A 72089-nucleotide genomic window follows, 5' to 3' on the forward strand; every position below is an offset into this window, starting at 1 on the left:
TCACTGCCTCCACTCTCCTACAGGCGGCGAATGCTTTTTTCCATGGTGTCCTCTCCTGTTGGCATGGAAACACAGACCTCCCAGAGAGTTTAAATAATGCATGCCACACTGCGTGGACTACGTTCATCCCAATGATCAGCGGCTCAATACAATGTTCATCTTTTACAATTACGATTCCTCTTCCCGGTATTTTCAGTCCTTCTAATTCTAAATCGAATATGGCATAGCCAGAATAGGGTAGATCAAGGCCATTTGCTGCCCGTAGGCTAAACACCAGAGGCCCATTTTCCATTTTATCTTGCGAGAACTTTTCGTTAAACAAACTCTGCTGCATCAATGTGACTTGAGACCCCGTATCTAATAAACCCCTCATTTGGACTCCCCCCATTGTTATCCCAATTGTCGGACATTCCCCCACAAACACTTCATTGGCCCTTAACTTTTTTTGTGAACGTTGCACCTCTGCCCCCCGGACCTCGGCGACAGGGCGTACTAGTTTAACTGACTTCGGTCGGATCTACAGAATCTCGCTATATGACCCGCCTGTCTACACTGGCTACATATCGGCCTACCTCCTTCATCCCATTCGTAGCGCTGAGAGGCCGTATACCGTCGCTCAGGTGGCGGTGGAGTGCGCGCTCGTGCGTCATTGGTGCCAGTGCGGAGGAGCGGTCTGATTTCTTTCATGAGTTCCTGCGTGAATCCTTGCATTTGAGTTTTTACGTCGTCCATGATTTCCTGTTTTAATTTTTCTCTCCAAGCAGGGTCCTGAGAAGGGTAGGGGACAGAAATAGGATTAACAGCGTGGCACGTTATTTCAGTAGTTCCATGTTCAGCAGCTAACAGGTAGGCTTCTTCGCGTAAAGCAGCAAAATCTTCATCTGGGTGTCGTCGAGCATATATTTTTAAGGCTTGGCCCAGGGGGCCCTCAGCTAAACCCATAACAAACTGATCACGAAGAATGGCTTCGGAGGGAGCGGTGCTTGGGTCGTGCTGCCGCAGCCCACAAAACAGCTCTCTAAGTCTCAGGGTGTAAGTTTGTACATTCTCTCATGCGCGCTGTGCGCACCGATAGAATAGTGAGCGCATTTCTGCGACAGAGACAGTTTCTTTATATAAAGCATCTAAGTATTTAAAAACTTTTGCCACTGTGTCGCGTTCGCCCTCCTCAACCACACTAATCTGCCGTTTAGCTTCGTTGGTTAGCGTTTTAATTATAATAGCAACTTTCCTGATTTCTGGTAGTTCCTGGGTACTTAATAATCCTCTAATCTGGTCTTTCCATTCCCTATATTTACTCTCGCCTTCTGTTCCACCAAAGGTGGGTAACCATGGGGCACCGGGATACACCGCCATCATCATCATTCTGAATCCGTAAAGCAAAAAACAAAAAGCAACAAAAACAACAAAACAGTACAGTTTCTCTTAAGGGTATTCTCATGTGTTTGTTCTCAACCAGTCCTGCCGCCAACGCCAAATATGTGAACAGGGCCGAAATTGTATCACATTTGACTTGCAATTTGTTTGTACTATTGCACTCTTCTCCTTTAATAAATAATCCAGAATAAAACTCACAACAATGAAATATAAATGCACAATAAAGTGCTGGGTGCGTAATTACTGTGAGTCCTATCTGAACTAATTGTTTGTCGACTACGCCACTTTTGTTATAGAGGGAAGTCCCCTTTGAATACACTTTAACTTCTTCTTCAGGCTTTCACAGGTTCGAGGTTAACTGGTAAGTTTCAATACTTTTGGTTTTGAGAATACAACACTGGCATGAGAATATCCCTTTAAGAAACTGGACACGAATACAGTGTATCAAAAAAGGTAAGTCATATTTATTGGGTCCCTAATACATTGGCTTCTGTGCCTTAAAAACAATCAAATAAACACTATACTAATAAAACCTATATAAACATACAAAACACAATTAATCTACACAACAACTATAAAATAAATTATAAAGTTGTGCAAATTACGCGGGGCTTAATCACAAGGGTTCCTTAGCATGGGGGGTTTCTGTGCAACAAATACTTTTCAAGTAAAGTGCTGTGCCAATAAAGTGCTTCAAGATACTCAACACGGTTTGTTCAGGGGTAATGCTGCATGTCCATATATGGGGGTAAGATGGGAAAGGGTTTGAGGCCAGTCGTCTTCGTCTTCTCTCTTCTTTCTCTCCGCCTGCAATTATAGAGATCTAGACCAGTTCACTGTGCATTTACACGATACATTTGCGTTGTCTCAGGCAGTGGTTATACAGGGATTCAACGTTGCTTGTTCGAATACTCACTCGCCAGCCAGGTTTTTACACCTGGCGCTGAGTTGGTTGCGTATGCAACGTTATCGCCACTTTCCAGTCTCAGCGCTACTTATATGGTCTGGTCTCACTCGTCTCTCATATGGTCTGGTCTCACTCGCCTCTTCCTCCCCTTCGGTTCGATCGCTTTCTCCTCTTGGTTTCTCCTTTGAATGTAGGCACACCTCGGCTTCCAAACTCCTAGGTGGCTGGTATGTCTACTTCATCTATGCACTCCTCTACTCCGTGTCTCGGCACAACCTTCCCCTCTGCTGTCCTTCTCCTCACTGACGCCTCTGTCACTTGGGTGCTCTGTTCTCTCTTTCAAACGGTCCCGCCTCCGCTTTTGTACCTGCCAAACCACACCTCCCTCTTCTTTCATTTGTCCGTGGTGACAGTCTGTCTGGGGACATTGGCCATGACCGTGGCCTTGGGCGTGACCGCGTGACTGCCGCTCTGCCACTCAATGTCTCTCAATACATGTGACCAGGGGATCATGGGGAAAACAATTATAAACAATACAGTGCGTAATAATAATTGGTACAAAAATAATAAGATGGTGGGGTTAAATGAGGCAATTATACACATTAAGCACCAATAAAAACAAATTACAAAAGTTTTAAGAACCCCTCATTTCACCCTTGTCACATGTGCAATAGACATAGCTGCAGTGTGACAAATTTCTGTAATACTACTGTATCTAATTCCCTCTCCCAACTCCCCCCCCCCCCCCCCCCACACACACACACTTAATTAACTACTAAGAAATAAAGAGATAGTGTTTGAAACTTACTAAGATCCAGGTGGTCTTCAGGTTCCTGTTTAAGGGGGTCTTCAGGTTCCTGTTTAATAGAAACAGTCCTGGCTGGAGAACTGATCTTCACCTGCAGACTGGACTCCACACACTGGTCTGGAATGAAGGAATGCAATACCCACTTTATAAACAGCTGCTATAATAGAACAGTGAGAATCATGTAGATCTCAGGATTCACATGGAAACGGTGTGGCTCCAATGATGATCTCTGACTTAATGTGACCACATGGATTAAGCTTCTCCATTGTGGAGATTTACATATTTATACCTCTAGCGTGTAGTTTGATGATGTTTGTGTAACAGACATACCTGCAGTGTGTAGATCGATGTCCATATCAAAATCAATGTCCAGTAGTTTGTTTTGTTTCTCCAGTAGAGTTTCCAGTGTCTCTATCTCTCTCTGGAAGAGGTTGCACATGAACTCTGCAGCCGCACTGAGGTGCTCCAACACAAACACTTTGACAAGCTTCACACAACAAACATCAGCACCACGCTGCTGTTTGTCCAAAACACACAATATCTCCTGTCCCACCGACGACATGTGTTAATTTATCTTCAGCCGTACAGACTCCATTTGACACGTTTTTACCTCCTTTATGGCCTTCAGCCCCCTGGTGTGTAAGTGAAGATAGAGCTGTGGAAAGACAGTCTGTCCTCCCTCACTGTGAGTCCTGAGAGTTTAACTGTGGTGTGTCCTGGAGTCTGAGCAGGAGGACAGAGTGGAGATTTGGAGTGAAAACACCACCTTTTATCTTGAAGAGGAGAACCTCCTCCCACATCCTCACATTCATCCAGTTCACTGCAGTCAGGGTCCATTTCAATGTGAAAGGCTCACACCAAAAGACAGTGAAATGATGGGTCATCATCAGAGGAACATTTACATAGATGCAAGTTCCAATGGCTTTTGTTTCATCAACATGTTGACTGTTTTTCTTTTACCAAAGAAAGCAAACCCATGATGACAGATTTCACTCACTTCTTTGTGATGAGGCAAAAGTGAATTTTGAGGTTTAGCTATTGATCAAGTTCTTCCGTGGAATTGTCCGTTTAGATAACAAAATGTTACTTCACTGTGAAAACAAGTGTGTTTGGTGGACATTACAATGATACACTGTCATGCCACCCTTTTTCGTTTTAGAAAATGTGCTGCATTCTGGGTTTTATCAGCACTGCACACAGAGTGGGAGTGTTTACTAATGAATGACATTATTTCAGTGATTTCGTTCTTCTTTTACATAGTATGTGAATGAGTTTAATTCTTGAATTACCAACAATGTCTTTACTTTCATTTCAATACCCAGAGCAACATGTTGTGCAGATGTTAAAAATCTGCATACCGATTGACATACATAACTAAAATATTAGTTAACTTTATATTGGGAACTATATTACTAGGGAGGTTACAAATGTATTAAAAATTAAAGGATGGAGGGCTTGGTAAAAATGTATCATCCGGTTTAAAAAGAAGAGCTTTGTGGATAGGTGAGGCCTTGAGTTGGAACAAACAGAAGGGTTGTGCAAGGAGCTCTGTGCCTTATTTTAATGTTATGTATGGTGAGTTAGTAAGCACATTTGCACGTTTAAATATTGGTCTGAAATGTCCAGTAAAAATATTTATGTTAATGTGTATGATGGCGTTTTCCCCTACAAATGTCTAGATGACACTCAAAAGCAGGTGTGTATAAGAATATTTGAAGTAAAACATTTCTGAAAAACAGGTATGTCATGTGGCTGGTCTCAGTGAGGAGCTGCTTTTTGAAAACTGTTAAACTACCTATTGAAAACTGTAATGAGGACAAATCTATTGAACACCTACTTGTAGACTGTCAGAGGTCACAATACGTTTGGGGAAGATGGCACACATTGGTTTTAATGTAAATGTCAAGTATACAAATTAAGCCCCATCAGCAGAGGGAACCCCACAATATAATTCCTCAGCTTGTATCATACGTAGTTCCAATTTTGTCAAATTATTTTCACCAAATACGCTTGTTTATTCACTTTTTACTAAAGAGCTGGAGAGACCTCTGTCGTGTATAGCAGTGGTTCTGAACCTTCTGTTATAATTAATACATATTGTGAAAACAGCAGATGTACTCACAACGCCTCACATTGCGAGGTCTTAATAGTCCTTAAATTGTGACTTCATCCCAAAAATTAGACCCACAGGTTGAGAACCACTGGCCTATAGCAATGATTATACAGGAATATAGAGTGGGCAGAGGATGGGCCGTGGGTAGCGTGGGAACCAACGCCCATCCTGCCACATTAACAACACAGATCATCACTTTATTTTATTCACATACCAGTAGACTACGGTAACCTTTTTCATCATCTAAACTGACCAATTTATTGACCAAAATAATTTGATTGGAAATAAACTGTAAACATCTTGAGGTTTGCTTTCTTTGGCTAAGAAAAAACAGTCAGCATTTTGATGAAGACATTGTCAACTTGCCTCTATGTAAATATCTCTGATGATGGCCCATCATCATCATCTAGGTGTCTTTTTTTATGATCCTTTTACATTGAAATGGTCCCTGACTGCAGTTCACTGGAGGAGTTTTTTCTCCACTCCAAGACAAAAGACACACACACACACACACACACACACACACACACACACACACACACACTCCTTATTGTTGTCTTATTTGCATTTTAAATGTGCCGGCCGGCCCACTTGGCACAGCACAGATAATCTACACACACTTTAGGTGTGTCATTGTCTCCAAGTATCCCCCAATCTAGACTTGGTTGTCGTTGATCTACATGTGATTCTCCAACTCTCTAATTTCAAGGACCCCGCATTAGATTTGCATTAGACCACATAACTCCATTTGACAAGACGTTTATCTCTGGAACCCAAATGTAAGGATATTTATGTTATTAGGAATGATTCAGTCAAATTGTTGGTCCATAATACATTTACTGTCTATGTACTGTAGGTATGGAGATCACAGTGAAATTGTGATCAAATTCAATGACCCCTGGAGGTCCCCAAACCCTACATTGAGATCCACTGATCTACAATATGGCACTTTAAGAACTAACTAGAGACACCATGATTGATATACTGATATCTGTTTGGTGCATCTCATGTGTTTGGTAGTGAAGAAACTCAGCATTTATGAATGAAACAATGTCATTCATTAGTAAACACTCCCCCACTCTGTGTGCAGTGCAAAGGGCCTTGCTCAGCCACATCCTGAAAAGACAGGAGAGGATATGTAAAATTATACATTAGGCAGTATCGTCTCAACAACCTAAGAGTCTCCAGATACATATAAATCCCTGTCTGCAGATTTGACTGTAATTTAAAAACAATAAAATACTAGGGGTCCTTTAGTTTAGTGCGTTTCAGGGGGATCCCAGCTTATTTTGTGAAAGATTTGGTGTAGAGGAAAACAGGGAGGGGGACCCCAGTCAACATAGTGGTTCATATAGGATACAAAATATGACCATTTTAACCTGTTTTATACTATATATACTTCTGGGTCACTGTTAAAAAATATTATTTTATAATGACAACACAAACACAACTAATAATAATAATGCAATGTATGCAGACTGTAAAATGAATACTTACTCATTCCTTTATTAAATCAAACAACCAAAAAAACATTATCAATGTTTACTTTCCCAGGTATATTAAAGTGTTTCTTTCAGTTCAGAAAAACAGAGTAAATGTAAATAAGTAATCTGTAAAAACAATTCCGTAAAAGTAAACTAAGTCAACTGTCAGCTGTCTCAGACATCTACCAAATAGTACTATGATAATTTAACAATACAAACAACACACATGTCAACACACAGTGAACAGCTACACAAAACCAGCAGCTTGTCAGCACTTTACTGCACCATTATGCATGCATATCAATGCAAATAATAATGAATAAGACACGTTTTAATCCCGACAAATGTGAACAGACAGTGGTGCTCATGTTGTTCTACCAATAACCTATAGGCTGGAGGGAATAATACAAGATTATAAAAAACAAGCAATTGAAATTACATCTTGTTAAATCGAAAATAAGATCCACACACAAGATAAAACAAACATCTATATACAGAAACAAATAATGTTTATTCAGTCGCGTTGATATTGTCATATTATGAGATTCCTCTGATTTAGTATCCTTGTCATTGACATCCTGGATTAGACTGAATGATCATATGTGTGACTAACTTCAACTAAAGGCTTCCCCCCTGTATGAGTCCTCATGTGTTGGTTTAAATTACTTGTGCTAGCAAAGCTTTTACCACAAACTGTACAAGAAAAGGGCTTTTCACCTGTATGAGTCCTCATGTGTGTTTTTAGATTTCTTGTGCTAACAAAGCCTTTACCACAAATTGTACATGTACAGGGCTTTTCACCTGTATGAGTCATCATATGTATTTTTAGATTACCCTGTTGATTAAAGCTTTTACCACATACTGTACAAGAAAATGGCTTTTCACCTGTATGAGTCATCATGTGTGTTTTTAGATTACCCTTGTGAACACAGCCTTTACCACAAACTGTACAGGTATAGGGCTTTTCACCTGTATGAGTCATCATATGTGTTTTTAGATTACCCTTGTGAACACATCCTTTGCCACAAACTGTACAAGAAAAGGGCTTTTCGCCTGCATGAGTTTGTTTCAGTGATTTCAGGTCTTGGGACAGCTTTCGCTGTCCTCCCACATTCTGTGTCTTGTGTGATTTCAGAGTTTTTAAAGCTGACTGGTCTCCCCTAGTGTCCTCCCACTCATCACTGTCTTCAGTGTCTGATTCAGAACAGTGAGAAGAGAGGAGCTGGTCATCACTAGTTGGTGGTGATGTTCCACAGTCCTCTACATCAGCTTGTGTTTTCATGTGTTCAGTTGAGGTGCTGGCTACAGGCTCTGTCTCTCTGTTTTCATCATCATCTTCACTTTTCACTGCTAGTAATGTCAACGTTGACCCACCAGCCTCTTCTGGCATTTGAAGTAGCTCCTCTTGTTCCTCTTTAATCTGTGGAGGTTGTGGTTCCTCCTGGAGCAGACTGGGGCTCCTCTCCTCTTCAGGGGAAACCTCCTCTTTACACACAGGGACATGCAGGAAGTCTACGAAAAAGATACAATGAGACTCTATAACATGTTTGCATCTTGTACATCCACTGCAGTACCTCAGTGCAGAGTTGTGGCTGGAATACGTATCAACTGATTACTCTTTGCCCACAACTGAACCATCGTCTGATTCATGGTACATTTAGATTGATGTAGTCACATTGTTAATGCTAAAATCGATAACCAATTCATATCGGTTCAACTTTACACCCGCAGTACCGGCCCACTTTCACCAATAAAATAAATAGAGTGTGATTGAAACTTACTAAGATCCAGGTGGTCTTCAGGTTCCTGTTTAATAGAAACAGTCCTGGCTGGAGAACTGATCTTCACCGGCAGACTGGATACCAAATACTGGTCTGGAATGAAGGAATGCACTTTATAAAGCACTTGAATGATGATATCTGACTTCATGTGACCACATAAGCTTCTCCATTGTGGAGATAGATTTACATATGTATACCTGCAGTGTGTAGTTTGATGTTGTGTGTGCAATAGACATAGCTGCAGTGTGACAAACTTCTGTAATACTACTGTATCTAATTCCCTCTCCCAACTCCCCCCCCCCCCCCCCCCACACACACACACACACACACTTAATTAACTACTAAGAAATAAAGAGATAGTGTTTGAAACTTACTAAGATCCAGGTGGTCTTCAGGTTCCTGTTTAAGGGGGTCTTCAGGTTCCTGTTTAATAGAAACAGTCCTGGCTGGAGAACTGATCTTCACCTGCAGACTGGACTCCACACACTGGTCTGGAATGAAGGAATGCAATACCCACTTTATAAACAGCTGCTATAATAGAACAGTGAGAATCATGTAGATCTCAGGATTCACATGGAAACGGTGTGGCTCCAATGATGATCTCTGACTTAATGTGACCACATGGATTAATCTTCTCCATTGTGGAGATTTACATAGTTATACCTCTAGCGTGTAGTTTGATGATGTTTGTGCAATAGACATAGCTGCAGTGTGTAGTTTGATGTTGTGTGTGTAACAGACATACCTGCAGTGTGTATATCGATGTCCATATCAAAATCAATGTCCAGCAGTTTGTTTTGTTTCTCCAGCAGAGTTTCCAGTGTCTCTATCTCTCTCTGGAAGAGGTTGCACATGAACTCTGCAGCCGCACTGAGGTGCTCCAACACAAACACTTTGACAAGCTTCACACAACAAACATCAGCACCACGCTGCTGTTTGCCCAAAACACACAATATCTCCTGTCCCACCGACGACATGTGTTCATTTATCTTCAGCCGTACAGACTCCATTTGACACGTTTTTACCTCCTTTATGGCCTTCAGCCCCCTGGTGTGTAAGTGAAGATAGAGCTGTGGAAAGTCTGTCCTCCCTCACTGTGAGTCCTGAGAGTTTAACTGTGGTGTGTCCTGGAGTCTGAGCAGGAGGACAGAGTGGAGATTTGGAGTGAAAACACCACCCTTTATCTTGAAGAGGAGAAACATCTCCTCCCACATCCTCACAATTCATCCAGTTCACTGCAGTCAGGGTCCATTTCAATGTGAAAGGCTCATACCAAAAGACAGTGTAATGATGGGTCATCATCAGAGGAACATTTACATAGATGCAAGTTCCAATGACTTTTGTTTCATGAACATGTTGATTGTTTTTCTTTTACCAAAGAAAGCAAACCCAAACCCATGATGACAGATTTCACTCACTTCTTTGTGATGAAGCAAAAGTGAATTTTGAGGTTTAGCTATTGATCAAGTTCTTCCGTGGAATTGTCCGTTTAGATAACAAAATGTTACTTCACTGTGAAAACAAGTGTGTCTGGTGGACATTACAATGATACACTGTCATGCCACCCTTTTTTGTTTTAGAAAATGTGCTGAATTCTGGGTTTTATCAGCACTGCACACAGAGCGGGAGTGTTTACTAATGAATGACATTATTTCAGTGATTTTGTTCTTCTTTTATATAGCATGTGAATGAGTTTAATTCTTGAACTACCAACAATGTCTTTACTTTCATGTCAATACCCAGAGCAACATGTTGTGCAGATGTTAAAAATATGCATATTGATTGACAAACAGATAGACAGATACAGAACTAAAATATTAGTTAACTTTATATGGGGAACTATTACTAGGGAGGTTACAAATGTATTAAAAATTAACGGATGGAGGGCTTGGTAAAAATGTAGCATCCGGTTCATAAAGAAGAACTTTGTGGATAGGTGAGGCCTTGAGTTTGCAAAAACAGAAGGGTTGTGCAAGGAGCTCTGTGCCTTATTTTAATATTATGTATGGTGAGTTAGTAAGCACATTTGCACATTTAAATATTGGTCTGACATGTCCAGTAAAAATGTTTATGTTAATCTGTGTGAAGATGTGTATGCTGGCATTTTCCCCTACAAACGTCTAGATGACACTCAAAAGCAGGCGTGCATAAAAATATACGGAGTAAAAACATTTCTGAAAAAGAGGTACGTCATGTGGCTGGTCTCAGTGAGGAGTTGCTGTGTGAAACTGTTAAACTACCTATTGAAACCTGTAATGAGGACAAATCTATTGAACACCTACTTGTAGACTGTCAGAGGTCACAATACGTTTGGGGGAAGATGGCACACATTGGTTTTAATGTAAATGTCAAGTATACAAATTAAGCCCCATCAGCAGAGGGAACCCCACAATATAATTCCTCAGCTTGTATCATATGTAGTTCCAATTTTGTCAAATTATTTTCACCAAATACACTTGTTTATTCACTTTTTACTAAAGAGCTGGAGAGACCTCTGTCGTGTATAGCAGTGGTTCTGAACCTTCTGTTATAATTAATACATATTGTGAAAACAGCAGATGTACTCACAACGCCTCACATTGCGAGGTCTTAATAGTCCTTAAATTGTGACTTCATCCCAAAAATTAGACCCACAGGTTGAGAACCACTGGCCTATAGCAATGATTATACAGGAATATAGAGTGGGCAGAGGATGGGCCGTGGGTAGCGTGGGAACCAACACCCATCCTGCCACATTAACAACACAGATCATGACTTTATTTTATTCACATACCAGTAGACTAACCTTTTTCATCATCTAAACTGACCAATTTATTGACCAAAATAATTTGATTGGAAATAAACTGTTAACATCTTGAGGTTTGCTTTCTTTGGCTAAGAAAAAACAGCCAGCATGTTGATGAAGACATTGTCAACTTGCCTCTATGTCAATATCTCTGATGATGGCCCATCATCATCATCTAGGTGTCTTTTGTTATGATCCTTTTACATTTTAAATGAGCCGGCCGGCCCACTTGGCACAGCACAGATAATCTACACACACTTTAGGTGTGTCATTGTCTCCAAGTATCCCCCAATCTAGACTTGGTTGTCGTTGATCTACATGTGATTCTCCAACTCTCTAATTTCAAGGACCCCGCATTAGATTTGCATTAGACCACATAACTCCATTTGACAAGATGTTTATCTCTGGAACCCAAATGTAAGGATATTTATGTTATTAGGAATGATTCAGTCAAATTGTTGGTCCATAATACATTTACTGTCTATGTACTGTAGGTATGGAGATCACAGTGAAATTGTGATCAAATTCAATGACCCCTGGAGGTCCCCAAACCCTACATTGAGATCCACTGATCTACAATATGTCACTTTAAGAACTAACTAGAGACACCATGATTGATATACTGATATCTGTTTGGTGCATCTCATGTGTTTGGTAGTGAAGAAACTCAGCATTTATGAATGAAACAATGTCATTCATTAGTAAACACTCCCCCACTCTGTGTGCAGTGCAAAGGGCCTTGCTCAGCCACATCCTGAAAAGACAGGAGAGGATATGTAAAATTATATATTAGGCAGTATCGTCTCAACAACCTAAGAGTCTCCAGATACATATAAATCCCTGTCTGCAGATTTGACTCTAATTTAAAAACAATAAAAGACTAGGGATCCTTTAGCTTAGTGCGTTTCAGGGGGACCCCAGCTCATTTGGTGAAAGATTTGGTGTAGAGGAAAACAGGGAGGGGGACCCCAGTCAACATAGTGGTTCATATAGCATACAAAATATGACAATTTTAACCTGTTTTATACTATATATACTTCTGGGTCACTGTTAAAAAAATATTATTTTATAATGACAACACAAACACAACTAATAATAATAATACAATGTATGCAGACTGTAAAATTAATACTTACTCATGTACCCTGTAGTAATACAAGTATACAAGGTATAAAGGCTGTAAAATGACTGTATTGTTCACAGTAGTTATGGGGTCCAACACATATTTGATAACATTTCTGTAATGATAAAGCACACATAGAGGACATGTAGTGGTGAAACCTTTATTAAATCAAACAACCAAAAAAACATTATCAATGTTTACTTTCCCAGGTATATTAAAGTGTTTCTTTGAGTTCAGAAAAACAGAGTAAATGTAAATAAGTAATCTGTAAAAAAAAATCCGTAAAAGTAAACTAAGTCAACTGTCAGCTGTCTCAGACATCTACCAAATATGTACTATGATAATTTAACAATACAGGCACCATACATACTGCACCATTATGCATGCATATCAATGAAAATAATAATGAATAAGACACGTTTTAATCCCGACAAATGTGAACAGACAGTGGTGCTCATGTTGTTCTACCAATAACCTATAGGCTGGAGGGAATAATACAAGATTATAAAAAACAAGCAAATGAAATTGAATCTTGTGAAATCGAAAATAAGATCCATACACAAGATATGGATCTTATAGATTTAACAAAAATCTATATACAGAAACAAATAATGTTTATTCAGTCGCGTTGATATTGTCATATTATGAGATTCCTCTGATTTAGTATCCTTGTCATTGACATCCTGGATTAGACTGAATGATCATATGTGTGACTAACTTCAACTAAAGGCTTCCCCCCTGTATGAGTCCTCATGTGTTTGTTTAGATTACTTGTGCTAGCAAAGCTTTTACCACAAACTGTACAAGAAACTGGCTTTTCAGCTGTATGAGTCATCATATGTGTTTTTAGAATACCCTTGTGAACACAGCCTTTACCACAAACTGTACAGGTATAGGGCTTTTCACCTGTATGAGTCATCATATGTGTTTTTAGATTACCCTTGTGAACACAGCCTTTACCACAAACTGTACAGGTATAGGGCTTTTCACCTGTATGAGTCATCATGTGTGTTTTTAGATCGCTTGTGCTAACACAGCCTCTACCACATACTGTACATGTATAGGGCTTTTCACCTGTATGAGTCATCATATGTATTTTTAGATTACCCTTGTGCACCCAGCCTTTACCACAAATTGTACATGTACAGGGCTTTTCACCTGTATGAGTCATCATGTGTGTTTTTAGACGACCCTGTTGATTAAAGCTTTTACCACATACTGTACAAGAAAATGGCTTTTCACCTGTATGAGTCATCATGTGTCTTTTTAGATGACCCTTGTGAACACAGCCTTTACCACAAACTGTACAGGTATAGGGCTTTTCACCTGTATGAGTCATCATATGTGTTTTTAGATTACCCTTGTGAACACATCCTTTACCACAAACTGTACAAGAAAAGGGCTTTTCGCCTGCATGAGTTTGTTTCAGTGATTTCAGGTTTTGGGACAGCTTTCGCTGTCCTCCCACATTCTGTGTCTTGTGTGATTTCAGAGTTTTTAAAGCTGACTGATCTCCCCTACTCTCCTCCCACTCATCACTGTCTTCAGTGTCTGATTCAGAACAGTGAGAAGAGAGGAGCTGGTCATCACTAGTTGGTGGTGATGTTCCACAGTCCTCTACATCAGCTTGTGTTTTCATGTGTTCAGTTGAGGTGCTGGCTACTGGCTCTGTCTCTCTGTTTTCATCATCATCTTCACTTTTCACTGCTAGTAATGTCAACGTTGACCCACCAGCCTCTTCTGGTATTTGAAGTAGATCCTCTTGTTCCTCTTTAATCTGTGGAGGTTGTGGTTCCTCCTGGAGCAGACTGGGGCTCCTCTCCTCTTCAGGGGAAACCTCCTCTTTACACACAGGGACATGCAGGAAGTCTACGAAAAAGATACAATGAGACTCTATAACATGTTTGCATCTTGTACATCCACTGCAGTACCTCAGTGCAGAGTTGTGGCTGGAATACGTATCAACTGATTACTCTTTGCCCACAACTGAACCACCATCTGATTCATGGTACATTTAGATTGATGTAGTCACATTGTTAATGCTAAAATCGATAACCAATTCATATCGGTTCAACTTTACACCCTCAGTACCGGCCCACTTTCACCAATAAAATAAATAGAGTGTGATTGAAACTTACTGAGATCCAGGTGGTCTTCAGGTTCCTGTTTAAGGTGGTCTTCAGGTTCCTGTTTAATAGAAACAGTCCTGGCTGGAGAACTGATCTTCACCGGCAGACTGGATACCAAATACTGGTCTGGAATGAAGGAATGCACTTTATAAAGCACTTGAATGATGATCTCTGACTTCATGTGACCACATAAGCTTCTCCATTGTGGAGATAGATTTACATATGTATACCTGTAGCGTGTAGTTTGATGTTGTGTGTAACAGACATACCTGCAGTGTGTAGTTTGATGTTGTGTGTGCAATAGACATAGCTGCAGTGTGACACACTTCTGTAATACTACTGTATCTAATTCCCTCTCCCAACTCCCCCCCCCCCCCCCCACACACACACACTTAATTAACTACTAAGAAATAAGAGATAGTGTTTGAAACTTACTAAGATCCAGGTGGTCTTCAGGTTCCTGTTTAAGGGGGTCTTCAGGTTCCTGTTTAATAGAAACAGTCCTGGCTGGAGAACTGATCTTCACCTGCAGACTGGACTCCACACACTGGTCTGGAATGAAGGAATGCAATACCCACTTTATAAACAGCTGCTATAATAGAACAGTGAGAATCATGTAGATCTCAGGATTCACATGGAAACGGTGTGGCTCCAATTATGATCTCTGACTTAATGTGACCACATGGATTAAGCTTCTCCATTGTGGAGATTTACATATTTATACCTCTAGCGTGTAGTTTGATGATGTTTGTGCAATAGACATAGCTGCAGTGTGTAGTTTGATGTTGCGTGTGTAACAGACATACCTGCAGTGTGTAGATCGATGTCCATATCAAAATCAATGTCCAGCAGTTTGTTTTGTTTCTCCAGTAGAGTTTCCAGTGTCTCTATCTCTCTCTGGAAGAGGTTGCACATGAACTCTGCAGCCGCACTGAGGTGCTCCAACACAAACACTTTGACAAGCTTCACACAACAAACATCAGCACCACGCTGCTGTTTGTCCAAAACACACAATATCTCCTGTCCCACCGACGACATGTGTTCATTTATCTTCAGCCGTACAGACTCCATTTGACACGTTTTTACCTCCTTTATGGCCTTCAGCCCCCTGGTGTGTAAGTGAAGATAGAGCTGTGGAAAGACAGTCTGTCCTCCCTCACTGTGAGTCCTGAGAGTTTAACTGTGGTGTGTCCTGGAGTCTGAGCAGGAGGACAGAGTGGAGATTTGGAGTGAAAACACCACCATTTATCTTGAAGAGGAGAAACACCTCCTCCCACATCCTCACATTCATCCAGTTCACAGCAGTCAGGGTCCATTTCAATGTGAAAGGCTCATAACAAAAGACAGTGTAATGATGGGTCATCATCAGAGGAATATTTACATAGATGCAAGTTCCAATGGCTTTTGTTTCATCAACATGTTGACTGTTTTTCTTTTACCAAATAAAGCAAACCCATGATGACAGATTTCACTCACTTCTTTGTGATGAGGCAAATGTGAATTTTGAGGTTTAGCCATTGATCAAGTTCTTCCGTGGAATTGTCCGTTTAGATAACAAATGTTACTTCACTGTGAAAACAAGTGTGTTTGGTGGACTTTACAATGATTTTTAGAAAATGTGCTGAATTCTGGGTTTTATCAGCAATGCACAAAGAGTGGGAGTGTTTACTAATGAATTACATTATTTCAATGATTTTGTTCTTCTTTTACATAGCATGTCAATGAGTTTAATTCTTGAATTACCAACAATGTCTTTACTTTCATTTCAATACCCAGAGCAACATGTTGTGCAGATGTTAAAAATCTGCATACGGATTGACATACATAACTAAAATATTAGTTCACTTTATATTGGGAACTATATTACTAGGGAGGTTACAAATGTATTAAAAATTAAAGGATGGAGGGCTTGGTAAAAATGTATCATCCGGTTTAAAAAGAAGAGCTTTGTGGATAGGTGAGGCCTTGAGTTGGAACAAACAGAAGGGTTGTGTGGGCAGAGGATGGGCCGTGGGTAGCGTGGGAACCAACGCCCATCCTGCCACATTAACAACACAGATCATCACTTTATTTTATTCACATACCAGTAGACTAACCTTTTTCATCATCTAAACTGACCAATTTATTGACCAAAATAATTTGATTGGAAATAAACTGTTAACATCTTGAGGTTTGCTTTCTTTGGATAAGAAAAAACAGTCAGCATGTTGATGAAGACATTGTCAACTTGCCTCTATGTAAATATCTCTGATGATGGCCCATCATCATCATCTAGGTGTCTTTTATGAACCTTTTACATTGAAATGGTCCCTGACTGCAGTTCACTGGAGGAGGGTATTCTCCACTCCAAGACAAAAGAGACACACACACACACACACACACACACACACACACACACACACACACACACACACACACACACACACACACACACACACACACACACACACACACACATACACACACACACACACCTTATTGTTGTCTTATTTGCATTTTAAATGTGCCGGCCGGTCCACTTGGCACAGCACAGATAATCTACACACACTTTAGGTGTGTCATTGTCTCCAAGTATCCCCCAATATCCCCCAACGACTTGGTTGTCGTTGATCTACTTGTGATTCTCCAACTCTCTAATGTCAAGGACCCCACATTAGATTTGCATTAGACCACAAACCTCCATTTGACAAGATGTTTATCTCTGGAACCCAAATGTAAGGATAGTTATGTTATTAGGAATGATTCAGTCAAATTGTCAGTCCATAATACATTTACTGTCTATGTACTGTAGGTATGGAGATCACAGTGAAATTGTGATCAAATGCAATGACCCCTGGAGGTCCCCAAACCCTACATTGAGATCCACATCATCCACTGATCTACAATATGGCACTTTAAGAACTAACTAGAGAGACCATGATTGATATACTGATATCTGTTTGGTGCATCTCATGTGTTTGGTAGTTGAAGAATTATGAATGAAACCATTTAATTCATTAGTAAACACTCCCCCACTCTGTGTGCAGTGCAAAGGGCCTTGATCAGCCACATCCTGAAAAGACAGGAGAGGATATGTAAAATTATATTATATTAGCCAGTATCGTCTCAACAACCAAGAGTCTCCAGATAAATATAAATCCCTGTCTGCAGATTTGACTTTAATTTAAAAACAATAAAAGACTAGGGGTCCTTTAGTTGAGGGCGTTTCAGGGGGGTCCCAGCTAATTTGGTGAAAGCTTTGGTGTAGAGGAAAACAGGGAGGGGGGACCCCAGTCAACATAGTGGTCCATATAGCATACAAAATATGACTATTTTAACCTGTTTTATACTATATATACTTCTATTAGTATGTTATAAAGACAACACAAAAACTACTACTACTACTACTACTACTACTAGTACTACTACTACTACTACTACTACTACTACTACTACTACTAATAATAATAATAATAATACAATGTATGCAGACTGTAAAATGAATACTTACTCATGTACCCTGTAGTAATAGAAGTATACAAGGTATAAAGGCTGTAAAATGACTGTATTGTTCACAGTAGTTATGGGGTAAGTCCAACACATATTTGATAACATTTCTGTAACGATAAAGCACACATAGAGGACATGTAGTGGTGAAACCTTTATTTATAAACAGAGTAAATGTAGTAATCTGTAAAAACAATTCCGTAAAAGTAAACTAAGTCAACTGTCAGCTGTCTCAGACATCTACCAAATATGTACTATGATAATTTAACAATACAAACAACACACATGTCAACACACAGTGAACAGCTACACAAAACCAGCAGCTTGTCAGCACTTTACTGCACCATTATGCATGCATATCAATGAAAATAATAATGAACAAGACTCGTTTTAATCCGGACAAATGTGGACAGACAGTGGTGCTCATGTTGTTCTACCAATAACCTATAGGCTGGAGGGAATAATACAAGATTATAAAAAGCAAGCAATTGAAATTACATCATGTTGAATTGAAAATAAGATCCATACACTAGATAAATCAATAATCTATATACAGAAACAAATAATGTTTATTTTATTCAATCATGTTGATATTGTCAGATTATGAGATTCCTCTGCTTTAGTATCCTTGTCATTGACATCCTGGATTAGACTGAATGATGTGTGTCTGTGTGTGACTAACTTCAACTAAAGGCTTCCCCCTTTATGAGTCCTCATGTGTTTGTTTAGATTACTTGTGTTAACACAGCCTTTACCACAAACTGTACAGGTATAGTGCTTTTCACCCGTATGAGTCATCATATGTGTTTTTAGATGACCCTTGTGAACACAACCTTTACCACAAACTGTACAGGTATAGGGCTTTTCACCTGTATGAGTCATCATGTGTGTTTTTAGATGACCCTTGTGAACACAACCTTTACCACAAACTGTACAGGTATAGGGCTTTTCACCTGTATGAGTCATCATATGTGTTTTTAGATCACCCTTGTGAACACAACCTTTACCACAAACTGTACAGGTATAGGGCTTTTCACCTGTATGAGTCATCATGTGTGATTTTAGATGACCCTGTTGATTAAAGCCTTTACCACAAACTGTACAAGAAAAGGGCTTTTCACCTGTATGAGTCCTCATGTGTGTTTCTACATCCCGTGTGCTAACACAGCCTTTACCACAAACTGTACAAGAAAATGGCTTTTCACCTGTATGAGTCATCATATGTGTTTTTAGATTACCCTTGAGAGCACAGCCTTTACCACAAACTGTACATGTATAGGGCTTTTCACCTGTATGAGTCATCATGTGTCTTTTTAGATGACTCTTGTGAACACAGCCTTTACCACAAACTGTACAGGTATAGGGCTTTTCGCCTGTATAAGTTTGTTTCGGTGATTTCAGGTCTTGGGACAGCTTTCGCTGTCCTCCCACATTCTGTGTCTTGTGTGATTTCAGAGTTTTTAAAGCTGACTGCTCTCCCCTAGTCTCCTCCCACTCATCACTGTCTTCAGTGTCTGATTCAGAACAGTGAGAAGAGAGGAGCTGGTCATCACTAGTTGGTGGTGATGTTCCACAGCCCTCTACATCAGCTTGTGTTTTCATGTGTTCAGTTGAGGTGCTGGCTACAGGCTCTGTCTCTCTGTTTTCATCATCATCTTCACTTTTCACTGCTAGTAATGTCAACGTTGACCCACCAGCCTCTTCTAGTCTTTGAAGTAGATCCTCTTGTTCCTCTTTAATCTGTGGAGGTTGTGGTTCCTCCTGGAGCAGACTGGGGCTCCTCTCCTCTTCAGGGGAAACCTCCTCTTTACACACAGGGACATGCAGGAAGTCTACAAAAAAGATACAATGAGACTCTATAACATGTTTGCATCTTGTACATCCACTGGAGTACCTCAGTGCAGTTGTGGCTGGAATACGTATCAACTGATTACTCTTTGCCCACAACTGAACCACCATCTGATTCATGGTACATTTAGATTGATGTAGTCACATTGTTAATGCTAAAATCGATAACCAATTCATATCGGTTCAACTACACCCTCAGTACCGGCCCACTTTCACCAATAAAATAAATAGAGTGTGCTTGAAACTTACTGAGATCCAGGTGGTCTTCAGGTTCCTGTTTAAGGTGGTCTTCAGGTTCCTGTTTAATAGAAACAGTCCTGGCTGGAGAACTGATCTTCACCGGCAGAATGGATACCACATACTGGTCTGGAATGAAGGAATGCACTTTATAAAGCACTTGAATGATGATCTCTGACTTCATGTGACCACATAAGCTTCTCCATTGTGGAGATAGATTTACATATGTATACCTGTAGCGTGTAGTTTGATGTTGTGTGTAACAGACATACCTGCAGTGTGTAGTTTGATGTTGTGTGTGCAATAGACATATCTGCAGTGTGACAAACTTCTTTAATACTACTGTATCTAATTCCCTCTCCCAACCCCCCCCCCCCCCCACACACACACACACACACTTAATTAACTACTAAGAAATAAAGAGATAGTGTTTGAAACTTACTAAGATCCAGGTGGTCTTCAGGTTCCTGTTTAAGGGGGTCTTCAGGTTCCTGTTTAATAGAAACAGTCCTGGCTGGAGAACTGATCTTCACCTGCAGACTGGACTCCACACACTGGTCTGGAATGAAGGAATGCAATACCCACTTTATAAACAGCTGCTATAATAGAACAGTGAGAATCATGTAGATCTCAGGATTCACATGGAAACGGTGTGGCTCCAATGATGATCTCTGACTTAATGTGACCACATGGATTAAGCTTCTCCATTGTGGAGATTTACATATTTATACCTCTAGCGTGTAGTTTGATGATGTTTGTGCAATAGACATAGCTGCAGTGTGTAGTTTGATGTTGTGTGTGTAACAGACATACCTGCAGTGTGTAGATCGATGTCCATATCAAAATCAATGTCCAGCTGTTTGTTTTGTTTCTCCAACAGAGTTTCCAGTGTCTCTATCTCTCTCTGGAAGAGGTTGCACATGAACTCTGCAGCCGCACATAGGTGCTCCAACACAAACACTTTGACAAGCTTCACACAACAAACATCAGCACCACGCTGCTGTTTGTCCAAAACACACAATATCTCCTGTCCCACCGACGACATGTGTTCATTTATCTTCAGCCGTACAGACTCCATTTGACACGTTTTTACCTCCTTTATGGCCTTCAGCCTGGTGTGTAAGTGAAGATAGAGCTGTGGAAAGACAGTCTGTCCTCCCTCACGATGAGTCCTGAGAGTTTAACTGTGGTGTGTCCTGGAGTCTGAGCAGGAGGACAGAGTGGAGATTTGGAGTGAAAACACCACCATTTATCTTGAAGAGGAGAAACACCTCCTCCCACATCCTCACATTCATCCAGTTCACTGCAGTCAGGGTCCATTTCAATGTGAAAGGCTCATAACAAAAGACAGTGTAATGATGGGTCATCATCAGAGGAACATTTATATAGATGCAAGTTCCAAAGTCTTTTGTTTCATCAACATGTTGACTGTTTTTCTTTTACCAAAGAAAGCAAACCCATGATGACAGATTTCACTCACTTCTTTGTGATGAGGCAAAAGTGAATTTTGAGGTTTAGCTATTGATCAAGTACTTCCGTGGAATTGTCCGTTTAGATAACAAAATGTTACTTCACTGTGAAAACAAGTGTGTTTGGTGGACATAACAATGATACGCTGTCATGCCACCCTTTTTCGTTTTAGAAAATGTGCTGAATTCTGGGTTTTATCAGCAATGCACACAGAGCGGGAGTGTTTACTAATGAATGACATTATTCCAGTGATTTTGTTCTTCTTTTACATAGCATGTGAATGAGTTTAATTCTTGAACTACCAACAATGTCTTTACTTTCATTTCAATACCCAGAGCAACATGTTGTGCAGATGTTAAAAATCTGCATATTGATTGACAAACAGATAGACAGGTACAGAACTACACACTCACACACACTAGTTAACTTTATATGGGGAACTATTACTAGGGAGGTTACAAATGTATTAAAAATTAACGGATGGAGGGCTTGGTAAAAATGAAGCATCCGGTTCATAAAGAAGAGCTTTGTGGATAGGTGAGGCCTTGAGTTTGCAAAAACAGAAGGGTTGTGCAAGCACAAACAGTTTGCACAAACAGAAGGGTTGTGCAAGGAGCTCTGTGCCTTATTTTAATATTATGTATGGTGAGTTAGTAAGCACATTTGCACATTTAAATATTGGTCTGACATGTCCAGTAAAAATGTTTATGTTAATCTGTGTGAAGATGTGTATGCTGGCATTTTCCCCTACAAACGTCTAGATGACACTCAAAAGCAGGTGTGTATAAAAATATATACGGAGTAAAAACATTTCTGAAAAAGAGGTACGTCATGTGGCTGGTCTCAGTGAGGAGTTGCTGTGTGAAACTGTTAAACTACCTATTGAAAACTGTAATGAGGACAAATCTATTGAACACCTACTTGTAGACTGTCAGAGGTCACAATACGTTTGGGGGAAGATGGCACACATTGGTTTTAATGTAAATGTCAAGTATACAAATTAAGCCCCATCAGCAGAGGGAACCCCACAATATAATTCCTCAGCTTGTATCATACGTAGTTCCAATTTTGTCAAATTATTTTCACCAAATACACTTGTTTATTCACTTTTTACTAAAGAGCTGGAGAGACCTCTGTCGTGTATAGCAGTGGTTCTGAACCTTCTGTTATAATTAATACATATTGTGAAAACAGCAGATGTACTCACAACGCCTCACATTGCGAGGTCTTAATAGTCCTTAATAGGTCTTAAAATTGTGACTGCATCCCAAAAATTAGACCCACAGGTTGAGAACCACTGGCCTATAGCAATGATTATACAGGAATATAGAGTGGGCAGAGGATGGGCCGTGGGTAGCGTGGGAACCAACGCCCATCCTGCCACATTAACAACACAGATCATCACTTTATTTTATTCACATACCAGTAGACTAACCCTTTTCATCATCTAAACTGACCAATTTATTGACCAAAATAATTTGATTGGAAATAAACTGTTAACATCTTGAGGTTTGCTTTCTTTGGCTAAGAAAAAACAGCCAGCATGTTGATGAAGACATTGTCAACTTGCCTCTATGTAAATATCTCTGATGATGGCCCATCATCATCATCTAGGTGTCTTTTGTTATGAACCTTTTACATTGAAATGGTCCCTGACTGCAGTTCACTGGAGGAGGGTTTTCTCCACTCAAAGACAAAAGAGACACACACACACACACACACACACACACACACACACACACACACACACACACACACACACACACACACACACACACACACACACACACACACACACACACACACTCACACACCTTATTGTTGTCTTATTTGCATTTTAAATGTGCCGGCCGGCCCACTTGGCACAGCACAGATAATCTACACACACTTTAGGTGTGTCATTGTCTCCAAGTATCCCCCAATCTAGACTTGGTTGTCGTTGATCTACATGTGATTCTCCAACTCTCTAATTTCAAGGACCCCACATTAGATTTGCATTAGACCACATAACTCCATTTGACAAGATGTTTATCTCTGGAACCCAAATGTAAGGATATTTATGTTATTAGGAATTCAGTCAAATTGTTGGTCCATAATACATTTACTGTCTATACTGTAGGTCAGTGAGTGTTTCACAGTGAAATTGTGATCAAATTCAATGACCCCTGGAGGTCTCCAAACCCTACATTGAGATCCACTGATCTACAATATGGCACTTTAAGAACTAACTAGAGACACCATGATTGATATACTGATATCTGTTTGGTGCATCTCATGTGTTTGGTAGTGAAGAAACTCAGCATTTATGAATGAAACAATGTCATTCATTAGTAAACACTCCCCCACTCCGTATGCAGTGCAAAGGGCCTTGCTCAGCCACATCCTGAAAAGACAGGAGAGGATATGTAAAATTATATATTAGGCAGTATCGTTTCAACAACCCAAGAGTCTCCAGATACATATAAATCCCTGTCTGCAGATTTGACTCTAATTTAAAAACAATAAAAGACTAGGGGTCCTTTAGTTTAGTGCGTTTCAGGGGGATCCCAGCTAATTTGGTGAAAGATTTGGTGTAGAGGAAAACAGGGAGGGGGACCCCAGTCAACATAGTGGTTCATATAGCATACACAATATGACAATTTTAACCTGTTTTATACTATATATACTTCTGGGTCACTGTTAAAAAATATTATTTTATAATGACAACACAAACACAACTAAATATAGCTGCAAGCAGCAATGAGCGGTTTCGAGAATAAGAGAGAGAGAGAGACAGAGTGGCAGACAGACACTGACAGACTGGCAGAGTGGCAGACTGGCAGATTGGCAGACTGGCAGACTGGCAGACTGGCAGACTGGCAGAGTGGCAGACTGGACAGTGACAGAGTGACAGACAGACAGTGACAGAGTGGCAGACAGACACTGACAGACTGGCGGACAGACTGTGACAGACTGGCAGACTGGCAGACTGGCAGACTGTGACAGAGTGGCAGACTGGCAGACTGGCAGACTGTGACAGAGTGGCAGACTGGCAGCCTGGCAGACTGGCAGACTGTGACAGAGTGGCAGACTGGCAGACTGGCAGACTGGCAGACTGGCAGACTGTGACAGAGTGGCAGACTGGCAGACTGGCAGACAGACAGACTGTGGCAGAGTGGCAGACAGACAGACAGACAGTGACAGAGTGGCAGACTGGCAGACTGGCAGACTGTGACAGACTGGCAGACTGTGACAGAGTGGCAGACTGTGACAGAGTGGCAGACTGGCAGACTGTGACAGAGTGGCAGACTGGCAGACTGGCAGACAGACAGACAGACAGACAGACAGACAGACAGTGACAGAGTGGCAGACTGGCAGACAGACAGACTGTGACAGAGTGACAGAGTGGCAGACTGGCAGACTGGCAGACTGGCAGACAGACAGACAGTGACAGAGTGGCAGACTGGCAGACAGACAGACAGACAGACAGACAGACAGACAGACAGACAGACAGACAGACAGACAGACAGACAGACAGACAGACAGACAGACAGACAGACAGACAGACAGACAGTGACAGAGTGGCAGACTGGCAGACTGTGACAGAGTGGCAGACTGGCAGACTGGCAGACTAGCAGACTAGCAGACTAGCAGACTAGCAGACTGTGACAGAGTGGCAGACTGTCAGACAGACAGACTGTGGCAGACTGGCAGACTGGAAGACAGACAGACAGTGACAGAGTGGCAGACTGGCAGACTGTGACAGAGTGGCAGACTGGCAGACTGTGACAGAGTGGCAGACAGACAGACAGACAGACAGACAGACAGACAGACAGACAGACAGACAGACAGACAGACAGACAGACAGACAGACAGACAGACAGACAGACTGTGGCAGACTGGCAGACAGACAGACAGTGACAGATTGGCAGACTGGCAGACTGGCAGACTGGCAGACTGGCAGACAGACTGTGGCAGACTGGCAGACTGGCAGACAGACAGACAGTGACAGAGTGGCAGACTGGCAGACAGACAGACTGTGACAGAGTGGCAGACTGGCAGACTGGCAGACAGACAGACAGACAGACAGACAGACAGACAGACAGACAGTGACAGAGTGCGCCTCACATTGCGAGGTCTTAATAGTCCTTAAATTGTGACTTCATCCCAAAAATTAGACCCACAGGTTGAGAACCACTGGCCTATAGCAATGATTATACAGGAATATAGAGTGGGCAGAGGATGGGCCGTGGGTAGCGTGGGAACCAACGCCCATCCTGCCACATTAACAACACAGATCATCACTTTATTTTATTCACATACCAGTAGACTAACCCTTTTCATCATCTAAACTGACCAATTTATTGACCAAAATAATTTGATTGGAAATAAACTGTTAACATCTTGAGGTTTGCTTTCTTTGGCTAAGAAAAAACAGCCAGCATGTTGATGAAGACATTGTCAACTTGCCTCTATGTAAATATCTCTGATGATGGCCCATCATCATCATCTAGGTGTCTTTTGTTATGATCCTTTTATATTGAAATGGTCCCTGACTGCAGTTCACTGGAGGAGGTTTTTCTCCACTCCAAGACAAAAGACAAAAGACACACACACACACACACACACACACACACACACACACACACACACACACACACACACACACACACACACACACACACACACACACACACACACACACACACACACACACACACACACACACACACACACTCCTTATTGTTGTCTTATTTGCATTTTAAATGTGCCGGCCGGCCCACTTGGCACGGCACAGATAATCTACACACACTTTAGGTGTGTCATTGTCTCCAAGTATCCCCCAATCTAGACTTGGTTGTCGTTGATCTACATGTGATTCTCCAACTCTCTAATTTCAAGGACCGCACATTAGATTTGCATTAGACCACATAACTCCATTTGACAAGATGTTTATTTCTGGAACCCAAATCTAAGGATATTTATGTTATTAGGAATGATTCAGTCAAATTGTTGGTCCATAATACATTTACTGTCTATGTACTGTAGGTATGGAGAGCACAGTGAAATTGTGATCAAATTCAATGACCCCTGGAGGTCCCCAAACCCTACATTGAGATCCACTGATCTACAATATGGCACTTTAAGTAGAGACACCATGATTGATATACTGATATCTGTTTGGTGCATCTCATGTGTTTGGTAGTGAAGAAACTCGGCATTTATGAATGAAACAATGTCATTCATTAGTAAACACTCCCTCACTCTGTGTGCAGTGCAAAGGGCCTTGATCAGCCACGTCCTGAAAAGACAGGAGAGGATATGTAAAATTATATATTAGGCAGCATCGTCTCAACAACCTAAGAGTCTCCAGATACATATAAATCCCTGTCTGCAGATTTGACTCTAATTTAAAAACAATAAAAGACTAGGGGTCCTTTAGTTTAGTGCGTTTCAGGGGGACCCCAGCTCATTTGGTGAAAGATTATATTGTGAAAACAGCAGATCTGCATGCTCACAGCGCCTCACCTTGCGAGGTCTTAATAGTCCTTAAATCACTTTATTTTATTCACATACCAGTAGACTAACCCTTTTCATCATCTAAACTGACCATTTTATTGACCAAAATAATTTTATCACTTTGGAAATAAACTGTTAAAGGACGACTTCACCGATTTTCAACCTATCTTCATATAATTTGTCCTCACTAATACTCATGATAAAATAGTACCATTTTTTCTACTTGGTCTGTGTCTCATAGGAGGGCTGTGGACAGTCCAGAAATCTGTCTACCAGCTGTGACATCATCGTTAGGCATGATTTTTTTTTTCAACAAGATTTCACATTTCTTATTTAGATTTGTATTAACACGAGAGCAATGGCTTCTTTTATTGCATTGCAACTTTCCAGGAATAGAAAGCCTGCAGTTTCTATTAGCTTGGATTCCCCATTGATGATGTCACTGGTAGACGGGACTCTGAACTGTCCAAAGCCTTCCTCTGAGACACAGACAGAGTAGAAAAGAATTGTACCATTTTATCATGAGTATTAGTGAGGACCAATTATATGAAGATAGGTTGAAAATCGGTGAAGTCGTCCTTTAACATCTTGAGGTTTGCTTTGTCAACTTGTCTCTATGTAAATATCTCTGATGGTGGCCCATCATCATCATCTAGGTGTCTTTTGTTATGAGCCTTTTACATTGAAATGGTCCCTGACTGCAGTTAACTGGAGGAGGTGGGAGGAGGTTTTTCTCCACTCCAAGACAAAAGACACACACACACACACACACACACACACACACACACACACACACACACACACACACACACACACACACACACACACACACACACACACACTCACACACCTTATTGTTGTCTTATTTGCATTTTAAATGTGCCGGCCGGTCCACTTGGCACAGCACAGATAATCTACACACACTTTAGGTGTGTCATTGTCTCCAAGTATCCCCCAATCTAGACTTGGTTGTCGTTGATCTACATGTGATTCTCCAACTCTCTAATTTCAAGGACCCCACATTAGATTTGCATTAGACCACATAACTCCATTTGACAAGATGTTTATCTCTGGAACCCAAATGTAAGGATATTTATGTTATTAGGAATTCAGTCAAATTGTTGGTCCATAATACATTTACTGTCTATACTGTAGGTCAGTGAGTGTTTCACAGTGAAATTGTGATCAAATTCAATGACCCCTGGAGGTCTCCAAACCCTACATTGAGATCCACTGATCTACAATATGGCACTTTAAGAACTAACTAGAGACACCATGATTGATATACTGATATCTGTTTGGTGCATCTCATGTGTTTGGTAGTGAAGAAACTCAGCATTTATGAATGAAACAATGTCATTCATTAGTAAACACTCCCCCACTCCGTATGCAGTGCAAAGGGCCTTGCTCAGCCACATCCTGAAAAGACAGGAGAGGATATGTAAAATTATATATTAGGCAGTATCGTTTCAACAACCCAAGAGTCTCCAGATACATATAAATCCCTGTCTGCAGATTTGACTCTAATTTAAAAACAATAAAAGACTAGGGGTCCTTTAGTTTAGTGCGTTTCAGGGGGATCCCAGCTAATTTGGTGAAAGATTTGGTGTAGAGGAAAACAGGGAGGGGGACCCCAGTCAACATAGTGGTTCATATAGCATACACAATATGACAATTTTAACCTGTTTTATACTATATATACTTCTGGGTCACTGTTAAAAAATATTATTTTATAATGACAACACAAACACAACTAAATATAGCTGCAAGCAGCAATGAGCGGTTTCGAGAATAAGAGAGAGAGAGAGACAGAGTGGCAGACAGACACTGACAGACTGGCAGAGTGGCAGACTGGCAGATTGGCAGACTGGCAGACTGGCAGACTGGCAGACTGGCAGAGTGGCAGACTGGACAGTGACAGAGTGACAGACAGACAGTGACAGAGTGGCAGACAGACACTGACAGACTGGCGGACAGACTGTGACAGACTGGCAGACTGGCAGACTGGCAGACTGTGACAGAGTGGCAGACTGGCAGACTGGCAGACTGTGACAGAGTGGCAGACTGGCAGCCTGGCAGACTGGCAGACTGTGACAGAGTGGCAGACTGGCAGACTGGCAGACTGGCAGACTGGCAGACTGTGACAGAGTGGCAGACTGGCAGACTGGCAGACAGACAGACTGTGGCAGAGTGGCAGACAGACAGACAGACAGTGACAGAGTGGCAGACTGGCAGACTGGCAGACTGTGACAGACTGGCAGACTGTGACAGAGTGGCAGACTGTGACAGAGTGGCAGACTGGCAGACTGTGACAGAGTGGCAGACTGGCAGACTGGCAGACAGACAGACAGACAGACAGACAGACAGACAGACAGTGACAGAGTGGCAGACTGGCAGACAGACAGACTGTGACAGAGTGACAGAGTGGCAGACTGGCAGACTGGCAGACTGGCAGACAGACAGACAGTGACAGAGTGGCAGACTGGCAGACAGACAGACAGACAGACAGACAGACAGACAGACAGACAGACAGACAGACAGACAGACAGACAGACAGACAGACAGACAGACAGACAGACAGACAGACAGACAGACAGACAGACAGACAGACAGACAGTGACAGAGTGGCAGACTGGCAGACTGTGACAGAGTGGCAGACTGGCAGACTGGCAGACTAGCAGACTAGCAGACTAGCAGACTAGCAGACTGTGACAGAGTGGCAGACTGTCAGACAGACAGACTGTGGCAGACTGGCAGACTGGAAGACAGACAGACAGTGACAGAGTGGCAGACTGGCAGACTGTGACAGAGTGGCAGACTGGCAGACTGTGACAGAGTGGCAGACAGACAGACAGACAGACAGACAGACAGACAGACAGACAGACAGACAGACAGACAGACAGACAGACAGACAGACAGACAGACAGACAGACAGACTGTGGCAGACTGGCAGACAGACAGACAGTGACAGATTGGCAGACTGGCAGACTGGCAGACTGGCAGACTGGCAGACAGACTGTGGCAGACTGGCAGACTGGCAGACAGACAGACAGTGACAGAGTGGCAGACTGGCAGACAGACAGACTGTGACAGAGTGGCAGACTGGCAGACTGGCAGACAGACAGACAGACAGACAGACAGACAGACAGACAGACAGTGACAGAGTGCGCCTCACATTGCGAGGTCTTAATAGTCCTTAAATTGTGACTTCATCCCAAAAATTAGACCCACAGGTTGAGAACCACTGGCCTATAGCAATGATTATACAGGAATATAGAGTGGGCAGAGGATGGGCCGTGGGTAGCGTGGGAACCAACGCCCATCCTGCCACATTAACAACACAGATCATCACTTTATTTTATTCACATACCAGTAGACTAACCCTTTTCATCATCTAAACTGACCAATTTATTGACCAAAATAATTTGATTGGAAATAAACTGTTAACATCTTGAGGTTTGCTTTCTTTGGCTAAGAAAAAACAGCCAGCATGTTGATGAAGACATTGTCAACTTGCCTCTATGTAAATATCTCTGATGATGGCCCATCATCATCATCTAGGTGTCTTTTGTTATGATCCTTTTATATTGAAATGGTCCCTGACTGCAGTTCACTGGAGGAGGTTTTTCTCCACTCCAAGACAAAAGACAAAAGACACACACACACACACACACACACACACACACACACACACACACACACACACACACACACACACACACACACACACACACACACACACACACACACACACACACACACACACACACACACACACACACACACACTCCTTATTGTTGTCTTATTTGCATTTTAAATGTGCCGGCCGGCCCACTTGGCACGGCACAGATAATCTACACACACTTTAGGTGTGTCATTGTCTCCAAGTATCCCCCAATCTAGACTTGGTTGTCGTTGATCTACATGTGATTCTCCAACTCTCTAATTTCAAGGACCGCACATTAGATTTGCATTAGACCACATAACTCCATTTGACAAGATGTTTATTTCTGGAACCCAAATCTAAGGATATTTATGTTATTAGGAATGATTCAGTCAAATTGTTGGTCCATAATACATTTACTGTCTATGTACTGTAGGTATGGAGAGCACAGTGAAATTGTGATCAAATTCAATGACCCCTGGAGGTCCCCAAACCCTACATTGAGATCCACTGATCTACAATATGGCACTTTAAGTAGAGACACCATGATTGATATACTGATATCTGTTTGGTGCATCTCATGTGTTTGGTAGTGAAGAAACTCGGCATTTATGAATGAAACAATGTCATTCATTAGTAAACACTCCCTCACTCTGTGTGCAGTGCAAAGGGCCTTGATCAGCCACGTCCTGAAAAGACAGGAGAGGATATGTAAAATTATATATTAGGCAGCATCGTCTCAACAACCTAAGAGTCTCCAGATACATATAAATCCCTGTCTGCAGATTTGACTCTAATTTAAAAACAATAAAAGACTAGGGGTCCTTTAGTTTAGTGCGTTTCAGGGGGACCCCAGCTCATTTGGTGAAAGATTATATTGTGAAAACAGCAGATCTGCATGCTCACAGCGCCTCACCTTGCGAGGTCTTAATAGTCCTTAAATCACTTTATTTTATTCACATACCAGTAGACTAACCCTTTTCATCATCTAAACTGACCATTTTATTGACCAAAATAATTTTATCACTTTGGAAATAAACTGTTAAAGGACGACTTCACCGATTTTCAACCTATCTTCATATAATTTGTCCTCACTAATACTCATGATAAAATAGTACCATTTTTTCTACTTGGTCTGTGTCTCATAGGAGGGCTGTGGACAGTCCAGAAATCTGTCTACCAGCTGTGACATCATCGTTAGGCATGATTTTTTTTTTCAACAAGATTTCACATTTCTTATTTAGATTTGTATTAACACGAGAGCAATGGCTTCTTTTATTGCATTGCAACTTTCCAGGAATAGAAAGCCTGCAGTTTCTATTAGCTTGGATTCCCCATTGATGATGTCACTGGTAGACGGGACTCTGAACTGTCCAAAGCCTTCCTCTGAGACACAGACAGAGTAGAAAAGAATTGTACCATTTTATCATGAGTATTAGTGAGGACCAATTATATGAAGATAGGTTGAAAATCGGTGAAGTCGTCCTTTAACATCTTGAGGTTTGCTTTGTCAACTTGTCTCTATGTAAATATCTCTGATGGTGGCCCATCATCATCATCTAGGTGTCTTTTGTTATGAGCCTTTTACATTGAAATGGTCCCTGACTGCAGTTAACTGGAGGAGGTGGGAGGAGGTTTTTCTCCACTCCAAGACAAAAGACACACACACACACACACACACACACACACACACACACACACACACACACACACACACACACACACACACACACACACACACACACACACACACACCTTATTGTTGTCTTATTTGCATTTTAAATGTGCCGGCCGGTCCACTTGGCACAGCACAGGTAATCTACACACACTTTAGGTGTGTCATTGTCTCCAAGTATCCCCCAATATCCCCCAACGACTTGGTTGTCGTTGATCTACATGTGATTCTCCAACTCTCTAATGTCAAGGACCCCACATTAGATTTGCATTAGACCACAAACCTCCATTTGACAAGATGTTTATCTCTGGAACCCAAATGTAAGGATATTTATGTTATTAGGAATGATTCAGTCAAATTGTCAGTCCATAATACATTCACTGTCTATGTACTGTAGGTATGGAGATCACGGTGACATTGTGATCAAATTCAATGACCCCTGGAGGTCCCCAAACCCTACATTGAGATCCACATCATCCACTGATCTACAATATGGCACTTTAAGAACTAACTAGAGAGACCATGATTGATATACTGATATCTGCATCTCATGTGTTTGGTAGTTGAAGAATTATGAATGAAACCATTTCATTCATTAGTAAACAGTCCCCCATAAACACTCCCCCATGATCAGCCACATCCTGAAAAGACAGGAGAGGATATGTAAAATTATATTATATTAGCCAGTATCGTCTCAACAACATTATATTAACAATATAAATCCCTGTCTGCAGATTGACTTTAATTTAAAAACAATAAAAGACTAGGGGTCCTTTAGTTGAGGGCGTTTCAGGGGGGTCCCAGCTAATTTGGTGAAAGATTTGGTGTAGAGGAAAACAGGGAGGGGGGACCCCAGTCAACATAGTGGTTCATATAGCATAAAAAATATGTCTATTTTAACCTGTTTTATACTATATATACTTCTATTATTATGTTATAAACACAACACAAAAACTACTACTACTAATATACATTAGTATGCAGACTGTAAAATGAATACTTACTCATGTACCCTGTAGTAATAGAAGTATACAAGGTATAAAGCCTGTAAAATGACTGTATTCACAGTAGTTATGGGGTAAGTCCAACACATATTTGATAACATTTATGTAATGATAAAGCACACATAGAGGACATGTAGTGGTGAAACCTTTATTAAATCCAACAACCAAAAACATGATCAACATTTATTTTCCCAGGTATTAAAGTGTTCCTTTGAGTTCAGAAAAACAGAGTAAATGTAGTAATCTGTAAAAACAATTCCGTAAAAGTAAACTAAGTCAACTGTCAGCTGTCTCAGACATCTACCAAATATGTACTATGATAATTTAACAATACAAACAACACACATGTCAACACACAGTGAACAGCTACACAAAACCAGCAGCTTGTCAGCACTGTACTGCACCATTATGCAAGCATAACAATGAAAATAATAATGAACAAGACTCGTTTTAATCCGGACAAATGTGGACAGACAGTGGTGCTCATGTTGTTCTACCAATAACCTATAGGCTGGAGGGAATAATACAAGATTATAAAAAACAAGCAATTGAAATTACATCATGTTGAATTGAAAATAAGATCCATACACAAGATAAATCAATAATCTATATACAGAAACAAATAATGTTTATTTTATTCAATCATGTTGATATTGTCAGATTATGAGATTCCTCTGCTTTAGTATCCTTGTCATCCTGGATTAGACTGAATGATGTGTGTCTGTGTGTGACTAACTTCAACTAAAGGCTTCCCCCTTTATGAGTCCTCATGTGTTTGTTTAGATTACTTTTGTTAACACAGCCTTTACCACAAACTGTACAGGTATAGGGCTTTTCACCTGTATGAGTCATCATGTGTGTTTTTAGATTACATGTTCTAGCAAAGCTTTTACCACAAACTGTACAAGAAACTGGCTTTTCACCTGTATGAGTCATCATATGTCTTCTTAGATCACCCTTGTGCACACAGCCTTTACCACAAATTGTACATGTACAGGGCTTTTCACCTGTATGCGTCATCATGTGTGTTTTTAGATGACCCTGTTGATTAAAGCTTTTACCACATACTGTACAAGATAATTGCTTTTCACCTGTATGAGTCATCATGTGTCTTTTTAGAGAACCCTGTTGATTAAAGCCTTTACCACAAACTGTACAGGTATAGGGCTTTTCACCTGTATGAGTCATCATATGTGTTTTTAGAGAACCCTGTTGATTAAAGCCTTTACCACAAACTGTACAAGAAAAGGGCTTTTCGCCTGTATGAGTTTGTTTCGGTGATTTCAGGTCTTGGGACAGCTTTCGCTGTCCTCCCACATTCTGTGTCTTGTGTGATTTCAGAGTTTTTAAAGCTGACTGATCTCCCCTAGTCTCCTCCCACTCATCACTGTCTTCAGTGTCTGATTCAGAACAGTGAGAAGAGAGGAGCTGGTCATCACTAGTTGGTTGTGATGTTCCACAGTCCTCTACATCAGCTTGTGTTTTCATGTGTTCAGTTGAGGTGCTGGCTACAGGCTCTGTCTCTCTGTTTTCATCATCATCTTCACTTTTCACTGCTAGTAATGTCAACGTTGACCCACCAGCCTCTTCTAGTCTTTGAAGTAGCTCCTCTTGTTCCTCTTTAATCTGTGGAGGTTGTGGTTCCTCCTGGAGCAGACTGGGGCTCCTCTCCTCTTCAGGGGAAACCTCCTCTTTACACACAGGGACATGCAGGCAGTCTATGAAAAAGATACAATGAGACTCTATAACATGTTTGCATCTTGTACATCCACTGCAGAGTTGTGGCTGGAATACGTATCAACTGATTACTCTTTGCCCACAACTGAACCATTGTCTGATTCATGGTACATTTAGATTGATGTAGTCACATTGTTAATGCTAAAATCGATAACCAATTCATATCGGTTCAACTTTACACCCTCAGTACCGTCCCAATTTCACCAATAAAATAAATAGAGTGTGCTTGAAACTTACTGAGATCCAGGTGGTCTTCAGGTTCCTGTTTAATAGAAACAGTCCTGGCTGGAGAACTGATCTTCACCGGCAGACTGGACACCACACACTGGTCTGGAATGAAGGAATGCACTTTATAAAGCACTTGAATGATGATCTCTGACTTCATGTGACCACATAAGCTTCTCCATTGTGGAGATATATTTACATATTTATACCTGTAGCGTGTAGTTTGATGTTGTGTGTAACAGACATACCTGCAGTGTGTAGTTTGATGTTGTGTGTGCAATAGACATAGCTGCAGTGTGACAAACTTCTTTAATACTACTGTATCTAATTCCCTCTCCCAACCCCCCCCCCCCCCCACACACACACACACACACTTAATTAACTACTCTATATCCTATCATACTCCTGTTTCCCTTAAGAACTCTAATAACACTCTAATATGTTTCCTACCTTACTTTCTTAATAAACCCTTTAGGGTAGCCAATATAAGAAATAAAGAGATAGTGCTTGAAACTTACTAAGATCCAGGTGGTCTTCAGGTTCCTGTTTAAGGGGGTCTTCAGGTTCCTGTTTAATAGAAACAGTCCTGGCTGGAGAACTTATCTTCACCTGCAGACTGGACTCCACACACTGGTCTGGAATGAAGGAATGCAATACCCACTTTATAAACAGCTGCTATAATAGAACAGTGAGAATCATGTAGATCTCAGGATTCACATGGAAACGGTGTGGCTCCAATGATGATCTCTGACTTAATGTGACCACATGGATTAAGCTTCTCCATTGTGGAGATTTACATATTTATACCTCTAGCGTGAGTAGTTTGATGATGTTTGTGCAATATACATAGCTGCAGTGTGTAGTTTGATGTTGTGTGTGTAACAGACATACCTGCAGTGTGTAGATCGATGTCCATATCAAAATCAATGTCCAGCAGTTTGTTTTGTTTCTCCAGCAGAGTTTCCAGTGTCTCTATCTCTCTCTGGAAGAGGTTGCACATGAACTCTGCAGCCGCACTGAGGTGCTCCAACACACACACTTTGACAAGCTTCACACAACAAAAATCAGCACCACGCTGCTGTTTGTCCAAAACACACAATATCTCCTGTCCCACCGACGACATGTGTTCATTTATCTTCAGCCGTACAGACTCCATTTGACACGTTTTTACCTCCTCTATGGCCTTCAGCCCTCTGGTGTGTAAGTGAAGATAGAGCTGTGGAAAGACAGTCTGTCCTCCCTCACTGTGAGTCCTGAGAGTTTAACTGTGGTGTGTCCTGGAGTCTGAGCAGGAGGACAGAGTGGAGATTTGGAGTGAAAACACCACCCTTTATCTTGAAGAGGAGAAACATCTCCTCCCACATCCTCACATTCATCCAGTTCACTGCAGTCAGGGTCCATTTCAATGTGAAAGGCTCATAACAAAAGACAGTGTAATGATGGGTCATCATCAGAGGAACATTTACATAGATGCAAGTTCCAATGACTTTTGTTTCATCAACATGTTGACTGTTTTTCTTTTACCAAAGAAAGCAAACCCATGATGACAGATTTCACTCACTTCTTTGTGATGAGGCAAAAGTGAATTTTGAGGTTTAGCTATTGATCAAGTTCTTCCGTGGAATTGTCCGTTTAGATAACAAAATGTTACTTCACTGTGAAAACAAGTGTGTTTGGTGGACATTACAATGATACGGTGTCATGCCACCCTTTTTTGTTTTAGAAAATGTGCTGAATTCTGGGTTTTATCAGCAATGCACACAGAGCGGGAGTGTTTACTAATGAATGACATTATTCCAGTGATTTTGTTCTTCTTTTACATAGCATGTGAATGAGTTTAATTCTTGAACTACCAACAATGTCTTTACTTTCATTTCAATACCCAGAGCAACATGTTGTGCAGATGTTAAAAATCTGCATATTGATTGACAAACAGATAGACAGGTATAGAACTAAAATATTAGTTAACTTTATATGGGGAACTATTACTAGGGAGGTTACAAATGTATTAAAAATTAACGGATGGAGGGCTTGGTAAAAATGTAGCATCCGGTTCATAAAGAAGAGCTTTGTGGATAGGTGAGGCCTTGAGTTTGCAAAAACAGAAGGGTTGTGCAAGCACAAACAGTTTGCACAAACAGAAGGGTTGTGCAAGGAGCTCTGTGTCTTATTTTAATATTATGTATGGTGAGTTAGTAAGCACATTTGCACATTTAAATATTGGTCTGACATGTCCAGTAAAAATGTTTATGTTAATCTGTGTGAAGATGTGTATGCTGGCATTTCCCCCTACAAACGTCTAGATGACACTCAAAAGCAGGTGTGTATACAAATATACAGAGTAAAAACATTTCTGGAAAAGAGGTACGTCATGTGGCTGGTCTCAGTGAGGAGTTGCTGTGTGAAAACTGTTAAGCTATCTATTGAAAACTGTAATGAGGACAAATCTATTGAACACCTACTTGTAGACTGTCAGAGGTCACAATACGTTTGGGGGAAGATGGCACACATTGGTTTTAATGTAAATGTCAAGTATACAAATTAAGCCCCATCAGCAGAGGGAACCCCACAATATAATTCCTCATCTTGTATCATACGTAGTTCCAATTTTGTCAAATTATTTTCACCAAATACACTTGTTTATTCACTTTTTACTAAAGAGCTGGAGAGACCTCTGTCGTGTATAGCAGTGGTTCTGAACCTTCTGTTATAATTAATACATATTGTGAAAACAGCAGATGTACTCACAACGCCTCACATTGCGAGGTCTTAATAGTCCTTAAATTGTGACTTCATCCCAAAAAATAGACCCACAGGTTGAGAACCACTGGCCTATAGCAATGATTATACAGGAATATAGAGTGGGCAGAGGATGGGCCGTGGGTAGCGTGGGAACCAACGCCCATCCTGCCACATTAACAACACAGATCATCACTTTATTTTATTCACATACCAGTAGACTAACCTTTTTCATCATCTAAACTGACCAATTTATTGACCAAAATAATTTGATTGGAAATAAACTGTTAACATCTTGAGGTTTGCTTTCTTTGGCTAAGAAAAAACAGTCAGCATGTTGATGAAGACATTGTCAACTTGCCTCTATGTAAATATCTCTGATGATGGCCCATCATCATCATCTAGGTGTCTTTTGTTATGATCCTTTTACATTGAAATGGTCCCTGACTGCAGTTCACTGGAGGAGGTTTTTCTCCACTCCAAGACAAAAGACACACACACACACACACACACACACACACACACACACACACACACACACACACACACACACACGCTCCTTATTGTTGTCTTATTTGCATTTTAAATGTGCCGGCCGGCCCACTTGGCACAGCACAGATAATCTACACACACTTTAGGTGTGTCATTGTCTCCAAGTATCCCCCAATCTAGACTTGGTTGTTGTTGATCTACATGTGATTCTCCAACTCTCTAATTTCAAGGACCCCGCATTAGATTTGCATTAGACCACATAACTCCATTTGACAAGATGTTTATCTCTGGAACCCAAATGTAAGGATATTTATGTTATTAGGAATGATTCAGTCAAATTGTTGGTCCATAATACATTTACTGTCTATGTACTGTAGGTATGGAGATCACAGTGAATTGTGATCAAATTCAATGACCCCTGGACGTCCCCAAACCCTACATTGAGATCCACTGATCTACAATATGGCACTTTTAGAACTAACTAGAGACACCATGATTGATATACTGATATCTGTTTGGTGCATCTCATGTGTTTGGTAGTGAAGAAACTCAGCATTTGTGAATGAAACAATGTCATTCATTAGTAAACACTCCCCCACTCCGTGTGCAGTGCAAAGGGCCTTGCTCAGCCACATCCTGAAAAGACAGGAGAGGATATGTAAAATTATATATTAGGCAGTATCGTCTCAACAACCTAAGAGTCTCCAGATACATATAAATCCCTGTCTGCAGATTTGACTCTAATTTAAAAACAATAAAAGACTAGGGGTCCTTTAGTTTAGTGCGTTTCAGGGGGACCCCAGCTCATTTGGTGAAAGATTTGGTGTAGAGGAAAACAGGGAGGGGGACCCCAGTCAACATAGTGGTTCATATAGCATACAAAATATGACAATTTTAACCTGTTTTATACTATATATACTTCTGGGTCACTGTTAAAAAATATTATTTTATAATGACAACACAAACACAATAATAATAATAATACAATGTATACAGACTGTAAAATGAATACTTACTCATGTACCCTGTAGTAATAGAAGTATACAAGGTATAAAGGCTGTAAAATGACTGTATTGTTCACAGTAGTTATGGGGTAAGTCCAACACATATTTGATAACATTTCTGTAATGATAAAGCACACGTAGAGGACATGTAGTGGTGAAACCTTTATTAAATCAAACAACCAAAAAACATTATCAATGTTTACTTTCCCAGGTATACAAAAGTATTGGCATGAAAGTATACTTAAAGTACCAAAAGTAAAAGTACTAAAATGTTTCAAAATAGCAGATCTACAAGCTCACAACGTGTCGCACATCGGCTATTTTCAAATAGCCTAGGTATAAAATAGGACTAAAGTGGTTAATGTATGCTTTATAATGTAATAATTTATATCTGCAAAGTAATTAGTGACTAAGGGTCTCAAATAATTGTAGAGTAAAAGTACAATATTTTGTCTCTGAGATGTAGTGGAGTAGAAGTAAAAGTATTGGAAATTGTAAATGCTCTAGTAAAGTCAAAATACCTCAAAATTGTACTTTGGACATGTACAGTGCAGTACTTGGTCTCCTGCACGAGAGCTGATTATTGTAAAAATGTTTTACCACTGCGCTAATGCCAAATACAACCACCCCGCTCATCAGGCACATGCACAGATAGACTCTAGGTGGTGCTAGAGCACCTGCCCTTTGCCCTCTGGACCAGAAGTGCCCTTTTGGAAAGAAAAGAAAAAAAAACTTGTTTTTTTCTTTTTTTAGTTTACACATTTGCATCAGACAGCATATGGCTATTGAAACAAATACATATGCAATTACGACGTACAAGATGTGCCTGTAATAAATATCACACTAGCCTACTAGGGCAGCCGGCGGTTCCGTGCGCCGCACAGGGTGCCCTTTTTTTTTACTTGAGCACCTGCCCCTCAAAATGTCTGTGCACGCCACTGCCGATCGTATAGTTGGGGTGTAGTTATATGGCATTGGGTCCCATTTTTTACAATCTTGGTGGAGGTAGCAGCGACTAAAATGTTGAGGTTCTCTCTGGGTCCTTGGAACTCCTTGCAACCATTATCCCCAATGGCAGTTGCAAAGATTTTCATTGGTGTGGACTGGCCTTAAAACTGTCTTGTTGCAAGGAGTTGCGACTAACTTTGCATTGGTGCAGTCTGGTCTTTAGAATGGGGCAGTTGCTATAGAGTGTTTGTTCAGTAACAGCGGTCTCCCTGTCTCTCCAGGTCTTTAATAAACTGTACATTTTCAGGTTGGTTACAAATTAAGCCCCATCTGCAGAGGGAACCCCACAATATAGTTCCTCAGCTTGTGTCATACGTAGTTCCAATTTGGTCAAATTATTTTCACCAAATACACTTGTTTATTCACTTTTTACTAAAGAGCTGGAGAGACCCCTGTCGTCTATAGCAGTGGTTCTGAACCTTGTGTTATAATTAATACATATTGTGAAAACAGCAGATCTACATGCTCACAGCGCCTCACATTGCGAGGTCTTAATAGTCCTTAAATCACTTTATTGTATTCACATACCAGTAGACTAACCTTTTTCATCATCTAAACTGACCATTTTATTGACCAAAATAAATGTATCACTTTGGAAATAAACTGTTAACGGACGACTTCACCGATTTTCAACCTATCTTCATATAATTGGTCCTCACTAATACTCATGATAAAATGGTACAATTTTTTCTACTTGGTCTGTGTCTCATAGGAGGGCTGTGGACAGTCCAGAAATCTGTCTACCAGCTGTGACATCATCGTTAGGCATGATTTTTTTTTTCAACAAGATTTCACATTTCTTATTTAGATTTGTATTAACACGAGAGCAATGGCTTCTTTTATTGCATTGCAACTTTCCAGGAATAGAAAGCCTGCAGTTTCTATTAGCTTGGATTCCCCATTGATGATGTCACTGGTAGACGGGACTTTGAACTGTCCAAAGCCTTCCTCTGAGACACAGACAGAGTAAATTTGTTTTTTACCATTTTATCATGAGAATTAGTGAGGACCAATTATATGAAGATAGGTTGAAAATCGGTGAAGTTGTCCTTTAACATCTTGAGGTTTGCTTTGTCTACTTGTCTCTATGTAAATATCTCTGATGGTGGCCCATCATCATCATCTAGGTGTCTTTTGTTATGAGCCCTTTACATTGAAATGGTCCCTGACTGCAGTTAACTGGAGGAGGTGGGAGGAGGTTTTTCTCCACTCCAAGACAAAAGACACACACACACACACACACACACACACACACACACACACACACACACACACACACACACACACACACACACACACACACACACACACACACACACACACACACACACACACACACACACACACACTTTATTGTTGTCTTATTTGCATTTTAAATGTGCCAGCCGGTCCACTTGGCACAGCACAGATAATCTACACACACTTTAGGTGTGTCATTGTCTCCAAGTATCCCCCAGTATCCCCCAACGACTTGGTTGTCGTTGATCTACATGTGATTCTCCAACTCTCTAATGTCAAGGACCCCACATTAGATTTGCATTAGACCACAAACCTCCATTTGACAAGATGTTTATCTCTGGAACCCAAATGTAAGGATAGTTATGTTATTAGGAATGATTCAGTCAAATTGTCGGTCCATAATACATTTACTGTCTATGTACTGTAGGTATGGAGATCACAGTGACATTGTGATCAAATTCAATGACCCCTGGAGGTCCCCAAACCCTACATTGAGATCCACATCATCCACTGATCTACAATATGGCACTTTAAGAACTAACTAGAGAGACCATGATTGATATACTGATATCTGCATCTCATGTGTTTGGTAGTTGAATAATTATGAATGAAACCATTTCATTCATTAGTAAACACTCCCCATAAACACCCATGATCAGCCACATCCTGAAAAGACAGGAGAGGATATGTAAAATTATATTATATTAGCCAGTATCGTCTCAACAACCTAAGAGTCTCCAGATAAATATAAATCCCTGTCTGCAGATTGACTTTAATTTAAAAACAATAAAAGACTAGGGGTCCTTTAGTTGAGGGCGTTTCAGGGGGGTCCCAGCTAATTTGGTGAAAGATTTGGTGTAGAGGAAAACAGGGAGGGGGGACCCCAGTCAACATAGTGGTTCATATAGCATAAAAAATATGTCTATTTTAACCTGTTTTATACTATATATACTTCTATTATTATGTTATAAACACAACACAAAAACTACTACTACTACTACTACTACTAATATACATTAGTATGCAGACTGTAAAATGAATACTTACTCATGTACCCTGTAGTAATAGAAGTATACAAGGTATAAAGGCTGTAAAATGACTGTATTCACAGTAGTTATGGGGTAAGTCCAACACATATTTGATAACATTTCTGTAATGATAAAGCACACATAGAGGACATGTAGTGGTGAAACCTTTATTAAATCCAACAACCAAAAACATCATCAACATTTATTTTCCCAGGTATTAAAGTGTTCCTTTGAGTTCAGAAAAACAGAGTAAATGTAGTAATCTGTAAAAACAATTCCGTAAAAGTAAACTAAGTCAACTATCAGCTGTCTCAGACATCTACCAAATTATGCATGCATAACAATGAAAATAATAATGAACAAGACTCGTTTTAATCCGGACAAATGTGGACAGACAGTGGTGCTCATGTTGTTCTACCAATAACCTATAGGCTGGAGGGAATAATACAAGATTATAAAAAACAAGCAATTGAAATTACATCATGTTGAATTGAAAATAAGATCCATACACAAGATAAATCAATAATCTATATACAGAAACAAATAATGTTTATTTTATTCAATCATGTTGATATTGTCAGATTATGAGATTCCTCTGCTTTAGTATCCTTGTCATTGACATCCTGGATTAGACTGAATGATGTGTGTCTGTGTGTGACTAACTTCAACTAAAGGCTTCCCCCTTTATGAGTCCTCATGTGTTTGTTTAGATTACTTGTGTTAACACAGCCTTTACCACAAACTGTACAGGTATAGTGCTTTTCACCTGTATGAGTCATCATATGTTTGTTTAGATGACCCTTGTGAACACAACCTTTACCACAAACTGTACAGGTATAGGGCTTTTCACCTGTATGAGTCATCATGTGTGTTTTTAGATGACCCTGTTGATTAAAGCCTTTACCACAAACTGTACAAGAAATGGGCTTTTCAGCTGTATGAGTCATCATATGTATTTTTAGATGACCCTTGTGCACACAGCCTTTACCACAAATTGTACATGTACAGGGCTTTTCACCTGTATGAGTCATCATGTGTGTTTTTAGACAACCCTGTCGATTAAAGCTTTTACCACATACTGTACAAGAAAATGGCTTTTCACCTGTATGAGTCATCATGTGTCTTTTTAGATTACCCTTGGAAACACAGCCTTTACCACAAACTGTACAGGTATAGGGCTTTTCACTTGTATGAGTCATCATATGTGTTTTTAGATTACCCTTCTGAACACAGCCTTTACCACAAACTGTACAAGAAAAGGGCTTTTCGCCTGTATGAGTTTGTTTCGGTGATTTCAGGTCTTGGGACAGCTTTCGCTGTCCTCCCACATTCTGTGTATTGTGTGATTTCAGAGTTTTTAAAGCTGACTGATCTCCCCTAGTCTCCTCCCACTCATCACTGTCTTCAGTGTCTGATTCAGAACAATGAGAAGAGAGGAGCTGGTCATCACAAGTTGGTGGTGATGCTCCACAGTCCTCTACATCAGCTTGTGTTTTCATGTGTTCAGTTGAGGTGCTGGCTACAGGCTCTGTCTCTCTGTTTTCATCATCATCTTCACTTTTCACTGCTAGTAATGTCAACGTTGACCCACCAGCCTCTTCTGGTATTTGAAGTAGCTCCTCTTGTTCCTCTTTAATCTGTGGAGGTTGTGGTTCCTCCTGGAGCAGACTGGGGCTCCTCTCCTCTTCAGGGGAAACCTCCTCTTTACACACAGGGACATACAGGAAGTCTACGAAAAAGATACAATGAGACTCTATAACATGTTTGCATCTTGTACATCCACTGCAGTACCTCAGTGCAGAGTTGTGGCTGGAATACGTATCAACTGATTACTCTTTGCCCACAACTGAACCATCGTCTGATTCATGGTACATTTAGATTGATGTAGTCACATTGTTAATGCTAAAATCGATAACCATATCCTACCAATTCCTAACTTTACACCCTCAGTACCGGCCCACTTTCACCAATAAAATAAATAGAGTGTGCTTGAAACTTACTGAGATCCAGGTGGTCTTCAGGTTCCTGTTTAATAGAAACAGTCCTGGCTGGAGAACTGATCTTCAACGGCAGACTGGACTCCACACACTGGTCTGGAATGAAGGAATGCAATACCCACTTTATAAACAGCTGCTATAATAGAACAGTGAGAATCATGTAGATCTCAGGATTCACACGGAAACGGTGTGGCTCCAATGATGATCTCTGACTTAATGCGACCACATGGATTAAGCTTCTCCATTGTGGAGATTTACATATTTATACCTCTAGCGTGTAATTTGATGATGTTTGTGCAATAGACATAGCTGCAGTGTGTAGTTTGATGTTGTGTGTGTAACAGACATACCTGCAGTGTGTAGATCGATGTCCATATCAAAATCAATGTCCAGCAGTTTGTTTTGTTTCTCAAGCAGAGTTTCCAGTGTCTCTAGCTCTCTCTGGAAGAGGTTGCACATGAACTCTGCAGCCGCACTGAGGTGCTCCAACACAAACACTTTGACAAGCTTCACACAACAAACATCAGCACCACGCTGCTGTTTGTCCAAAACACACAATATCTCCTGTCCCACCGACGACATGTGTTCATTTATCTTCAGCCGCACAGACTCCATTTGACACTTTTTTACCTCCTTTATGGCCTTCAGCCCCCTGGTGTGTAAGTGAAGATAGAGCTGTGGAAAGACAGTCTGTCCTCCCTCACTGTGAGTCCTGAGAGTTTAACTGTGGTGTTTCCTGGAGTCTGAGCAGGAGGACAGAGTGGAGATTTGGAGTGAAAACACCACCATTTATCTTGAAGAGGAGAAACACCTCCTCCCACATCCTCACATTCATCCAGTTCACTGCAGTCAGGGTCCATTTCAATGTGAAAGGCTCATAACAAAAGACAGTGTAATGATGGGTCATCATCAGAGGAACAACATAGGTGCAAGTTCCTATGTCTTTTGTTCAACATGTTGACTGTTTTTCTTTTACCAAAGAAAGCAAACCCATGATGACAGATTTCACTCACTTCTTTGTGATGAGGCAAAGGTGAATTTTGAGGTTTAGCTATTGATCAAGTTCTTCCGTGAAATTGTCCGTTTAGATAACAAAATGTTACTTCACCGTGAAAACAAGTGTGTTTGGTGGACATTACAATGATACGCTGTCAATGTACTTAAGACTTCTGGTGATTAGTAGTTTTCGTTCCCTACCTATGTTGAATACACTTATTGTAAGTCGCTTTGGATAAAAGCGTCTGCTAAATGACTGTAATGTAATGTAGACTGTCAGAGGTCACAATACGTTTGGGGGAAGATGGCACACATTGGTTTTAATGTAAATGTCAAGTATACAAATTAAGCCCCATCAGCAGGAACCCCACAATATAATTCCTCAGCTTGTGTCATACGTAGTTCCAATTTTGTCAAATTATTTTCACCAAATACACTTGTTTATTCACTTTTTACTAAAGAGCTGGAGAGACCTCTGTCGTGTATAGCAGTGGTTCTGAACCGTCTGTTATAATTAATACATATTGTGAAAACAGCAGATGTACTCACAACGCCTCACATTGCAAGGTCTTAATAGTCCTTAAATTGTGACTTCATCCCAAAAATTAGACCCACAGGTTGAGAACCACTGGCCTATAGCAATGATTATACAGGAATATAGAGTGGGCAGAGGATGGGCCGTGGGTAGCGTGGGAACCAACGCCCATCCTGCCACATTAACAACACAGATCATCACTTTATTTTATTCACATACCAGTAGACTAACCTTTTTCATCATCTAAACTGACCAATTTATTGACCAAAATAATTTGATTGGAAATAAAGTGTTAACATCTTGAGGTTTGCTTTCTTTGGGTAAGAAAAGACAGTCAGCATGTTGATGAAGACATTGTCAACTTGCCTCTATGTAAATATCTCTGATGATGGCCCATCATCATCATCTAGGTGTCTTTTGTTATGAACCTTTTACATTGAAATGGTCCCTGACTGCAGTTCACTGGAGGAGGGTTTTCTCCACTCCAAGACAAAAGAGAGAGAGACACACACACACACACACACACACACACACACACACACACACACACACACACACACACACACGCTCCTTATTGTTGTCTTATTTGCATTTTAAATGTGCCGGCCGGCCCACTTGGCACAGCACAGATAATCTACACACACTTTAGGTGTGTCATTGTCTCAAAGTATCCCCCAATCTAGACTTGGTTGTCGTTGATCTACATGTGATTCTCCAACTCTCTAATTTCAAGGACCCCGCATTAGATTTGCATTAGACCACATAACTCCATTTGACAAGATGTTTATCTCTGGAACCCAAATGTAAGGATATTTATGTTATTAGGAATGATTCAGTCAAATTGTTGGTCCATAATACATTTACTGTCTATGTACTGTAGGTATGGAGATCACAGTGAAATTGTGATCAAATTCAATGAGGTCCCCAAACCCTACATTGAGATCCACTGATCTACAATATGGCACTTTAAGAACTAACTAGAGACACCATGATTGATATACTGATATCTGTTTGGTGCATCTCATGTGTTTGGTATTGAAGAAACTCAGCATTTATGAATGAAACAATGGCATTCATTAGTAAACACTCCCCCACTCTGTGTGCAGTGCAAAGGGCCTTGCTCAGCCACATCCTGAAAAGACAGGAGAGGATATGTAAAATTATATATTAGGCAGTATCGTCTCAACAACCTAAGAGTCTCCAGATACATATAAATCCCTGTCTGCAGATTTGACTCTAATTTAAAAACAATAAAAGACTAGGGGTCCTTAGTTTAGTGCGTTTCAGGGGGATCCCAGCTAATTTGGTGAAAGATTTGGTGTAGAGGAAAACAGGGAGGGGGACCCCAGTCAACATAGTGGTTCATATAGCATACAAAATATGACCATTTTAACCTGTTTTATACTATATATACTTCTGGGTCACTGTTAACAAATATTATTTTATAATGACAACACAAACACAACTAATAATAATACAATGTATGCAGACTGTAAAATGAATACTTACTCATGTACCCTGTAGTAATACAAGTATACAAGGTATAAAGGCTGTAAAATGACTGTATTGTTCACAGTAGTTATGGGGTAAGTCCAACACATATTTGATAACATTTCTGTAATGATAAAGCACACATAGAGGACATGTAGTGGTGAAACCTTTATTAAATCAAACAACCAATAAACATTATCAATGTTTACTTTCCCAGGTATATTAAAGTGTTTCTTTGAGTTCAGAAAAACAGAGTAAATGTAAATAAGTAATCTGTAAAAACAATTCCGTAAAAGTAAACTAAGTCAACTGTCAGCTGTCTCAGACATCTACCAAATATGTACTATGATAATTTAACAATACAAACAACACACATGTCAACACACAGTGAACAGCTACACAAAACCAGGAGCTTGTCAGCACTTTACTGCACCATTTTGAATGCATATCAATGAAAATAATAATGAATAAGACACGTTTTCATCCAGACAACTGTGAACAGACAGTGGTGCTCATGTTGTTCTACCAATAACCTATAGGCTGGAGGGAATAATACAAGATTATAAAAAACAAGCAATTGAAATTACATCTTGTTAAATCGAAAAATAAGATCCATACACAAGATGAAACAAAAATCTATATACAGAAACAAATAATGTTTATTCAGTCGCGTTGATATTGTCATATTATGAGATTCCTCTGATTTAGTATCCTTGTCATTGACATCCTGGATTAGACTGAATGATCATATGTGTGACTAACTTCAACTAAAGGCTTCCCCCTGTATGAGTCCTCATGTGTTGGTTTAGATTACTTGTTCTAGCAAAGCTTTTACCACAAACTGTACAAGAAACTGGCTTTTCACCTGTATGAGTCCTCATGTGTGTTTTTAGTTCGCTTGTGCTAACACAGCCTCTACCACATACTGTACAGGTATAGGGCTTTTCACCTGTATGAGTCATCATATGTCTTCTTAGATCACCCTTGTGCACACAGCCTTTACCACAAATTGTACATGTACAGGGCTTTTCACCTGTATGAGTCATCATGTGTGTTTTTTGAAAACCCTGTTGATTAAAGCTTTTACCACATACTGTACAAGAAAATGGCTTTTCACCTGTATGAGTCATCATGTGTCTTTTTAGATGACCCTTGTGAACACAGCCTTTACCACAAACTGTACAGGTATAGGGCTTTTCACCTGTATGAGTCATCATATGTGTTTTTAGATTACCCTTCTGAACCCAGCCTTTACCACAAACTGTACAAGAAAAGGGCTTTTCGCCTGTATGAGTTTGTTTCGGTGATTTCAGGTCTTGGGACAGCTTTCGCTGTCCTCCCACATTCTGTGTCTTGTGTGATTTCAGAGTTTTTAAAGCTGACTGATCTCCCCTAGTATCCTCCCACTCATCACTGTCTTCAGTGTCTGATTCAGAACAGTGAGAAGAGAGGCGCTGGTCATCACTAGTTGGTGGTGATGTTCCACAGTCCTCTACATCAGCTTGTGTTTTCATGTGTTCAGTTGAGGTGCTGGCTACAGGCTCTGTCTCTCTGTTTTCATCATCATCTTCAATTTTCACTGCTAGTAATGTCAACGTTGACCCACCAGCCTCTTCTGGTATTTGAAGTAGCTCCTCTTGTTCCTCTTTAATCTGTGGAGGTTGTGGTTCCTCCTGGAGCAGACTGGGGCGCCTCTCCTCTTCAGGGGAAACCTCCTCTTTACACACAGGGACATGCCGGCAGTCTACGAAAAAGATACAATGAGACTCTATAACATGTTTGCATCTTGTACATCCACTGCAGTACCTCAGTGCAGAGTTGTGGCTGGAATACGTATCAACTGATCACTCTTTGCCCACAACTGAACCACCGTCTGATTCATGGTACATTTAGATTGATGTAGTCACATTGTTAATGCTAAAATCGATAACCAATTATTTACACCCTCAGTACCGGCCCACTTTCACCAATAAAATAAATAGAGTGTGCTTGAAACTTACTGAGATCCAGGTGGTCTTCAGGTTCCTGTTTAATAGAAACAGTCCTGGCTGGAGAACTGATCTTCACCGGCAGACTGGACTCCACACACTGGTCTGGAATGAAGGAAATATAATAGAACAGTGAGAATTATGTAGATCTCTGGATTCACATGGAAATGGTGTGGCTCCAATGATGATCTCTGACTTCATGTGACCACATAAGCTTCTCCATTGTGGAGATAGATTTACATATTTATACCTGTAGTGTGTAGTTTGATGTTGTGTGTAACAGACATACCTGCAGTGTGTAGTTTGATGTTGTGTGTGCAATAGACATAGCTGCAGTGTGACAAACTTCTATAATACTACTGTATCTAATTCCCTCTCCCAACTCCCCCCCCCCCCACACACACACACTTAATTAACTACTCTATATCCTATCATACTCCTGTTTCCCTTAAGAACTCTAATAACACTCTAATATGTTTCCTACCTTACTTTCTTAATAAACCCTTTAGGGTAACCAATATATGAAATAAAGAGATAGTGCTTGAAACTTACTAAGATCCAGGTGGTCCTCAGGTTCCTGTTTAAGGGGGTCTTCAGGTTCCTGTTTAATAGAAACAGTCCTGGCTGGAGAACTGATCTTCACCGGCAGACTGGACTCCACACACTGGTCTGGAATGAAGGAATGCAATACCCACTTTATAAACAGCTGCTATAATAGAACAGTGAGAATCATGTAGATCTCAGGATTCACACGGAAACGGTGTGGCTCCAATGATGATCTCTGACTTAATGCGACCACATGGATTAAGCTTCTCCATTGTGGAGATTTACATATTTATACCTCTAGCGTGTAGTTTGATGATGTTTGTGCAATAGACATAGCTGCAGTGTGTAGTTTGATGTTGTGTGTGTAACAGACATACCTGCAGTGTGTAGATCGATGTCCATATCAAAATCAATGTCCAGCAGTTTGTTTTGTTTCTCCAGCAGAGTTTCCAGTGTCTCTATCTCTCTCTGGAAGAGGTTGCACATGAACTCTGCAGCCGCACTGAGGCGCTCCAACACAAACACTTTGACAAGCTTCACACAACAAACATCAGCACCACGCTGCTGTTTGTCCAAAACACACAATATCTCCTGTCCCACCGACGACATGTGTTCATTTATCTTCAGCCGTACAGACTCCATTTGACACGTTTGTACCTCCTTTATGGCCTTCAGCCCCCTGGTGTGTAAGTGAAGATAGAGCTGTGGAAAGACAGTCTGTCCTCCCTCACTGTGAGTCCTGAGAGTTTAACTGTGGTGTGTCCTGGAGTCTGAGCAGGAGGACAGAGTGGAGATTTGGAGTGAAAACACCACCATTTATCTTGAAGAGGAGAAACACCTCCTCCCACATCCTCACATTCATCCAGTTCACTGCAGTCAGGGTCCATTTCAATGTGAAAGGCTCATACCAAAATACAGTGTAATGATGGGTCATCATCAGATGAACATTTACATAGATGCAAGTTCCAATGACTTTTGTTTCATCAACATGTTGACTTTTACCAAAGAAAGCAAACCCATGATGACAGATTTCACTCACTTCTTTGTGATGAGGCAAAAGTGAATTTTGAGGTTTAGCTATTGATCAAGTTCTTCCGTGGAATTGTCCGTTTAGATAACAAAATGTTACTTCACTGTGAAAACAAGTGTGTTTGGTGGACATTACAATGATACACTGTCATGCCACCCTTTTTTGTTTTAGAAAATGTGCTGAATTCTGGGTTTTATCAGCAATGCACACAGAGCGGGAGTGTTTACTAATGAATGACATTATTTCAGTGATTTTGTTCTTCTTTTACATAGCATGTGAATGAGTTTAATTCTTGAACTACCAACAATGTCTTTACTTTCATTTCAATACCCAGAGCAACATGTTGCGCAGATGTTAAAAATCTGCATATTGTTTGACAAACAGATAGACAGATACAGAACTAAAATATTAGTTAACTTTATATGGGGAACTATTACTAGGGAGGTTACAAATGTATTAAAAATTAACGGATGGAGGGCTTGGTAAAAATGTAGCATCCGGTTCATAAAGAAGAGCTTTGTGGATAGGTGAGGCCTTGAGTTTGCAAAAACAGAAGGGTTGTGCAAGGAGCTCTGTGCCTTATTTTAATATTATGTATGGTGAGTTAGTAACACCATTTGCACATTTAAATATTGGTCTGACATGTCCAGTAAAATGTTTATGTTAATCTGTGTGAAGATGTGTATGCTGGCATTTTCCCCTACAAACGTCTAGATGACACTCAAAAGTAGGTGTGTATAAAAATATAATATAGTAATATATAAAAACATTTCTGAAAAAGAGGTACGTCATGTGGCTGGTCTCAGTGAGGAGTTGCTGTGTGAAACTGTTAAACTACCTATTGAAAACTGTAATGAGGACAAATCTATTGAACACCTACTTGTAGACTGTCAGAGGTCACAATACGTTTGGGGGAAGATGGCACACATTGGTTTTAATGTAAATGTCAAGTATACAAATTAAGCCCCATCAGCAGAGGGAACCCCACAATATAATTCCTCAGCTTGTATCATACGTAGTTCCAATTTTGTCAAATTATTTTCACCAAATACACTTGTTTATTCACTTTTTACTAAAGAGCTGGAGAGACCTCTGTCATGTATAGCAGTGGTTCTGAACCTTCTGTTATAATGAATACATATTGTGAAAACAGCAGATGTACTCACAACGCCTCACATTGCGAGGTCTTAATAGTCCTTAAATTGTGACTTCATCCCAAAAATTAGACCCACAGGTTGAGAACCACTGGCCTATAGCAATGATTATACAGGAATATAGAGTGGGCAGAGGATGGGCCGTGGGTAGCGTGGGAACCAACGCCCATCCTGCCACATTAACAACACAGATCATCACTTTATTTTATTCACATACCAGTAGACTAACCTTTTTCATCATCTACACTGACCAATTTATTGACCAAAATAATTTGATTGGAAATAAACTGTTAACATCTTGAGGTTTGCTTTCTTTGGCTAAGAAAAAACAGTCAGCATGTTGATGAAGACATTGTCAACTTGCCTCTATGTAAATATCTCTGATGATGGCCCATCATCATCATCTAGGTGTCTTTTGTTATGAACCTTTTACATTGAAATGGTCCCTGACTGCAGTTCACTGGAGGAGGGTTTTCTCCACTCCAAGACAAAAGAGACACACACACACACGCTCCTTATTGTTGTCTTATTTACATTTTAAATGTGCCGGCCGGCCCACTTGTTGAATGTTGTTCTCGCTTTCCCTATCCGTGCCTTCACATCCTCCTCTGTCCCACCGCCCACAGCTATCACACTTCCAAGGTATGTAAATTTGTCAACCTCTTCCAGTGCCTGGTTCCCGATGTTTATACTTTTGTTGTGTATGCGTATTACTTTGGTTTTTGGTCCATTTATTTTAAGCCCCAGTCCGCCTGCTGTTGTTTCTAGCAGTTCAGATTTCTCTTGCATCTGCTGGTGGCTGTGTGAAAGTAGTGCTATGTCATCCGCGAAGTCGAGGTCCTCTAGATGTTCTGTCAGATTCCATTGGATGCCAGTCTTTTTATTGTGGGTTGTTTGTTTCATGGTCCAATCGATACATAGGAGGAAGAGGAAAGGAGAGAGCAGGCAGCCCTGTTTCACCCCAGTGAGCACTGTGAAGGTTTCCTGCGCCTGTCCCTGGTAGAGCACTTGGCATTGCATATCCTGGTATGTGCTTTTGATGATGTTAATGTACTTGGGGGGGATTCCATAGTGTGCCATTACATTCCACAACTGCTTACGGTCTACACTGTCGAAGGCCTTTTCGAAGTCAATGAAATTAATATAGACAGGTGTGTTCCATTCTATGGATTGCTCGATGATGATTCTGAGCGTTGCAATTTGGTCACTGCAGGATCTTCCATTCCTGAAACCAGCTTGGTTTTCTCTTAGATCATCATCGACCCCCTTTCGCAATCTCTCTAAGATGATGCGATTGAGCACCTTGCCTGGTGTTGATAGCAACATGATGCCTCGGTAGTTGTTACAATCCCGGAGGTCACCTTTCTTAGGAATAGTAGCAATAAGCCCGCCCTTCCAGTCTGCTGGTATGTTTTCCTCTTCTTCCCAGATTTTCTTGAACATCTTGAACATCTGCCTGTAAGGCCTCTGTTGGGATGCCGCCTGGCCCTGCTGCTTTGCCACGTCGTAGCGCCTTGATGGCCTTCTTCACCTCAGATCTTGTTGGGGGGGCACAGTTGATGCTGAGCAAGTGTGTTGCTGGTAGAATCTCCATGTCTTGGACAGGGGGTGGTCTATTGAGCAGCTCCCTAAAATGCTCTGTCCACCTTTGATGTTGTTCTTCCTTGGTAGTAAGGAGTCGCCCCTGTTTATCACGGATTTGTGTGTTCGTCTGTCTGAACTTTCCGGATAGTTTCTTGGTGGTCATGTAGAGTTCCTTGAGGTTGTTTTTGCCAGCTGCTTCCTCTGCTTCTTGTGCTAGGGCCTTGATGTAATTCTGTTTGTCTCGCTTGGCGCTTTTCTTTACCTCCTTGTTTGCCATCTCATAGTTTTTGTGGGCTGCTGCCTTACTTGCTCGGGTTTTGCATTTGTTTAGTATGTCCTTTTTTGCTCTCCTCTCTTCTACTTTTCTCATTGTTTCAGTGGACAACCAGGGTTTGTGGTTTGTTTTCTTTTTCCCCACCACTTCTAGACACGTCTCCTTCCATATGTTTTTCAGGCTGTTCCAGTGCTCTTCTACTGGTTGTTGGAGATCTTGCAGGGCTTGGAACCTGTTCTGTAAGGTGGTTTGGTACAGTTCAGTTGTGCCTATGTCCTGGAAGAGCTGGATGTTGAATTTTGTTCTGCTGTCAGAGGGGTTGTTGCAGCGCTTCAGCTTGAGTTGGAATTTTGCAGCCTGAAGATGATGGTCTGACCCGGCGTCTGCCCCCCTCATCACTCAAACATCCAAGAGAGAGCGCCTGAACTTCCTGTTTATGCATATGTGGTTGATTTGGTTTTCGGTAGTGTGGTCAGGTGATATCCAGGTGGCTTTATGGATGGATTTATGGGGGAAAACAGTCCCTCCTATGACCAGGTTGTTGTCAGCACATGAAGATGATGGTCTGACCCGGCGTCTGCCCCCCTCATCACTCAAACATCCAAGAGAGAGCGCCTGAACTTCCTGTTTATGCATATGTGGTTGATTTGGTTTTCGGTAGTGTGGTCAGGTGATATCCAGGTGGCTTTATGGATGGATTTATGGGGGAAAACAGTCCCTCCTATGACCAGGTTGTTGTCAGCGCATACGTCTGCAAATCTCTCCCCATTTTCGTTCATGATGCCAAGTCCTTGCTTTCCCATAGCCAGTTCGTATCCATTATTGTTGTCACGCTCTTTTCTGGTCTGGAGTAGATGTTGTAGCTGGTTGTAGAAATTGTCCTTTAGCTCCTCATCAGAATTGTTGGTGGGTGCATAGCACTGTATGACATGGAGGTTAATTCTTTTATGGGTGGTTTGGAATCTTGCAGTGATTATCCTTGAATTGATGGGCTCCCAGCTTCTTTGGAGAGCATAAATGCCACTCCCTCTGTGTGTGGTGCATTCTCATGTGCATGTCCAGAGTAGAGTATGGACTCACCACTGATCAATTTGACTTCTCCTGTTTGGAGCCATCTCGTTTCGCACAGGCCGAGGATAGAAATGTTTTACCTCCTCATCTCGTCTGCGATGACTGTCGTCTTTCCTGCTGTGAACATGGTCCTGATATTCCAGGTTGCGATGTTGTTGGGTTGCCTAGGAGATAGAAGGTTCCAACGCACCCTCTCCAAATGGTTTTCGGTGTGCGTCTTCATTGTCCCTTTAGCTTGTATGCCTGAAGAGCCTTCATCTCTTAGGTTAGGAGAGGATATGTAAAATTATATTATATTAGCCAGTATCGTCTCAACAACCTAAGAGTCTCCAGATAAATATAAATCCCTGTCTGCAGATTTGACTTTAATTTAAAAACAATAAAAGACTAGGGGTCCTTTAGTTGAGGGCGTTTCAGGGGGGTCCCAGCTAATTTGGTGAAAGATTTGGTGTAGAGGAAAACAGGGAGGGGGGACCCCAGTCAACATAGTGGTTCATATAGCATAAAAAATATGACTATTTTAACCGGTTTTATACTATATATACTTCTATTAGTATGTTATAAAGACAACACAAAAACTACTACTACTACTAATAATAATAATAATAATAATAATAATAATAATAATAATACAATGTATGCAGACTGTAAAATGAATACTTACTCATGTACCCTGTAGTAATAGAAGTATACAAGGTATAAAGGCTGTAAAATGACTGTATTGTTCACAGTAGTTATGGGGTAAGTCCAACACATATTTGAGAACATTTCTGTAATGATAAAGCACACATAGAGGACATGCAGTGGTGAAACCTTTATTAAATCAAACAACCAAAAAACATTATCAATGTTTACTTTCCCAGGTATATTAAAGTGTTTCTTTCAGTTCAGAAAAACAGAGTAAATGTAAATAAGTAATCTGTACAAACAATTCCGTAAAAGTAAACTAAGTCAACTGTCAGCTGTCTCAGACATCTACCAAATATGTACTATGATAATTTAACAATACAAACTACACACATGTCAACACACAGTGAACAGCTACACAAAACCAGCAGCTTGTCAGCACTGTACTGCACCATTATGCAAGCATAACAATGAAAATAATAATGAACAAGACTCGTTTTAATCCGGACAAATGTGGACAGACAGTGGTGCTCATGTTGTTCTACCAATAACCTATAGGCTGGAGGGAATAATACAAGATTATAAAAAACAAGCAATTGAAATTACATCATGTTGAATTGAAAATAAGATCCATACACAAGATAAATCAATAATCTATATACAGAAACAAATAATGTTTATTTTATTCAATCATGTTGATATTGTCAGATTATGAGATTCCTCTGCTTTAGTATCCTTGTCATTGACATCCTGGATTAGACTGAATGATCATATGTGTGACTAACTTCAACTAAAGGCTTCCCCCCTGTATGAGTCCTCATGTGTTTGTTTAGATTACTTGTGCTAGCAAAGCTTTTACCACAAACTGTACAAGAAAAGGGCTTTTCACCTGTATGAGTCATCATGTGTGTTTTTAGATCGCTTGTGCTAACACAGCCTCTACCACATAATGTACAGGTATAGGGCTTTTCACCTGTATGAGTCATCATATGTCTTCTTAGATTACCCTTTTGAACACAGCCTTTACCACAAACTGTACAAGAAAAGGGCTTTTCACCTGTATGAGTCCTCATGTGTGTATTTAGATCCCTTGGGCTAACACAGCCTTTACCACAAACTGTACAGGTATAGGGCTTTTCACCTGTATGAGTCATCATATGTATTTTAAGATTACCCTTTTGAACACAGCCTTTACCACAAATTGTACATGTACAGGGCTTTTCACCTGTATGAGTCATCATGTGTGTTTTTAGACGACCCTGTTGATTAAAGCTTTTACCACATACTGTACAAGAAAATGGCTTTTCACCTGTATGAGTCATCATATGTCTTTTTAGATTAGCCTTGAGAGCACAGCCTTTACCACAAACTGTACAGGTATAGGGCTTTTCGCCTCTATGAGTTTGTTTCGGTGATTTCAGGTCTTGGGACAGCTTTCGCTGTCCTCCCACATTCTGTGTCTTGTGTGATTTCAGAGTTTTTAAAGCTGACTGATCTCCCCTAGTCTCCTCCCACTCATCACTGTCTTCAGTGTCTGATTCAGAACAGTGAGAAGAGAGGAGCTGGTCATCACTAGTTGGTGGTGATGTTCCACAGCCCTCTACATCAGCTTGTGTTTTCATGTGTTCAGTTGAGGTGCTGGCTACAGGCTCTGTCTCTCTGTTTTCATCATCATCTTCACTTTTCACTGCTAGTAATGTCAACGTTGACCCACCAGCCTCTTCTGGTATTTGAAGTAGATCCTCTTGTTCCTCTTTAATCTGTGGAGGTTGTGGTTCCTCCTGGAGCAGACTGGGGCTCCTCTCCTCTTCAGGGGAAACCTCCTCTTTACACACAGGGACATGCAGGAAGTCTACGAAAAAGATACAATGAGACTCTATAACATGTTTGCATCTTGTACATCCACTGCAGTACCTCAGTGCAGAGTTGTGGCTGGAATACGTATCAACTGATTACTCTTTGCCCACAACTGAACCACCATCTGATTCATGGTACATTTAGATTGATGTAGTCACATTGTTAATGCTAAAATCGATAACCAATTCATATCGGTTCAACTTTACACCCTAAGTACCGGCCCACTTTCACCAATAAAATAAATAGAGTGTGCTTGAAACTTACTGAGATCCAGGTGGTCTTCAGGTTCCTGTTTAAGGTGGTCTTCAGGTTCCTGTTTAATAGAAACAGTCCTGGCTGGAGAACTGATCTTCACCGGCAGACTGGATACCACATACTGGTCTGGAATGAAGGAATGCACTTTATAAAGCACTTGAATGATGATCTCTGACTTCATATGACCACATAAGCTTCTCCACTGTGGAGATAGATTTACATATGTATACCTGTAGCGTGTAGTTTGATGCATACCTGCAGTGTGTAGTTTGATGTTGTGTGTGCAATAGACATAGCTGCAGTGTGACAGACTTCTTTAATACTACTGTATCTAATTCCCTCTCCCAACCCCCCCCCCCCCCCCCACACATACACACTTAATTAACTACTAAGAAATAAAGAGATAGTGTTTGAAACTTACTAAGATCCAGGTGGTCTTCAGGTTCCTGTTTAAGGTGGTCTTCAGGTTCCTGTTTAATAGAAACATTCCTGGCTGGAGAACTGATCTTCACCGGCAGACTGGACTCCACACACTGGTCTGGAATGAAGGAATGCAATACCCACTTTATAAACAGCTGCTATAATAGCACAGTGAGAATCATGTAGATCTCATGATTCACATGGAAACGGTGTGGCTCCAATGATGATCTCTGACTTAATGCGACCACATGGATTAAGCTTCTCCATTGTGGAGATTTACATATTTATACCTCTAGCGTGTAGTTTGATGATGTTTGTGCAATAGACATAGCTGCAGTGTGTAGTTTGATGTTGTGTGTGTAACAGACATACCTGCAGTGTGTAGATCGATGTCCATATCGAAATCAATGTCTAGCAGTTTATTTTGTTTCTCCAGCAGAGTTTCCAGTGTCTCTATCTCTCTTTGGAAGAGCTTGCACATGAACTCTGCAGCCGCACCAAGGTGCTCCAACACAAACACTTTGACAAGCTTCACACAACAAACATCAGCACCACGCTGCTGTTTGTCCAAAACACACAATATCTCCTGTCCCACCGACGACATGTGTTCATTTATCTTCAGCCGTACAGACTCCATTTGACACGTTTTTATCTCCTTTATGGCCTTCAGCCCCCTGGTGTGTAAGTGAAGATAGAGCTGTGGAAAGACAGTCTGTCCTCCCTCACTGTGAGTCCTGAGAGTTTAACTGTGGTGTGTCCTGGAGTCTGAGCAGGAGGACAGAGTGGAGATTTGGAGTGAAAACACCACCTTTTATCTTGAAGAGGAGAAACACCTCCTCCCACATCCTCACATTCATCCAGTTCACTGCAGTCAGGGTCCATTTCAATGTGAAAGGCTCATACCAAAAGACAGTATAATGATGGGTCATCATCAGAGGAACAGTCAAGTTCCAATGTCTTTTGTTTCATCAACATGTTGACTGTTTTTCCTTTACCAAAGAAAGCAAACCCATGATGACAGATTTCACTCACTTCTTTGTGATGAGGCAAAAGTGAATTTTGAGGTTTAGCTATTGATCAAGTTCTTCCGTGGAATTGTCCGTTTAGATAACAAAATGTTACTTCACTGTGAAAACAAGTGTGTCTGGTGGACATTACCACAAACTGTACAGGTATAGGGCTTTTCACCTGTATGAGTCATCATATGTATTTTTAGATGACCCTTTTGAACACAGCCTTTACCACAAATTGTACATGTACAGGGCTTTTCACCTGTATGAGTCATCATGTGTGTTTTTAGACGACCCTGTTGATTAAAGCTTTTACCACATACTGTACAAGAAAATAGCTTTTCACCTGTATGAGTCATCATATGTGTTTTTAGATGACCCTTGAGAGCACAGCCTTTACCACAAACTGTACAGGTAAAGGGCTTTTCACCTGTATGAGTCATCATGTGTCTCTTTAGATGACCCTTGTGAACACAGCCTTTACCACAAACTGTACATGTATAGGGCTTTTCACCTGTATGAGTCATCATGTGTTTTTAGATGACCCTTGTGAACACAGCCTTTACCACAAACTGTACATGTATAGGGCTTTTCACCTGTATGAGTCCTCATGTGTGTTTTTAGATTTCTTGTGCTAACACAGCCTCTACCACATACTGTACAGGTATAGGGCGTTTCACCTGTATGAGTCATCATATGTATTTTTAGATGACCCGTGTGCACACAGCCTTTACCACAAATTGTACATGTACAGGGCTTTTCACCTGTATGAGTCATCATGTGTGTTTTTAGACGACCCTGTTGATTAAAGCTTTTACAACATACTGTACAAGAAAATGGCTTTTCACCTGTATGAGTCATCATGTGTCTTTTTAGATTACCCTTGTGAACACAGCCTTTACCACAAACTGTACAGGTATAGGGCTTTTCACCTGTATGAGTCATCATATGTGTTTTTAGATTACCCTTGTGAACACATCCTTTACCACAAACTGTACAAGAAAAGGGCTTTTCGCCTGTATAAGTTTGTTTCAGTGATTTCAGGTCTTGGGACAGCTTTTGCTGTCCTCCCACATTCTGTGTCTTGTGTGATTTCAGAGTTTTTAAAGCTGACTGATCTCCCCTAGTCTCCTCCCACTCATCACTGTCTTCAGTGTCTGATTCAGAACAGTGAGAAGAGAGGAGCTGGTCATCACTAGTTGGTGGTGATGTTCCACAGTCCTCTACATCAGCTTGTGTTTTCATGTGTTCAGTTGAGGTGCTGGCTACAGGCTCTGTCTCTCTGTTTTCATCATCATCTTCAATTTTCACTGCTAGTAATGTCAACGTTGACCCACCAGCCTCTTCTGGTATTTGAAGTAGCTCCTCTTGTTCCTCTTTAATCTGTGGAGGTTGTGGTTCCTCCTGGAGCAGACTGGGGCGCCTCTCCTCTTCAGGGGAAACCTCCTCTTTACACACAGGGACATGCCGGCAGTCTACGAAAAAGATACAATGAGACTCTATAACATGTTTGCATCTTGTACATCCACTGCAGTACCTCAGTGCAGAGTTGTGGCTGGAATACGTATCAACTGATTACTCTTTGCTCACAACTGAACCATCGTCTGATTCATGGTACATTTAGATTGATGTAGTCACATTGTTAATGCTAAAATCGATAACCATATCCTACCAATTCCTAACTTTACACCCTTAGTACCGGCCCACTTTCACCAATAAAATAAATAGAGTGTGCTTGAAACTTACTGAGATCCAGGTGGTCTTCAGGTTCCTGTTTAAGGTGGTCTTCAGGTTCCTGTTTAATAGAAACAGTCCTGGCTGGAGAACTGATCTTCACCGGCACACTGGACTCCACACACTGGTCTGGAATGAAGGAATGCAATACCCACTTTATAAACAGCTGCTATAATAGAACAGTGAGAATCATGTAGATCTCAGGATTCACACGGAAACGGTGTGGCTCCAATGATGATCTCTGACTTAATGCGACCACATGGATTAAGCTTCTCCATTGTGGAGATTTACATATTTATACCTCTAGCGTGTAGTTTGATGATGTTTGTGCAATAGACATAGCTGCAGTGTGTAGTTTGATGTTGTGTGTGTAACAGACATACCTGCAGTGTGTAGATCGATGTCCATATCAAAATCAATGTCCAGCAGTTTGTTTTGTTTCTCCAGCAGAGTTTCCAGTGTCTCTATCTCTCTCTGGAAGAGGTTGCACATGAACTCTGCAGCCGCACTGAGGTGCTCCAACACAAACACTTTGACAAGCTTCACACAACAAACATCAGCACCACGCTGCTGTTTGTCCAAAACACACAATATGTCCTGTCCCACCGACGACATGTGTTCATTTATCTTCAGCCGTACAGACTCCATTTGACACTTTTTTACCTCCTTTATGGCCTTCAGCCCCCTGGTGTGTAAGTGAAGATAGAGCTGTGGAAAGACAGTCTGTCCTCCCTCACTGTGAGTCCTGAGAGTTTAACTGTGGTGTGTCCTGGAGTCTGAGCAGGAGGACAGAGTGGAGATTTGGAGTGAAAACACCACCATTTATCTTGAAGAGGAGAATCACCTCCTCCCACATCCTCACATTCATCCAGTTCACTGCAGTCAGGGCCCATTTCAATGTGAAAGGCTCATAACAAAAGACAGTGTAATGATGGGTCATCATCAGAGGAACATTTACATAGATGCAAGTTCCAATGGCTTTTGTTTCATCAACATGTTGACTGTTTTTCTTTTACCAAAGAAAGCAAACCCATGATGACATATTTCACTCACTTCTTTGTGATGAGGCAAAAGTGAATTTTGAGGTTTAGCTATTGATCAAGTACTTCTGTGGAATTGTCCAGCACAGATAATCTACACACACTTTAGGTGTGTCATTGTCTCCAAGTATCCCCCTATCTAGACTTGGTTGTTGTTGATCATCTACATGTGATTCTCCAACTCTCTAATTTCAAGGACACCGCATTAGATTTGCATTAGACCACATAACTCCATTTGACAATATGTTTATCTCTGGAACCCAAATGTAAGAATATTTATGTTATTAGGAATGATTCAGTCAAATTGTTGGTCCATAATACATTTACTGTCTATGTACTTTAGGTATGGAGATCACAGTGAAATTGTGATCAAATTCAATGACCCCTGGAGGTCCCCAAACCCTACATTGAGATCCACTGATCTACAATATGGCACTTTAAGAACTAACTAGAGACACCATGATTGATATACTGATATCTGTTTGGTGCATCTCATGTGTTTGGTAGTGAAGAAACTCAGCATTTATGAATGAAACAATGTCATTCATTAGTAAACACTCCCCCACTCTGTGTGCAGTGCAAAGGGCCTTGCTCAGCCACATCCTGAAAAGACAGGAGAGGATATGTAAAATTATATATTAGGCAGTATCGTCTCACCAACCTAAGAGTCTCCAGATACATATAAATCCCTGTCTGCAGATTTGACTCTAATTTAAAAACAATAAAAGACTAGGGGTCCTTTAGTTTAGTGCGTTTCAGGGGGATCCCAGCTAATTTGGTGAAAGATTTGGTGTAGAGGAAAACAGGGAGGGGGACCCCAGTCAACATAGTGGTTCATATAGCATACAAAATATGACAATTTTAACCTGTTTTATACTATATATACTTCTGGGTCACTGTTAAAAAATATTATTTTATAATGACAACACCAACACAACTAATAATAATAATACTACAATGTATGCAGACTGTAAAATTAATACTCCTGTACCCTGTAGTAATAGAAGTATACAAGGTATAAAGGCTGTACAATTACTGTATTGTTCACAGTAGTTATGGGGTAAGTCCAACACATATTTGATAACATTTCTGTAATGATAAAGTACACATAGAGGACATGCAGTGGTGAAACCTTTATTAAATCAAACAACCAAAAAACTTTATAATTGTTTACTTTCCCAGGTATATTAAAGTGTTTCTTTCAGTTCAGAAAAACAAAGTAAATGTAAATAAGTAATCTGTAAAAACAATTCCGTAAAAGTAAACTAAGTCAACTGTCAGCTGTCTCAGACATCTACCAAATATGTACTATGATAATTTAACAATACAAACAACACACATGTCAACACACAGTGAACAGCTACACAAAACCAGCAGCTTGTCAGCACTTTACTGCACCATTTTGCATGCATATCAATGAAAATAATAATGAATAAGACACGTTTTCATCCAGACAACTGTGAACAGACAGTGGTGCTCATGTTGTTCTACCAATAACCTATAGGCTGGAGGGAATAATACAAGATTATAAAAAACAAGCAATTGAAATTATATCTTGTTAAATCGAAAATAAGATCCATACACAAGATAAAACAAAAATCTATATACAGAAACAAATAATGTTTATTCAGTCGCGTTGATATTGTCATATTATGAGATTCCTCTGATTTAGTATCCTTGTCATTGACATCCTGGATTAGACTGAATGATCAGTGTGACTAACTTCAACTAAAGGCTTCCCCCCCCCCCTGTGTGAGTCCTCATGTGTTTGTTTAGATTACTTGTCCTAGCAAAGCTTTTACCACAAACTGTACAAGAAACTGGCTTTTCAGCTGTATGAGTCATCATATGTGTTTTTAGATTACCCTTGTGAACACAGCCTTTACCACAAACTGTACAGGTATAGGGCTTTTCACCTGTATGAGTCATCATATGTGTTTTTAGATTACCCTTGTGAACACAGCCTTTACCACAAACTGTACAGGTATAGGGCTTTTCACCTGTATGAGTCCTCATGTGTATTTTTAGATGACCCTTTTGAACACAGCCTTTACCACAAATTGTACATGTACAGGGCTTTTCACCTGTATGAGTCATCATGTGTGTTTTTAGACGACCCTGTTGATTAAAGCTTTTACCACATACTGTACAAGAAAATAGCTTTTCACCTGTATGAGTCATCATATGTGTTTTTAGATGACCCTTGAGAGCACAGCCTTTACCACAAACTGTACAGGTAAAGGGCTTTTCACCTGTATGAGTCATCATGTGTCTCTTTAGATGACCCTTGTGAACACAGCCTTTACCACAAACTGTACATGTATAGGGCTTTTCACCTGTATGAGTCATCATGTGTTTTTAGATGACCCTTGTGAACACAGCCTTTACCACAAACTGTACATGTATAGGGCTTTTCACCTGTATGAGTCCTCATGTGTGTTTTTAGATTTCTTGTGCTAACACAGCCTCTACCACATACTGTACAGGTATAGGGCGTTTCACCTGTATGAGTCATCATATGTATTTTTAGATGACCCGTGTGCACACAGCCTTTACCACAAATTGTACATGTACAGGGCTTTTCACCTGTATGAGTCATCATGTGTGTTTTTAGACGACCCTGTTGATTAAAGCTTTTACAACATACTGTACAAGAAAATGGCTTTTCACCTGTATGAGTCATCATGTGTCTTTTTAGATTACCCTTGTGAACACAGCCTTTACCACAAACTGTACAGGTATAGGGCTTTTCACCTGTATGAGTCATCATATGTGTTTTTAGATTACCCTTGTGAACACATCCTTTACCACAAACTGTACAAGAAAAGGGCTTTTCGCCTGTATAAGTTTGTTTCGGTGATTTCAGGTCTTGGGACAGCTTTTGCTGTCCTCCCACATTCTGTGTCTTGTGTGATTTCAGAGTTTTTAAAGCTGACTGATCTCCCCTAGTCTCCTCCCACTCATCACTGTCTTCAGTGTCTGATTCAGAACAGTGAGAAGAGAGGAGCTGGTCATCACTAGTTGGTGGTGATGTTCCACAGTCCTCTACATCAGCTTGTGTTTTCATGTGTTCAGTTGAGGTGCTGGCTACAGGCTCTGTCTCTCTGTTTTCATCATCATCTTCAATTTTCACTGCTAGTAATGTCAACGTTGACCCACCAGCCTCTTCTGGTATTTGAAGTAGCTCCTCTTGTTCCTCTTTAATCTGTGGAGGTTGTGGTTCCTCCTGGAGCAGACTGGGGCGCCTCTCCTCTTCAGGGGAAACCTCCTCTTTACACACAGGGACATGCCGGCAGTCTACGAAAAAGATACAATGAGACTCTATAACATGTTTGCATCTTGTACATCCACTGCAGTACCTCAGTGCAGAGTTGTGGCTGGAATACGTATCAACTGATTACTCTTTGCTCACAACTGAACCATCGTCTGATTCATGGTACATTTAGATTGATGTAGTCACATTGTTAATGCTAAAATCGATAACCATATCCTACCAATTCCTAACTTTACACCCTTAGTACCGGCCCACTTTCACCAATAAAATAAATAGAGTGTGCTTGAAACTTACTGAGATCCAGGTGGTCTTCAGGTTCCTGTTTAAGGTGGTCTTCAGGTTCCTGTTTAATAGAAACAGTCCTGGCTGGAGAACTGATCTTCACCGGCACACTGGACTCCACACACTGGTCTGGAATGAAGGAATGCAATACCCACTTTATAAACAGCTGCTATAATAGAACAGTGAGAATCATGTAGATCTCAGGATTCACACGGAAACGGTGTGGCTCCAATGATGATCTCTGACTTAATGCGACCACATGGATTAAGCTTCTCCATTGTGGAGATTTACATATTTATACCTCTAGCGTGTAGTTTGATGATGTTTGTGCAATAGACATAGCTGCAGTGTGTAGTTTGATGTTGTGTGTGTAACAGACATACCTGCAGTGTGTAGATCGATGTCCATATCAAAATCAATGTCCAGCAGTTTGTTTTGTTTCTCCAGCAGAGTTTCCAGTGTCTCTATCTCTCTCTGGAAGAGGTTGCACATGAACTCTGCAGCCGCACTGAGGTGCTCCAACACAAACACTTTGACAAGCTTCACACAACAAACATCAGCACCACGCTGCTGTTTGTCCAAAACACACAATATGTCCTGTCCCACCGACGACATGTGTTCATTTATCTTCAGCCGTACAGACTCCATTTGACACTTTTTTACCTCCTTTATGGCCTTCAGCCCCCTGGTGTGTAAGTGAAGATAGAGCTGTGGAAAGACAGTCTGTCCTCCCTCACTGTGAGTCCTGAGAGTTTAACTGTGGTGTGTCCTGGAGTCTGAGCAGGAGGACAGAGTGGAGATTTGGAGTGAAAACACCACCATTTATCTTGAAGAGGAGAATCACCTCCTCCCACATCCTCACATTCATCCAGTTCACTGCAGTCAGGGCCCATTTCAATGTGAAAGGCTCATAACAAAAGACAGTGTAATGATGGGTCATCATCAGAGGAACATTTACATAGATGCAAGTTCCAATGGCTTTTGTTTCATCAACATGTTGACTGTTTTTCTTTTACCAAAGAAAGCAAACCCATGATGACATATTTCACTCACTTCTTTGTGATGAGGCAAAAGTGAATTTTGAGGTTTAGCTATTGATCAAGTACTTCTGTGGAATTGTCCAGCACAGATAATCTACACTTTAGGTGTGTCATTGTCTCCAAGTATCCCCCTATCTAGACTTGGTTGTTGTTGATCTACATGTGATTCTCCAACTCTCTAATTTCAAGGACACCGCATTAGATTTGCATTAGACCACATAACTCCATTTGACAATATGTTTATCTCTGGAACCCAAATGTAAGAATATTTATGTTATTAGGAATGATTCAGTCAAATTGTTGGTCCATAATACATTTACTGTCTATGTACTTTAGGTATGGAGATCACAGTGAAATTGTGATCAAATTCAATGACCCCTGGAGGTCCCCAAACCCTACATTGAGATCCACTGATCTACAATATGGCACTTTAAGAACTAACTAGAGACACCATGATTGATATACTGATATCTGTTTGGTGCATCTCATGTGTTTGGTAGTGAAGAAACTCAGCATTTATGAATGAAACAATGTCATTCATTAGTAAACACTCCCCCACTCTGTGTGCAGTGCAAAGGGCCTTGCTCAGCCACATCCTGAAAAGACAGGAGAGGATATGTAAAATTATATATTAGGCAGTATCGTCTCACCAACCTAAGAGTCTCCAGATACATATAAATCCCTGTCTGCAGATTTGACTCTAATTTAAAAACAATAAAAGACTAGGGGTCCTTTAGTTTAGTGCGTTTCAGGGGGATCCCAGCTAATTTGGTGAAAGATTTGGTGTAGAGGAAAACAGGGAGGGGGACCCCAGTCAACATAGTGGTTCATATAGCATACAAAATATGACAATTTTAACCTGTTTTATACTATATATACTTCTGGGTCACTGTTAAAAAATATTATTTTATAATGACAACACCAACACAACTAATAATAATAATACTACAATGTATGCAGACTGTAAAATTAATACTCCTGTACCCTGTAGTAATAGAAGTATACAAGGTATAAAGGCTGTACAATTACTGTATTGTTCACAGTAGTTATGGGGTAAGTCCAACACATATTTGATAACATTTCTGTAATGATAAAGTACACATAGAGGACATGCAGTGGTGAAACCTTTATTAAATCAAACAACCAAAAAACTTTATAATTGTTTACTTTCCCAGGTATATTAAAGTGTTTCTTTCAGTTCAGAAAAACAAAGTAAATGTAAATAAGTAATCTGTAAAAACAATTCCGTAAAAGTAAACTAAGTCAACTGTCAGCTGTCTCAGACATCTACCAAATATGTACTATGATAATTTAACAATACAAACAACACACATGTCAACACACAGTGAACAGCTACACAAAACCAGCAGCTTGTCAGCACTTTACTGCACCATTTTGCATGCATATCAATGAAAATAATAATGAATAAGACACGTTTTCATCCAGACAACTGTGAACAGACAGTGGTGCTCATGTTGTTCTACCAATAACCTATAGGCTGGAGGGAATAATACAAGATTATAAAAAACAAGCAATTGAAATTACATCTTGTTAAATCGAAAAATAAGATCCATACACAAGATAAAACAAAAATCTATATACAGAAACAAATAATGTTTATTCAGTCGCGTTGATATTGTCATATTATGAGATTCCTCTGATTTAGTATCCTTGTCATTGACATCCTGGATTAGACTGAATGATCATATGTGTGACTAACTTCAACTAAAGGCTTCCCCCCTGTATGAGTCCTCATGTGTTGGTTTAGATTACTTGTTCTAGCAAAGCTTTTACCACAAACTGTACAAGAAACTGGCTTTTCACCTGTATGAGTCCTCATGTGTGTTTTTAGTTCGCTTGTGCTAACACAGCCTCTACCACATACTGTACAGGTATAGGGCTTTTCACCTGTATGAGTCATCATATGTCTTCTTAGATCACCCTTGTGCACACAGCCTTTACCACAAATTGTACATGTACAGGGCTTTTCACCTGTATGAGTCATCATGTGTGTTTTTAGAAAACCCTGTTGATTAAAGCTTTTACCACATACTGTACAAGAAAATGGCTTTTCACCTGTATGAGTCATCATGTGTCTTTTTAGATGACCCTTGTGAACACAGCCTTTACCACAAACTGTACAGGTATAGGGCTTTTCACCTGTATGAGTCATCATATGTGTTTTTAGATTACCCTTCTGAACCCAGCCTTTACCACAAACTGTACAAGAAAAGGGCTTTTCGCCTGTATGAGTTTGTTTCGGTGATTTCAGGTCTTGGGACAGCTTTCGCTGTCCTCCCACATTCTGTGTCTTGTGTGATTTCAGAGTTTTTAAAGCTGACTGATCTCCCCTAGTCTCCTCCCACTCATCACTGTCTTCAGTGTCTGATTCAGAACAGTGAGAAGAGAGGAGCTGGTCATCACTAGTTGGTGGTGATGTTCCACAGTCCTCTACATCAGCTTGTGTTTTCATGTGTTCAGTTGAGGTGCTGGCTACAGGCTCTGTCTCTCTGTTTTCATCGTCATCTTCAATTTTCACTGCTAGTAATGTCAACGTTGACCCACCAGCCTCTTCTGGTATTTGAAGTAGCTCCTCTTGTTCCTCTTTAATCTGTGGAGGTTGTGGTTCCTCCTGGAGCAGACTGGGGCGCCTCTCCTCTTCAGGGGAAACCTCCTCTTTACACACAGGGACATGCCGGCAGTCTACGAAAAAGATACAATGAGACTCTATAACATGTTTGCATCTTGTACACCCACTGCAGTACCTCAGTGCAGAGTTGTGGCTGGAATACGTATCAACTGATTACTCTTTGCCCACAACTGAACCATCGTCTGATTCATGGTACATTTAGATTGATGTAGTCACATTGTTAATGCTAAAATCGATAACCATATCCTACCAATTCCTAACTTTACACCCTTAGTACCGGCCCACTTTCACCAATAAAATAAATAGAGTGTGCTTGAAACTTACTGAGATCCAGGTGGTCTTCAGGTTCCTGTTTAAGGTGGTCTTCAGGTTCCTGTTTAATAGAAACAGTCCTGGCTGGAGAACTGATCTTCACCGGCAGACTGGACTCCACACACTGGTCTGGAATGAAGGAATGCAATACCCACTTTATAAACAGCTGCTATAATAGAACAGTGAGAATCATGTAGATCTCAGGATTCACACGGAAACGGTGTGGCTCCAATGATGATCTCTGACTTAATGCAACCACATGGATTAAGCTTCTCCATTGTGGAGATTTACATATTTATACCTCTAGCGTGTAGTTTGATGATGTTTGTGCAATAGACATAGCTGCAGTGTGTAGTTTGATGTTGTGTGTGTAACAGACATACCTGCAGTGTGTAGATCGATGTCCATATCAAAATCAATGTCCAGCAGTTTGTTTTGTTTCTCCAGCAGAGTTTCCAGTGTCTCTATCTCTCTCTGGAAGAGGTTGCACATGAACTCTGCAGCCGCACTGAGGTGCTCCAACACAAACACTTTGACAAGCTTCACACAACAAACATCAGCACCACGCTGCTGTTTGTCCAAAACACACAATATGTCCTGTCCCACCGACGACATGTGTTCATTTATCTTCAGCCGTACAGACTCCATTTGACACTTTTTTACCTCCTTTATGGCCTTCAGCCCCCTGGTGTGTAAGTGAAGATAGAGCTGTGGAAAGACAGTCTGTCCTCCCTCACTGTGAGTCCTGAGAGTTTAACTGTGGTGTGTCCTGGAGTCTGAGCAGGAGGACAGAGTGGAGATTTGGAGTGAAAACACCACCATTTATCTTGAAGAGGAGAATCACCTCCTCCCACATCCTCACATTCATCCAGTTCACTGCAGTCAGGGCCCATTTCAATGTGAAAGGCTCATAACAAAAGACAGTGTAATGATGGGTCATCATCAGAGGAACATTTACATAGATGCAAGTTCCAATGGCTTTTGTTTCATCAACATGTTGACTGTTTTTCTTTTACCAAAGAAAGCAAACCCATGATGACATATTTCACTCACTTCTTTGTGATGAGGCAAAAGTGAATTTTGAGGTTTAGCTATTGATCAAGTACTTCTGTGGAATTGTCCAGCACAGATAATCTACACACACTTTAGGTGTGTCATTGTCTCCAAGTATCCCCCTATCTAGACTTGGTTGTTGTTGATCTACATGTGATTCTCCAACTCTCTAATTTCAAGGACACCGCATTAGATTTGCATTAGACCACATAACTCCATTTGACAATATGTTTATCTCTGGAACCCAAATGTAAGAATATTTATGTTATTAGGAATGATTCAGTCAAATTGTTGGTCCATAATACATTTACTGTCTATGTACTTTAGGTATGGAGATCACAGTGAAATTGTGATCAAATTCAATGACCCCTGGAGGTCCCCAAACCCTACATTGAGATCCACTGATCTACAATATGGCACTTTAAGAACTAACTAGAGACACCATGATTGATATACTGATATCTGTTTGGTGCATCTCATGTGTTTGGTAGTGAAGAAACTCAGCATTTATGAATGAAACAATGTCATTCATTAGTAAACACTCCCCCACTCTGTGTGCAGTGCAAAGGGCCTTGCTCAGCCACATCCTGAAAAGACAGGAGAGGATATGTAAAATTATATATTAGGCAGTATCGTCTCACCAACCTAAGAGTCTCCAGATACATATAAATCCCTGTCTGCAGATTTGACTCTAATTTAAAAACAATAAAAGACTAGGGGTCCTTTAGTTTAGTGCGTTTCAGGGGGGTCCCAGCTAATTTGGTGAAAGATTTGGTGTAGAGGAAAACAGGGAGGGGGACCCCAATCAACATAGTGGTTCATATAGCATACAAAATATGACCATTTTAACCTGTTTTATACTATATATACTTCTGGGTCACTGTTAAAAAAATATTATTTTATAATGACAACACAAACACAACTAGTAATAATAATAATACAATGTATGCAGACTGTAAAATGAATACTTACTCATGTACCCTGTAGTAATAGAAGTATACAAGGTA

The sequence above is a fragment of the Gymnoscopelus microlampas genome (genome assembly GCF_963454915.1).
Source record: "Gymnoscopelus microlampas genome assembly, chromosome: 17".
Taxonomy (NCBI): Eukaryota; Metazoa; Chordata; class Actinopteri; order Myctophiformes; family Myctophidae; genus Gymnoscopelus; species Gymnoscopelus microlampas.